Source organism: Narcine bancroftii, chromosome 5, assembly GCF_036971445.1.
Source record: "Narcine bancroftii isolate sNarBan1 chromosome 5, sNarBan1.hap1, whole genome shotgun sequence".
NCBI lineage: Eukaryota > Metazoa > Chordata > Chondrichthyes > Torpediniformes > Narcinidae > Narcine > Narcine bancroftii.
Genome location: NC_091473.1, coordinates 43,186,873 through 43,258,961, shown reverse-complemented (window position 1 = coordinate 43,258,961; position 72,089 = coordinate 43,186,873).

The following is a 72,089-nucleotide window of genomic DNA, read 5'->3' as shown; positions in this document are numbered from 1 at the left end:
TAGTATGCAGATAAGCCACTTATGTTACCATAAACATGACCATTTGTGTTCTCCTCTCTCTGTCACTTCCCACCTTCAAATAATATTAAGTGACAAATCGCTGTGAGAAGAACATGACTACAAGGGACTTCTACATAGCTGCATTACCTGTCTGAACCTACTTCACATTCTGGTGGTTACACATCCATTATTTTCCTTCCACAAGAATTTATTTTGTTGTGACAACCTCACCACCTGTGCCATCCACAATCCTTAGCATCATGGTAGCTCCACAGTGAGCCTGCTTACAACAAGCTTGCCTACGACTCCAGTGGTACATACAGTCAGCCAAAGTTGGACATGTCTGTGACTTACCATCTAGTGCAAGATTAGGTCATCTTGGGACAGATCTCTCCTGCCATGAATTACCTTTAGATAAAGCTTCACTTTACTTCCTTTAGAGTACTAATTTTGTTTACTAGTGATTTTATTCTACTTGAAACACGTCCTCCAAACTTTTATCTTTAACTTTAGAGAAGAGAAATAGTGAAAACAGGTAGAAAATCTCTCGTGTACCAAATTACCAAATCAACTTCTTTCCATTTAACATCCCCTTCCTGAATTGTTACATGTGTCTCGGAACTCCTTCAGGCTTGTGCAAAGGTGTGTTTCTCCTCACTCTTTCAAACTGCTGACTTCTCAAAGGTCCATCACCATCCAGCCATCATAGATTAAAGCTTTGCAAAAAATTAAACCCAGAACAATTTTGGTTTGAAAGGCCCTTTCCAATAAATAGCACTTTTGCCCACGGAAGCAGCTGTCAGATTTTAGAAGTCCATCAATGTCTGGAACTCTGGATCCAATGACAGGCAGGATCTGTGCACTATTTTACAGATTCATCCAGGTTCAGAGAACTAAATCTGATTCAAGTTTTTCAATAGATTATTCAAGAAATTTTGAAATGTATTGCTTCCTGCATTTATCCACAAAAGTAAATGTGGACAAGTTTGAAACAATTTTATTGTTACACTTTGATAAATAGTAAAGAAATTGAATTTATTTCAAACTGGAATTCCTCTTCAATTCACAAGTACCATTTTGAAATGAGCCCACGCATTGAGAATGACTGATATGTTGTGGTTATGCTATCAAGATTGCACACAGACAAGAGGTAGATTCCAAATTTTAAAATAACTGCAAACTATCACAAAGGAACATGATGACGCACTCTCTATAAATTAACTGGAATTCTTATTTTTCTTCCCAAACTTTTTTTAAATTTATAAGTCATGGGAGTCATCAGATAGGCCACCATTAATTGTCTCCCCTTAAGAAGATAATTATTGAACTGAAGCAGTTCTTCTAGTTAAAGTACTCTTACAGGTCATTGGTGCCGTGTTCCATGACTCAGACTAGATAATGATGAGAGAACATGATATATTTTCAAGTCAGGATAATAGGTGGCTTGGACGGGAGCCTGGCCAGAGTGGTAATCCCCAGTGCATATTCCTGTTGTGCTTCGAAATGATAGAGGTCATGGTTTTGAGCAGCCAAGAGAAGTAACTGTAATGCATTTTGTGGATGGAAAAACACAGCCCTGATTGTCAAAGTTAGTGAAAAATGAATGGTTAGAAATTAGGTCAATTTCATTAGTAGTGTTTAACAAACAGACATTCAATAAAGGACAAACTTCTTCCCAAACCTTGGATAATGCCACAGTTGTACTCTGGGGAACCACCCAAAATTACGTGCTCAAATAGAATCATAGAGTCATACAGAATGGAAACAGGCCCTTTGGACCAACTTGCTCATGGTGACCAAAATGTCCCACCCACACTAGTCCCACCTGACTGCATTTGGCCCAATATAAATCCAACCTATCCAACTTTTTATTAAACATTGGAATAGCACCTGCCTCAACCACCTGCTCCAGCAGCCTGTTCCATTCACTCATCACCCTCTGTGTAAAAAAACCACCCCTCAGGTTCCTGTAATGTCTATCCCCCTTCACCTTAAACTTATGCCCACTAGTTCCTGATTGCCCTACTCTGGGAAAAAGAATCTCTGAATTCATCCAATCTTTTGCTCTTATGATTTTTCACACCTTTATGTTGATTTCCCCTCATACTCCTGCACCCCAAGGAATGAATACTTAGTCTGCTCAGTCTCTCCCTGTAGCTTAAGCCCCTGAGTCCGAGAAACACCCCCATAAATATCTGCACCTTTTCCAGCTTGACAACATCTTACCTATAGCACAGTGACCCAAAGTGAATGCAATACTCCAGAAGCGGTGTCACTGTTAAAAAGGTAAAAAATGTGGCTGATATGACATTTTTTTCTTTTTAGCTGTTTCTGTTTGCCCCTTTTTAATCCATTGCCATTTCAAATGTTCATATCAGATTGAAAGTAACTCCAAATCTAATAGCAGTACACAAAAGTATTGGAGAAACTCAGAAGATCATGTAACATCCATTGTCATTAAAAAGCAGCCCACATTTCAGGCCTGAGCTCTTCTTCAAGCCCAAAATGCTGACTGTCTTTTACTTCCTCTGATCTGCTGCGTTTCTCCAGTAGTCTGTGAACTACATTAGCCCCAGCATCTGTAGATTTTCTTGTTCACATCAAGATCTTATTCATTTATAAACAAGGTGTTATATTCTGCAAGAGCCTACAAACCAAACTGTAGTGGTACACCACCAGCCTACTGCAGGGGGCAACCTCTGTACCTGCAGGAGTGAAAGGGGACAGGACAACACCTGGCCGGCTGCCAATCAGTCGGCTTGAATGGATCAAGCTCCACCCAGTCGGATGTCAATCACCCTCCGGGATATAAGACTGTGCCGGCCTCCCGATGCTTCACTCGGAGTTGCTGCAGCCACAGCCAGCCTAGCTCTGTGGAAGTCTTTGTGGATTAAAGCCTGTTGTACAGTCTTTATCTCTGTGTGTGTCTGATTCTGGCTAACAGTGCACCACAATTTAATCCACAAAATTTTCCCACGGCGACTATGGAAAAACTCCTATGCACAGGGAGCCTCAAGGTCGACCCATGCCACCCAGAAGCCCAGACACGGTTCGAAATCTGGCAGCACGCAGTTGAGGCAATCATCGAGGCACATGAGGGTGACATCCTGGACTCCGATCAGAAGAGGTTGGTCCTACTCCGGTCAAAGCTGGGTCCCCGCACCTTCCAGGTAACCAAAGGCCGCTCCACGTACAAGAGCGCAATGGAGACTCTTGAGAACTTGTACAAGCCCCCCATGAATGTGGTCTGTGCAAGGTACCTCCTCAACACCCGAGCCCAGCAACCTGGGGAGACAGCTGAGTTTTACCTGGGACACTTGCGAAAGTTGGCTGGCTGAACCCAGGTGTAGAGGAGGACAAGAGGCTGATCTACGACACCTTCGTCCGAGGTCTACACTCGAGGGCCGTCCAGCAAAAGCTGCTGGAAGACAATATCTATGCCATAACCAGGACTGTGAAAGAGGTCCAAACCCTGGAAGTAGCAGCCCTCCATGTCGAAGCCTTCGATTCCAGGTTCCCCCAGGCTCCCTCATCGCCCTCTCATGCTGCAGCTGCAGCCCCAGGCCGAGCTGGGGAGGAGAACGTTGCTGCGGCAGGCACCTGGCACCCCTGTAAGTACTGTGGGTCCTGGTGTGGGTCAGATCGACGATCGCGCCAAAATTGCCCAGGTAGAAACCAGTATTGTTCCCGATGTGGCAAGAAAGGCCACTTTGCAAAAGTGTGCCTCTCTAAACTTGCCAGCAGCTCAGCGACCCTCTATGACCTCCCCACCTTCCCCGCGGACCCCCCCAGGTGCGTGTGCCAGCCGGCGCCATTGTCCCCGCAATGACTTCCCCCTTCCCCGACTTTGACCGCACAACATCTGGCCCCACTAGCGACTGTGACAGCATGTGCCCCAAGCATCTGCACCAGCCCCTGCCCTCGCCGGCACTGCTCACTGAGAACTACAGCGACGTCACTTCCAGCTCATGGCGTGATGTCACTTCTGGCTGACATAATGACATCACTGCAGCCAGCCGTGATGATGTCACTTCCCCCAGTGCAGCAGACATGGCTGAGGAAGGAGGCTAGCCATGCAGCAGCCCCCCATGTGCCACCGCCATCTTGGGCCAGGCTGCACCCGACACAGAAGGCCCCGGACGACATTAAGAACGATGTGGTCAACACAGGAGATGACCAGGCCTCCCTACTGACGCTCCCCATGACTCTGGAGGCCATCAGCTGCCGCACGCTGCACCCAGTGACCAACAGCAACCTGGTCAACATGGGCGATGACCAGGCCGCCCTATTGACACTCCCCATCCCTCTGGATAGCGATGACTCTGACCCCGAGACAGTTCTGGCCACCACCATGCTGACCAGGGACATCCCCCACGATCTTGGGCGCTCGATGATGGACGTGCAAGTTAATGGGCAGGTAACAAAATGCCTGTTCGACAGTGGCAGCACCGAGAGCTTCATTCACCTGAGCGTGGCCCACTCCCTAAGGTTAAAGGTCCACTCCACCACCTGCTCGATCGCCCTCGCCGCCAAGGATAAGACTGTTGTTACCCTCAGGCGCTTCTCGGTCGATATAACAGTGGTAGGGGAGACTTGCACAGGATTCAGGCTCCTGGTCATGCCCAAACTCTGCGCACCACTCCTCCTGGGCCTGGATTTCCAGTGCCACCTGCAGAGTGTCACCCTTGCCTTTGGGGTCCCCAACCTCCACTCACATTGCACAGCATGCCAACCTACCAGCCCTGGCCAACCTGCGGCCTCTCCACACTGCGCATCACCCCACCGGCGCTCTTTCCACATCTTGTGGTAGGCTGCAAGCCGATCGCCACCAGAAGTAGGTGCTATTGCGCTGCAGACAGGGAATTCATCAAGGCGGAGGTGTGGTGACTCTTGGCAGAAGGCGTAATAGAGCCCAGTAACAGCCCTTGGAGAGTCCAAGTCCTGGTGGTCAAAGGGGGAAGTAAGCCGAGGATGGTTGTGGATTACAGCCAGACCATTAATCAGTACACTCAGCTGGATGCCTACCCCCTGCCGAGGATCGCCGACGTGGTCAATGAGATAGCCCACTACTGGGTCTTCTCCGCGATTGACCTGAAGTTGACGTATCACCAAATCCCTATCCACCCTAAAGACAAACCCTACACCGCCTTTGAGGCAGATGGCCGCCTGTACCAGTTCTGCCAAGTTCCTTTTGGGGTAACGAACGGGGTCTCTGTCTTTCAGCGGTAGATGGATCGCATGGTAGACCAGCACAAGCTGAAGGCGACATTCCCATATCTGGATAACGTCACTCTCTGCGGCCGTGATCAGCAGGACCACGATGCTAACCTGGAAAAATTCTTCAAGGTGGCCGCGGAGCTGAACCTCACATACAACAAGGAGAAGTGTGTGTTCAGCACCACACGCCTCGCCATCCTGGGGTACATCGTGGACCATGGAGTCGTCGGCCCAGATCTGGAAAGTATGCGCCCATTAATGGAGTTACACCTCCCCCCCACGCTAAAGGCCCTCCGCAGGTGCCTGGTCCTGTTCTCTTATTATTCGCAGTGGGTCCCTCGTTTCTCGGACAAGGTCCGCCCACTGGCCCAAGCCACAACGTTTCCCCTCCCACCTGAGGCGCAGACAGCATTCACCTGCATCAGGCAAGACATCACGGATGCCACAATGCAGGCTGTGGATGAGGACTCCCCCATCCAGGTTGAGAGCGATGCCTCTGAGGTGGCCCTCGCTGCTACCCTCAACCACTTCTTTTCCAGAACCCTCCACGGTTCCGAGCTAGAGCACTCTGCCATTGAAAAGGTAGCCCAGGTGATTGTGGAAACGATCCGCCACTGGCACCACTACCTGGCCGGCAGGAGATTCATGCTCCTCACAGACCAGCGGGCCATGGCGTTCATGTTTAACACTACCCACGAGAGCAAGAACAAGGACGACAAGATTCTGCGCTGGAGAGTCGAGCTGGCAACCTACAGTTACGATATCCAGTATCGCCCCAGGAAGTTTAATGACTCCCCGATGCCCTCTCTCGCACCTGCGCATCTATGCATGATGACAGGTTGCAGGCATTGCATGAGTTCCTCTGCCATCTGGGTGTCAGCCAGTTGTACCATATCGTTAAGTCCCGAAATCTGCCGTACACCATCAGGGACATGACCGAGGCCTGTCGGGTCTGTGCAGAGTGTAAACCCCGCTTCTTCTGCCCCCAGGCCCCCAGGCCCATGTTGTAAAGGCTACTCGGCCTTTCGAGCATCTCGGCATGGACTTCAAAGGGCCCCTGCATTCCATGAACCGAAACATCTACTTCCTCACGGTAGTGGACGAGTACTCACGCTTGCTTCCCTTTCACCATTCCTTGTCCAGACACTTCCACGACCGCCATCATCAGGGCCTTGGGGCAGATTTTCACCATGTTTGGCTACCCCGCCTTTATCCACAGCGACTGAGGGGGGGGTCTAGTTTCATGAGTGATAAGCTGCGCCAGTACCTGACGGCGAGGGGCATAGCGACCAGTCGCACGACAAGCTATAACCTGAGAGGAAACGGGTAAGTGGAACGCGAGAATGGGGTGGTCTGGAAGGCAGTCCTCCTGGCTCTCAGGTCAAAAGGGTGGGCCATTGAGTACTGTCAGGACGCCCTGCCCGAGGTGCTCCATGCCATTCGGTCACTGCTGTACACGGCTACCAACGAGATCCCTCACAAACATCTGTTCTCATTCCCCAGGAGGTCGGTGACTGGAATGTCACTCCCAGCATGGCTCACATCCCCGGGACCAATGCTTCTGCGTAAGCATGTATGGACACACAAGGCCGATGCCCTGGTAGAGAAGGTTTTCCTCCTTCATGCAAACCATAACTACGCTTACGTTAGGTTCGGCAGTGGCAGGGAGGATACCATCTCAACCAGGGATCTGGCACCAGCAGGAGCACCCACCACACCATGCCACCTTCCAACCCAGGATGACACTGACCGGGCATACATCCCCTTCCACAAGCAGCAGGGCCTCCTTGTCCACCAGGGGCCCACTTCAGCCTTAGGAGATGAACCCACCCCCCCAACCCATCCAATACGACTCACATACATCGACCCCGGCCCCCCGGGCACCCCTCTGTGCAGCACCACACCAGCGACACACACCCCTGCCGCCAGCAGGTCACTTTCCCTCTGACCAGTGTCCAGGAATCAGTCCTACGACGGTCACAGAGACCCCGGTGGCCGCCGAATCATCTCAACCTGTAAATATTGTATGTACATAGTGAGTGCGATTCCTTGTTACTGCCCACCCCCACCCCACCCCCCACCCCGGATAATTTTAAAGAAGGGATTGAATATGGTGGTACACCACTGGCCTACTGCAGGAGACAACCTCTGTACCTGCAGGAGTGTAAGGGGACAGGACAACACCTGGCCGGCTATCAATCAGTCAGCCTGAATGGATCAAGCCCCACCCAGTCGGGTGTCAATCACCCTCCGGGATATAAGCCAGCACCGGCCTCCCGAGGCCTCACTCAGAGTTGCTGCAGCCACAGCCAGCCTGGCTCTATGGAAGTCTTTGTGGATTAAAGCCTGTTGTACAGTATTTACCTTTGTGTGTGTCTGATTCTGGCTAACAGTGCACCACACTAACAATTGGCATGTAGATAACAATGTAATTTTAGCAAACACAGGGCATAAAAAAACAAATTACTTCGATTATACATTTTCTATCATTCAAATCTAATCTGCTGGTACAGATTTTTAGCTGCAGAAAATGGTTGGTACTTATGGTAGGCACGGTTTATCTTTACTGATAAAGCATAAAGAAGTTGGACATTTACATGAGCATATCTATTAATCAACTTAAGTAAAAAGGCACCATTCCTTTCCATTGGTCTGGTAAGATCTAATGTTCAGGTGCAAACAAATCAACCACATCCACCTAAGACCCAGTTGTTAGATTCTGGGTGTTTTAACATCCAGCATAGTGTTGAACTACTGACATGCAGAGGTTAGGTGTCACATGTATAGTGCATTGAATATGGAGTCTGTGTTCGTTTGGAATTTTGAGAGAAACTATTCAAATCCTACTCATTTATTCAATTAGGCATGAAATGATGTCAAGAGAAATGTTTGTTTGAAAAAAAAAGACATCTCGAATAGGTAGTCAAAATCAAATGTAAAACCAGATACCTTCATCACCAAGAATTTGAGTCATAAAATGGGTTAAAGTATCACATTGGGGTGGGGTGGATGCCCTTGTGCATGTTTAAAATACCCTATACAATTCTATTGTAATATATTTTAACATAGCGGTGAACACAACACTATTACAGCAATAGCAACACAGTTTCAAATCTGCCGCCATTTGTAAGGTGCCTGTACATTCTCCTTGTGTCTGCATGGGTTTTCTCTGAGTGCTCCAGTTTCCTTCAAAATATGTGGGGGTTGCAAGTTGATTTGTGCATTTGGGCAGGACAGGTTCATGGGCCTGATTACATATAAATTTAAAATGTAAAATTTTAAAACACTATCCAGGAGGAGCACCAATCACCACACAAATAAAAGCGAAAAGTTGGTCACAGGTCCAGATGGCTTTACAATGGAATTTTTAAAAAATCATTTACTAATTTACTTGCCCTTCAACTATGTAAATTATTTGAAAATTACTTTTATTTTGATACATTATTGGCAACTTTTTATGAAGTGGCCATTTCATTGATTCCTAAAAAGGAAAGTAGATTTTAAGGTTCTTTCTAAGATTTTGGGTGGAGGTTGGAAAATATCCTTCCATCTGTTATATTTAAAGATCAAATTGGATTTATTAAAGGTCATTATTCACATTTTAACATCTGTAGGTTATTTAACATTATTTATTCCCCTTCAGACATAATTCCAGAATGTGTAGTTTCTCTAGATGCTGAAAAGGCTTTTGACGGAGTGGAGTGGAACTATTTATTTGAAACATTAAGGAGATTTAATTTTAGTATGGGTTTTATATCATGGATTAAACTGATTTATATTACCCCCTGAGCTATGGTGATTACTAATAATAACAAATCCTCCTCATTTAGACTATTTAGACAGGATGTCTCCTTAGCCCCCTGTTATTTGATCTAGATTTAAACCTCTGGCAATAGCCCTTAGAGTCACTCATGAGGTTCAGGAAATTGTCAGAAATTGAGTAACTCATAAGGTTTCTTTGTATGCAGGTGACCTATTAGTTGATATTTCAGATCCTGAAATACCTATCCCAGCTATGTTATCTGTGTTTTCCTAATTCAGCTTTCTCTGGATATAAATGAAACCTTTATAAAAGTGAACTTTTTTCCAATTAATATGCAGGTCCCTATCTACACTTAAGTTCCATTAAAGATTGTCAGAAATAATTTCACATACTTGAGGGTTAAAATTATTAAATGATTTAAAGATTTATATAAATTCAATTTTTCTCCTCTATTTGAATAAGTGAGATTGTCTTTTTCTAGATGGTTTCCTTTATCAATATCTGTAATAAGTCACTTTAATGGAGTTAAAATGATAATATTATCCAAGTTTTTAATATCTATTTCAAGAAATTCCACTTTTCATCCTGGTCTATTTTTGATAATATTGACTCAAAAATTTCTTCCTTCATTTGGAAGAACAAAAACTCTAGAATTAGGAAATTTCATTAAAAAATATTGAAAAAAGATGGACATACAGCCCTACATAATTTTAGATTTTATTATTGGGTTGTTAATATTTGTTTTCTAACTTTTTGGATTTTTTATTCTGACAAATTTACTGTCTATTATGGACAGATTTAGAATTGAAATCTATAGAGCATTATTCAGTGGCCTCTTTATTGGGTACCTCTCTTCCATTTAGTTTTTCCAGGATCAATAAGGATATATCAAATCCAATACTCAAACATATATTGTGAATCTGGTTCCAATTTGATGTAAACATTTCTAATGTGATTAGGTGTGCTCACTCTTCCAGATGAGATATAGTCTTATCTTTGTTTTTTGATTCACAGTATGAATCAAAAGCTACTGGATAAGTTGCTCAGATTTTTTTTGTTAGTTTTTTTAATAGAGTAGGTTAGAAGGGTTTTATGTGTGTGTGTATATATTCATTGGAATGACTTCATCATCAACATCGAAGTACTCGAGCTGACAGAGTCCGCAAGCATCGAATTCATGCTGCTGAAGACCCAACTGCGCTGGGTGGGTCATATCTCCAGAATGGAGGACCATCGCCTTCCCAAGATCGTGTTATATGGCGAGCTCTCCACTGGCCACCGAGACAGAGGTGCACCAAAGAAGAGGTACAAGAACCGCTTAAAGAAATCTCTTGGTGCCTGCCACATTGACCACTGCCAGTGGGCTGATATCGCCTCCATCCGTACATCTTGGCGCCTCACAGTTCGGCGGGCAGCAACCTCCTTTGAAGAAGACTGCAGAGCCCACCTCACTGACAAAAGACAAAGGAGGAAAAACCCAACACCCAACCCCAACCAACCAATTTTCCCTTGCAACCGCTGCAATCGTGCCTGCCTGTCCCGCATCGGACTTGTCAGTCACCAACGAGCCTGCAGCAGACGTGGACATACCTCTCCATAAATCATCGTCCGTGAAGCCAAGCCAAAGAAAGAAGAAGAAGATATATAATATGTATGTAAGTATATACGTATATAATATTTTTGATGTCTTTTCTGTCTCACCCAGTGCAGAGGAGGGGGGAGGGGGGGAAAGTTCATACTGTTTAAAGTTTTATCTTGATATGTGATATAGAATTTTCAGTTTTGCTCCCTTTTCTTCATTGTACCGTATTTAAAAAACTGAAAAAAATTGAGAAGCACGTGGAATTAGTCATCTTCCTCGAATAAAACATTTCAAAAAAATTATTGGAGGCCAAGTCAACTGGAATTTGGCTTTATTTCAGGTCAATTGTCTTATAATCTGAAACAAAAATGTGGCTGTCTCCTTTTTAAGACAAGGTTTGGCTTCTGTTTGCTCTGGGACAAAACTCCAGCCTCAAGATCACTCACCACAAGGGAAGTCACTACAATAAAGCTGCTCATGGTTTGGGGGATGGAGAGTTCTCTCAGAATAAATCCCATACTCAACATCGGCTTGCATTTCAAAACAATGCTCCTTGATCATTGTTGTGTTACTGCATTTTATTTTCTGAGCAGTAATGTGGGATTTAGCATTACTCCCAATGGGGTAAAAAATAAATATATCCTTGTGTTGCTGTAGAAAATGCATGATGCTTTCTAACTTGTTTAGTGAGTCACCTAATTATAAACCTGCCCTGAGAGCTGTGACTTTCAAGCAAGACCATCTTTCATTTTGGAATGCAAGGCTATGGCTTATTTTGACATGAATACAGCTATTGCTGTTAAATCCAGGTGCTTTCCTGTGTCTATAGTTTGCCTCGCTGAAGCATCGTATTACAATGAGTCACAAAACTGGATTCAAGCAACATTCCACACCTGAAGGATTTCTGCTTCACGAATCTATCAATTTATTCATGCCTTCTCTCTGAAGGCTATGAATGAGAACCGTATTCATTCACAAGATGTACTCTGCACTTGTGAGCCAAAGCAGTGAGGAAGAATGGAAATTATTAGCCCATTTCTTTGCCTCAATATCTATTACAGCTGCTACCTCTGAGAATATTACAGTTGATTTTTAATCAAAATGATTTTGTGATGCAAATAAGGAACTTACAATACATAATTTAACCACAGAAATATATTTATTTTGGTTATGGTTCACAGTGTGAAAAATTTTAAAAATATTTTAAAAAGAGATGTATTTATGAGCATTGCAAAGAATTACTTTGAATCTTTCCTTACAAAAAAGGATGAAGTGTTCTCTCTTTCATTCAGGTGACGCAATACAAAAACTATAAAGACTTGGAGTGAAAGAAAACAACAACAAAAGTGCAGGGAGCACAACAGAGCACAACAACAATCTGCATTTACATTGCCCTTCACATAGAGTGCCAAAATCATTTTACAGGAATTAGGGGGTGGGAGGTGGGGGAGATAATCCTGTAATAAAACCATAAGACATAGGAGCAGATTTAGGACACTTGGTCCATCGAGTCAGCCCTGCCATTCCATCATGGCTTATTTACCATCTTTATCAACTCTATTTTCCTGCCTTCCCCCTCATAACCCTCGATTCCCTTCCCGATCAATAATGTGTCTGTCTCCCCATTAAATATCCCCAAAGACGGCATCCACAGCACTGAATTTCACAAATTCACTATCCTCTGGGTTAAGAAATTCCTCCTTATCTCTGTTCTAAAAGAATGTTTTTGTATTCTGAGGCTATCCCCTTTGGTCCAAGACTCCCCCACATCATAGAAAACATTATGTCCACATCTACTCTTCCAGTATTTGATAGGTTTCAAAGAACATAGAACAAAGAACACTACAGCACAGTGCATGCCCTTTGGTCCTCGATGTTGTGCTAACCTATATATTCCAACCAAAAAAAAAAGAAACTCCACCTACCTCATAATTTTCTATTTTTCTTTCATCCATGTCTAACGGTCTCTTAAATGCCCCTCATGTTCCAACCTCCATCACCATCCCTGACAAGGCTTTCTAAACACCCACAATCTCTGTGTTAAAAAAAACTTGCTGCTGATGTCTCCCCTTCACTTAGGCAACTTATCCAGTAGCTTTTAATTCATACTGTGAATCAAAAAACTTTCCTCTCTTCACTTTGTTCAGATGTCCGCTAGTTACTCCTGCCCTGGGAAAAAGGCGTTGGTTGTCTACCTTATCTATGCCTCTAAGAATCTTGTAGACCTCTTTTAAGTCACCTCTCATCCTTCTTTGCTCCGAAGAGAAAAGCCCTAGCTCTGCCTACATTGCCTCATGAGACAAGGGGGCAGAGGAGATTCATCATGATGTTTTCCAATCCAGTCAAGATCCTGGTAAATCTGCTCTGCAACTTCTCCATAGCTTCCACATCCTTCCTATAATGAGGTGACCAGAACTGAACACAATATTTTAAATGTGGTCTCACCAGAAATTGTAGAGCTGCAACATGACCTCTTGACTCTTGATCTCAACCAGCCCCCTCCAATGCCTGACTTAGGAAGCCCAGCATCCCATAGGCCTTCATAACTATCAACCTGCATGGTAACCTTGAGAAATATATGGATTTTGACCCCCCCAAAGACCCTCTGTTCCTCCACATTTTTAAGTACTGACCATCTAGACAACGTATGTTTGAATGCTGTTTATTGATTTCAGTGCGGCATTCAACACAATGTACCTGATAAGGGAGATTGAGCCTGCGGGGTCTAAACACTTACCTCTGTAATTGGATTCTTGACTTCCTGAAAGGGAGACCTCAGGCAGTCTGGATCGGAAACAGCACTTCTAAGACCACTACACTGAACATGATCCCCCAACCCCCTCACCCTCCCAGAGCTTGGTGCTTAGTCCATTGCTGTTCACTTTGCTGACTCATGACTGTGCAGCAATACACAGCTTGAACAACATCATCAAGTTCGCTAGCAATACGCCTGTGGTGGGCCTTATCAGCAAGAACGGTGAGATGAGGAGATGAGGTGCAGTCACCAACAGGTTGGTGCAGTGCCAACAGCCTGTATCTGAACATTAATAAAACAAAAGAAATGATTGTCAACATCAGGAGGGCCCAGGAGTATCAGTCTCCATTGACTATTGATGGCTCTACAGTTGAGATCGTCAAGAGTGCCAAGTTGCTTGGTGTGTACTTGGTGAAGAATCTCACCTGGTCCTTCAACTCCAGCTCAAAGCCAAGAAAGCCCAGCAGTGCCTCAAGTTCCTGCAAAGGCTGAGGAAAGTTCATCTCCCACCCTCCATCCTCACAACATTCTACAAAGGATGCATTGCTAGTATTCTGAGTAATTGCATCACTGCCTGGTTTGGAAACTGTACCATCTAAGACTGTAAGACCATTGCAGAGGATAGTGAGGTCAGTGTAGAAGATTATTGGGGTCTCTCTTCCTACCATGACAGACGTCTGCAACACACGATGCATGCAGAAGGCAAATAACATTGTGAAGGACTTTTCACATCCCTCTTGTAAACTTTTCTCCCTACTGCCACCTGAAAGGAGATACCATAGCATTCGGGCCCACACCTCCAGGTTGTGCAACAGTTTTGTTCCCCCCAAGCCATCAGACTCTTCAATTCCTAAAATATATGTGCATTAATTTATCATGGATTTTTATTGTATAATGGAACATTAAATGAGCATTTACCTGTGCGAAGTTTGATGATTATTATTCGAGCAATGAGAGTTGGTGAGTTAACGTGAGATCCCATCCGCATATGCGCAACCATTCCTTTACAGTCTGGAGGGGAGAAGCCACTGAACTTAAATGAGCTAAATTAAACGAACCAACCATAACACAAACCTGTGACTGAACGTATTTATTGCAACCAAAACATCTTCATGCATAAACAAGAAAAAAGAGGGGAGGGAGAGTTGGGCACATTGACTCACCAACTCCCATTACTTGAATAATAATCATTAAACTTCGCACAGGTAAGAGCTCATTTAATGTTCCATTATTCTTCGCAATGTACATTCGTTCACCAACGTGAGAGTTTGTAGCTCAGTGGCTTATCCCCTTCGGGTGGTCTGACAGACCATAATAAGTTCAATGAGTCCCCCTTCAGTGGCCTTATTCAATCCCCCGCGTGTAGGATGGAAGCCATGAAACTCTGCCCCTCTGAATTTAAAGGTTTTTTTGTAGAATCTATTAAAGGTTCTCTCATTACTCCATCCCACCTGGTGAAGGATATCCCAAATAGGGACCTCAGCCCTAGAGCTGCCGCTCTAGTTGAATGGGACCCAAACTGAGAAATATCCACTCCAGCCACTCTCATGACCTCCCGCAGCCATCTGGACATCTGGACAATGCCTAGGAGGTAGCTTGCTGATGTGGTTTTTTTTATAACATATAAAGAGGTTTTTTTCATTTAGTCTAATATGTTTTGTACATACAATGTATCTTTTTAAACAATCCAATACACATAATCTTTTATCTTCCCCATATGCATACAATGAAAATTTTGTCCCAATTCTCCCTTGCCTGTTATATTTCAAAATGTCTGTAACTTGAATGCTTACACAGTCCTCCCCCCAACGGATATAGTCCATATAAATGTGAGACAAAGTTTGTACCCTCTGGGCCAATGTCAAGGGCACTAGCATGATCAGCTTATGGGACATGCTACGTAAATCTAAACTGGAAGTTGGTGACTGTAGCCTTAGATAATCCAAAACAATCTTTACATCCCAAATTTCCTTATATCGGGGTTGCGGAGGGTGCAAGTGGAACACTCTTTTCATAATTTTTTTAATCAGGGGGTGGTTCATCATCTCATGCTCAGAGTCCTGGAGCATCAAGAAAGCAGCCAGTGCACTCTTTTCTCTATTCACTGCACTGTAGCTGGCTCCCTGCATGTAAAACATATCGGTTAGAAAGCTCAGTACACCTCCGATAGAGGCTGACTGTTCATTCAGTCCAGTTTGGGCACAGTACTTTTTCCATTTCTCCACATAGGAAGCATTCTGTTTCTGAGTAGACTTTCTCCAAGATGCCCGCAGGATGTCCAGAGTTCTAGGCTGCAGAGTGTTTATGTCAATCCTCGCTCTCCGATCCTGTAACCTAATAGACTTAAGTGAGACAATGAATGAGATATCTTTGACACCGGTTGGCTTAGCAGACTTCTGCTTTTCCTAACACCAACGGAGTCCCCACCATAAGCCTAAGGAGTACGGGAAACTAACATTGGGAAAGCCAATTTGGCACTACCAGCAATCCCGAGGCACCGTCTTCCTGTATCTTCTTCAGGCACTTTGCCATGAAGGCAAATGGAGGGAATGCATAAAAGTTATATTTTAACCAGTCTGGGGTAAAGGTATCACTAGCCTCTGCTTGGGGATCCAGCAGCCAGGACACGAACCTCAGAACCTGGGCATTAAGCCTGGAGGCAAACATATCTTTCTCCGGCATGCCAAAGGCATCTGCTAACCCAAAGTCCACTCAGTGCTATCATTGAATTTTCTGGACATCAGATCTGCCTGTATGTTGATCCAACCCGGCAGGTAGGCGGCAGTAACCCAAATGCTTCTTTGAATGCACCAGTGCCAAGTCTCAATGGCTAACATTACAGGAAGGAGATTTGAGACCTCCCATATTATTGAGATAGGCCACTGCTGAAGTGTTATCTAACCTCAGCAGTACATGAATGTCAGCTTCCCTCACACAGAAAGACTTTGGTGCTAGAAACCCTGCTAGCATTTACAAATAATTGTTGACTGATTTAAAGGCCTCCCTGAGCTCTATGTCTGACCATTTGCCTCCACTAGAGACCTTTAGATTTGTGGCTCCCCAACCTTCGCTATTGGTGTCTGATCTGATCTCCAGGTCCACCTTTCTGAGCTCGATCCTCTCGTAAGCCCATGAGATATAGTCGATCTACCATGCCAGGTTGGATCTGACCTCACTTCTTAGCCTCATGGGCCTGTCAAAATGTCCCCTTGCTGCCTTAAGTGTTGATATTTTGTCCCTTTCCAGGAACCTATAAATTAGCGGGCCATGTTGTAGCACCAGGAAAGTTGCCATCAGTTTCCCAATCAACCTGGCCACCTTCGTATGGAGGGACGACACTCTGTCATGAGCCCTCTGCAGGCAGTCCTGATTTTTGCTGCTTTATCCTCTAAGAGGGTAAGTTTCATGTCTTCTTTATCAATAATGAAGCCAAGGAATTTTAACCTCTTAGTAGGCACCAACACTGATTTCTCGGGAGGTGTAAGAAACCCCACATGGCTTAATAATCTCAAGATGGCTGCTACTGCCATTTTTGTTTCCTCGAATAATCTGCCCACGATAAGGGCATCATTACCATGTGACCCTCTTTCCTGAGCCTAGCAAACACCAGCTTCAGTAACTTGATAAATGCCCCGGGTGCTGAGCTCAGCCCTTTCGACAAAGCCTTATACTGCCATAACTCTCTTTTCCATGAAAATTTCAAGAACTTCCTGTGCTGTGGGCAGATCGCGACTGAAATCTGTCGAGGCCATGTAATAGCCCTTACGTAACACAGGCATCACAAAATATATGTTATCCATTTTAAAATGCCTGTACAGGTCCATGATCCTTTATCCGGACATCTAAAATCTGGAAAGCTCCACAATCCGGCAAGTGGGGAGAGAGAAGGCAGCGTGAGTTGGGCGGGTGAGAGACCAGCAGCACAAGTCGGGACGGCAAGGGGAGGGGTGGGAGATCGGCAGTATGAGCCGGGCTGGCGGGAAACTGGCAGTGCGAGACAGGCCGGCAAGGGGGAGAGTCAGGTCAGTGAGGTGAGGGGGGGGAGATTGGCAGTGCGAGTCAGGCCGGCGAGGCGAAAGGGTGCGAGATCTGAACAAACCTCTCATGGGAGACCTTGAAAAATGCATATACACCACTTCTACCTCTCTACCTTCATCAACTTCTCTTGTTACCACCTCAAAAAATTCAGTTAGGTTCATGAGGCATGATCTTCACCTTTCAAAGCCATGCTGACTATTCAAAAGTTCATAAATCCTATCCTTAAGAATCTTCTCCAATAATTTGCACACCAGGATTCTCCCTATTACTTTTTTATAACAAGGGGGACCATGTTTGCCATTCTCCAATCCTTCAGCACCTCCACTTGGACAAGGAGGATTCAAAGATCATTGCAATTGCCCCAGCTATCTTTTTCCTCTGTCCTCTGCAGTTTATCTCGTCCAGCCCTGAGGACATCCATCTTAATGTTTTTAAGAAAATCCAGCACTTCCTCTTTCCAATCTCTATGTGATCAATCTTGTTCTATTCTAATCTAACCTTGACCAAGGTCCTTTTCTTTGAAGCAAGGTATTAATTTAGGACCTCTTCAAATTCATCTGCCTCCAGGCACATGTTGCCTCCTTAATCTTTATGCAGTCTTTCATTGAGATCCTCTCTCATTCTTCTAAACTCCAGTGAGTTCAACCACAGAGCCTTCATGTGCTCTTCATAGGAAAAACTCCTCTGGACCCTCTCCAATGCCAATATATCCTTCCTTAGATATGGATCTTAAAACTGCACACAATATTCCAAGTGTGGTCTGATCAATGCTTTATAAAGCCTCAACATCACATCTCTGCCTTTATGTTCTATACCTGTTTGTGAAACGTTGGTGGAAGAGGATGGAACAAGAAAAGGAGAGGATGAGAAAGGTGGGGGTTTTGGTGAGTGTTTGGGGATTATGGACAAAAGTAGGGGGGTGGGGGAGGGAGAAGAATGGAAGTTGTTTGGAAGAGGAGGGAGGGGACTCATTACATGAAAGTGGAGAATTAAATATTATTAGACTCTAGACTGCCTAGGTGGAATAAGAGGAGTTCCTCTATTTTACATTGGGCTTCACTCAGGCAGAGGAAAGGCCAAGGATGGACAGGTCATTGTGGGAATGGGAAGAGGAGTTGAAATGGCAAGCAACCAGGAGCTTGCGATGACTATTGTGGATAGAGCTCAGATACTCTGAAAAAGGGACCCCGGATCTGTTCTTGGTTTCACTGATGTGGAGGAGGTTACATCAGGAGCACCAAATGCAGTAAAAAGAGATCTTGACTCTCTCTTTCAATATTTTGGGAAGATATCTTTTGTACCTTATCTTTAGATCTCAATGTGAATCTGATACATGATACTATAATTGCCATTTTTGGATCAACTAAGGCAACTGATTTGAATTTAACTCTGTCTCAATCCCAAGCAGTCTCTTTTGCCTCCCTTATTGCTTAACTTTCAATGCTGATGAGATGGAAAGATACTGTCCCTCCTACTCCGACTCAATAGCCATCTGATATGATATTTTTTGGGGGGGAAAAAATCAGATGTTTTGTAACAGATTTAAATTTTCTATGTTTATGGGATCCTTTTATCAATTATTTTCATCATTTATAAGATCACTTGGATCTTGCTTTGTGAGTTTGTGGTTTATTTTAATAGTGCAATTATATGTTCTTACCAGATATCAGGAGTACTGCATCAGTTCCCATCTCCTGCAAATTATGGCATCTAAAGTATTCATCGAATTTTTATATGTGAGGAAGTAAAATGATTGATTAGGTGGATGCTGGCTACTTTCCTTAAAGGAGTGAAAACAGCCAACTGGTACAGAACCAGTATTAATCCAACATTCAAAATGGTAATGAATGATCTTATTCAACTGGACAACCTACTCTTTTAATCAAGAGACTCTATTACTTCTATGAATACTGGAAGAGCACACCTTCATAATTAACCTTTACTTTCTTTCAGGTGAGAATAATGCCAGGAACTACCAGCAATTGGTCTTATGTGTGAGAATGCAGGAAATCGTGAGAAGTTTGCATTATTGAATTGTTTCTCTCTCATAAAAGGCTTCAATATCCTTAGTCAATTCAGAAAGCCTATAATTCCAACTGTCAGTTGAGAACACACCTCACTCTCCCGTACATACATCGTGCAAAAGAAAGGTTAATATGCATAACTTGTAAATGTAGATACAATTTGTCATCTCACTAGTTCCAACTACCTCTGTTCCATTAGGCAATTTTTCACACCCAAAATTTGGTCTCATCAACAGCTATTATAATGCATTTAATTCGAGAGAGTTGAATAGGATCAGAACATAGAACATTACAGCACAGTACTGGCCCTTCAGCCCACATTGTTGTGTTGATCCACACATATCTTACAAAACATAACTAAACATATCCTAACTCAAAACCCTCTATTATTCCTTCATCCATATGCCCTTATTGTTCCAGCCTCTGCCACCACCCTGGGAATGCTTTCCAGTCACCCACAACTTTCTGTATAAAAAAAAACTTACCCCTGATATCTCCCCTAAACTTTCCTCCCTTCAGGATTTCACTTGGAGAGCAGTAGAGTTCTTGTAACTGTTCCTTCAGAAACTTTATCCATAGCAGTTTGTCTTATTCTTATTTTGACAGCTTTTGGGTTCGTGGTTCAGATATGCTGGAAAAACTTGGCATATCAGGTAGCACTGCAGGAAAAGAAAGCATTTCTAGTCAGACTTGAAAACTTCACATGGTTTCTCTCTCCAAGGATGCTCCAAAGTATTTCCGATATTTACAATGTGCTGTTGAACCTTATGAATTTTCATTTCAACAACAAATTATCTTTGAGGTAAATGTTTTTTCTCAGTATAAAATGCCCTCAACCTGACCTGAGTTGCTAACTGTTAATTTCTTCAAGAATTCTAATAGCTATGTGGGGTATAGTTCTATACTAATCCTTACTCTCAATGAATGTTTTTTAATTATTTCTTTTATTAACATCAAATTATTGCAATACCTAATAAGCCAGTAATGCCTAAGGTCATGCTTGTGGAAGGTGGGGGGTTTGTAGAGGGTGCAGAAGGGACCAGAAAGTGGCCTGGATTAGAAAGCCCTTGTCCTTCCTATTCCCTGCACAAACCCCTTCAAGTAAAAAAGTCTTCTTTAATCATTCAACACAAAGCTTAATTGATCTTTCAGCGGATTGCACAACCATGCTACTGGATGCAGTGGTTTTATTATTGTCAGTGTAATCATTGAAAAATAATTGAATCATACAGTGTTAAGCTAGGCTCCAAAATGAATGTTATTTCTGGTCACAATGACAAGATATTCATGCATTGCAGCATACCGTGAGAACTCCAAGAATCACTGTTTACAGTCTAGAACAGTTACTTTCCATCATATTTACTAACCCCTGATCCTTTAGTGCATCTCTGTTTTAAAATATTTGACTGCACTTATATAGATGAGTCATTCATATAAAATGTACACAAACAGAATGGAACAACAATGTTTTTCATTCTCTTCAGTTACTGTTCACTTCATAAAATGAGGTTAAACTAGATGTGGGTAATAACACACTTAATTGTTTTATCTCTCCTATTTAAACACAAAAAAATGAAAACAACAGATTGACAATCAGACACTCCAAATTTGAAGTATCGTGTGCAATTCTAGTTGACACATTACAGAAAGGTGGGGGGTTTGTAGAGGGTGCAGAAGGGACCAGAAGGTGGCCTGGATTAGAAAGCTTTAACTATCAGAAGATGTTGGTGAAAGTCGGATTGCTTTGTCTGGAGAGCCGGAAGCTGAGAGGCAACCTAATAGAAATATGCAAAATGATGAGAGGCAGATAGAGGATAAATAGTCAAAGTCTTTTTTTCCCAGAGCAGTAATGTCAAATACTAGAAGGCACAGTTTTAAGGTGAGAGATGAAAAGTTTCAAAGAGATTCACAAGGCAAGTTTTTCCGCACAGATTTGTAGGTTCCTGGAACATGGGGAGATGATAGAAACAGAGGAGTCACAAATGTTGTAGAGGTATTTAGACAAACTCATGAACATGCAGGGAATGGAGGGTTATAGACCATGTGTAGGCAGATGGAAGTAGTTTTAATTAGTATTGTGGTCAGCACAGACATGGGCTGAAAGGCCTGTGCCTGCACAATACCATTCTATAAGCATTTGAAAAATTATGATATAGAAGGCTGAATGATTAAATAAAATGGAGAAGTACTTGAGGGCCAGGTTCTCTACAACTGTGACTCCTCAGTGTTTCTGATACTTGGATTACTATCAACAATCTTTCTCAAGGCAATCTACCAAGATCGGGGAAAGAATACTGAAACCAACCTCCCAGTTCAATATCCCCAGTCCTGATTACAATTACTTAGGGAAGTCCACATCGCTTGTATGCCCAGAACCTGACTCATAAATCTTTTCATCAGAAAAGATTACCAGGTGTGCAGAGGAAAAGATTCAACGTTGTGCTCAAAGTATCCTTGAAGAAATGAAACATTCCCAAACTGATTTCTAGGACTTTCTGACCTATTTTTAAAAATTTTAAAGCATTTTAAGTTGTTCATCTTTCCCCAGAATCTTTCTCTCCCCCACAGATGCTGCCTGACCAACTAAATATTACCAGATTTTTTTTGTTACGATTTCTGATTTCCAATACAGACAGCATTTTGTTTTTGGATTTTTAAAAAAATATCTCATCTGCTTCGTCTTTGATGTGATTTTCCTGAACTGTCATCACATACAAGAATTTCCTCCCTCTTGATTTATATTTGTGACATAATATTATTCTGAATGATAGTGCCTTACAATCCATTACTGAGGTGGTCTGGCAGTGCTAATGGCTTTAGTATTGATTTATAGGCTCACTGTAACCCTATAAGAACAGAAAATGAAAGGGAATAAATGCCTCGCACAACATTTTTAGAAAATCTCCAGTACTATTTGAAAAAGTCACTTAAAAAAGGAATTTTACCTCCCCATCTCAAACATGTTGCACTCCATGTATTATTGTATGTTTAATTTTATAGTATTCTCAATCAATGTAATATTCTTGCTAATAATGTTGCTTTTAATCTTCAATTTTCTCTTGAGAATCCTAATCCCATCCAACACATACTGAAGCAGATTTTCTGCTTTTTATTACAGATTAATCATTCTTACCCTGCTGCGGACAGGTATTGACCCATTATGTCCGTGTATCTCGACAGTGAGTGCTGGTAGCTATTTGATGATGGAAGATATTACACCTGAGCCTTATCGTTTTACAGTGCATTTCCAGGCTTAACACCGCTCAGCACTGTTTTCTGCACTTGAGTTATGGAAGAAAGTAACCTTTGCCTTCTTCACATTTTTTTTTGAGAAAGAAAGAAACTGTCTTCCTAAAGATAATTTTAAGTTTCTGAAGCACCACCAAAATTGAGAACTGTGATGAATTCCTGGCATGAACTGCTGCTGGAAGACCACCAACTCAAAGAAAAGTCAAAGTTTGATCTGCCCAAAGTGTTGGTCTTTCCATGTAAGGAGATGCAAGCAAAGGGTGCCACATTACACATTCCGAGGCACAGCAGCACATGCTGAGTAATGCATTGAAGCTCAGTGCAATCACTGCAAAGGCTTTGTGGGAAAGGACGTCACTGAGATGCTGGGCTCTGTGCAACATTCACTCAAATGTATTGCTTGAGGAGATGCATTGCAAGAGTATGTATTGAATTAATAGTATAATGAAAGCAAAGAAAGATGCATCGTATTCATTTTGTATACAGTAAAATCTCTGTTATCCAGAATTCACGCAACCGGCAACCCCACCAACTGGCAAAAAAAAAATCAAGGAAATAAATAAATTAATAGATTTGATTTTTATTTATCTTTAATTATTTCAAACAAAAGTTTAAAACTGTAAATGTTCTCCAAAGCAATGCACAACCCCATGGTGAAGATGGGTGCAAACATTCAGCCAGCAGAGCGCCCTGGTCGTGCCCCACCCACAGCAGCTGTTTGAATAAAGTTTCAATAAAGTTGTGTTTGAATTAAATGGCAGTGCCCAGGAGAGAGAGCCAGCTATTTGTTCCAGCCTGAACTAGTAGGGCCAAACTGGCCTGTTCTGTGCTGTATATGGTTATAATGCTGCTGGGGCGAATCTTCCTTTTTTATATATATATATATATATATATATATTTTTTTTTTAGTGAGTTTTAGCAGTAAATGATACATAAGTAATAATAATAGTATATATCCATTGGTGCACACAACTATGAATAACCTATTATACATAACCAAAAGGCAGGGAAAAAAAACAATTAATCTAACCCCACCCTTTTTAAGTTGTTGGTTGAACATACATGCTCCACCACTGTAAAAAAGGAAACAGCCAAATCATTAAATTGGATCTAAGTAGCCTTATAAATGATGAAAATAATTAAGAAAAGGACCCCATAAACTTACAAAGTTAAAAATCATTTCATTACATTTTTTCCTAAGTCAGACATGCCAATCAAATCAGACAGACACTGGGTGTGCGCAGGAGGGACAGCATCTTTCCATCTCATCAATATAGCTCTTCTAGCAATAAGAGAAACAAAGGCAACTACATGGGATTGTGGCGCAGATAACTTCAAGTCAGTAGGCTTACTTATTCCAAAGTGGGCAAGAAAAGTATTAGGAGTCAAATTAATATTAACAACTAAAGACAAGGTACAAAAAATACTTTCCCAATAATTGGAAAGAGAACCACATGACCAAAACATATCAAATAATGTGCCTTCTTCAATCTTACATCTATCACACTTTGAAGAAATATCAGAATAGAATTTAGCCTATTAAACATTAGAGAGTAAGAACGATAGAGAAGTTGAATTTACCAATTTCAAACTTGAATCCAATGTAGCATCCCAAAATAATTGTTGAAAATCTTGCTCCCATAATTTCTTAGTCTTGTTCAAGAAATTATCTCTAGACAATAATAATGTCATGAAGAATTAATATATTTTTTTAATGATTTGGATTAAAATTATATTTTATTTGATATTTGATTCCAAACCTTGAGGGAGTTTCAATACTAAGGTGTTCAAGAATGTTCCTACTCTGTAAATATCTAAAGAAATAATATTTAAATAATTTAAACTTAGATAATTGTTCAAAATAAGCCAAATTTTGGTCAATAAAAAGATCCTAAAAAGATTAGATAGCTAATTCAGATTATTCACGTAAACCAGCATCTTGTATTGAAGGTAAAAAAAAATAGTGAAAACGGGACTGACCAGTAAGTAATCAAAATGTTTTCTAAATTGAAACCAAATTCTCAATGTATGTTTAACAAGAAAATTATCTGTAAGTCTAGAGGCAGATAAAGGTAACAATGCTCCATTAACGAAATAAGAGAATATTTCTCAGTAGTTTCAATTTATATATTAATCCAACTTGCAGAACCCTGTCTACCCTTACGATGAATCAAAAAAAAAAATCTAATATTAGCTGCTTAATAATAAAATCTAAGATTAGGCAGTGCCAGACCTCCCTTTTTTTTAGGGTTTTGAAGAAAAGTTTTATTAAGACAGGGGCAATTATTTTCCACAAACCAAAGAGATAATTGAATCAAGCAAATCAAAAAATGTTTGGGAACAAAAACAGGTACAGCTTGAAAAATATATAAGACTGGGGTCGGATATTTATCTTAATAATATTAATGCATCCAATTAAGGATATTGAAAGAGGAGACCATTGAGCTAAAGACTTCTTAACATGATTCATTAAGGTAAGAAAGTTCTCATTGAACAAATTATTGAAGTTCTTAATAGCAGTAATACCTAAATAATTAAATTGATATTTAGAAATTTCAAAGGGAACGGCAAAGGCTGAAGAGCTAGAAGAATGCAAGATAAACATCTCAATTGTATTGAGATTTAATTTATATCCTGAAAGATGACCAAATTGATGAAAGTGATAAAATGTATTTTTTTAAATGTTATTTATAATCAATAATAAATGTTACATACAAAATGCAATGCAATACATATTTTATCCCATAAAATCCCCCATACCCCATCCCTATCCCTCCCAAAAAAATGAAAGAAGACAAGGAAGATGGAGGAGAGCAGTAAAAGTGGTACATTCAGGTATGTGTCACAGTTTGGACCACACCACCCATGTATGGGAAAATATTTTAACAATTGGAACACATCCAATCCATATACAGGCTCCAAACTTTAACAAAAAAAGGATAATTATTCTGTAAATGATATGTTATCTTCTCTAATGGGATATATGACCTCATCTCCACATGCCATTGTTGAATATTCAATCTAATCTCATTCTTCCATGTAAATGCAAGACATTTCCTAGCTACTGCTAAAGCCAACCTCATAAAAGCAATTTGAAATTTGTCTAATTTTAGCTCTAAACACAATGATTTAATATAACAATAAAAATATCATAGGGTCAAATCAAATTTTAAAAATTATTTAATTTTATTCGAAAAAGGTTTAACCGTCTCACAGAGCCAACCCGAATGTAAGAAGTTTCCTACTTCCTTATGACAGCTAAAACATAAATCTGAAATGATAAATTTAAATTTCTTCAATTTCTCCAGAGTTAAATATAATTGATGAATAAAATTATAATGAACCAATCTGTATCACACATTCACAATTTTAGTCATGCTATCTTCACTTATCGACATCCACTCATCTGGGGAGATAGATATTCCCAAGTCTTTCTCCCATTTCACTCTAGTTTTATCTACATCTGGCACCATCAATAATTAAACTCTCAAATTTGGTTCTTCTAGGAAGGCACAGGGTACACCCCAAATTATCTAACAATAAAGCTTTAACTGATAATAAGTAAAAAGAGTGCTCAAATGTACAGCATATTTCTCTCTTATTGTTTGAAAGGAAATAAAATATCCTGCCTCATAACAATCTTCTACCAGTTTAACTCCTTTTGTTCCTGTAACTTCAAAAGTTGATTATTGATCATAAATGGTAAAAGTTTATTTTGACACAAAGGTGTCTTAGCCAAAATTTTACCCTCCTTACCTAAAAGTTCATTCTTATTTGTCCATAACTCAAACAAATGTTTCAATGATGGTAAATTATAACTACGTAATAACTGAGAATTCAATCAATAAATAACTTGATCCATCTTCTTTTCACCAATCTGAGATAATTCAATAGTAGCCCAAACCAAGGGGATATCTACTTGAAACATCCCATTTATAAATTTTAACTGAGATGATTCATAATAATTTTGAAAATTAGGTAATTAATTAATTTTTGTATTGAAACTCTGTCCATTTTATCTTTCCACAGAAACTTTCTTACCAAAGAATTGATATCCTTAAAAAATTTATAAGGTATCTTACATGGAAAACATTGAAACAAATAATGAATTCGAGGAAAGATATTCATCTTAATACAATTCACCCATCCCACCAACGTTATTGGTAAATCCTTCCACCTATTCAAGTCATCTTTAATTCTACTCAATAATGGTAAATAATTCAATACAAATAAATGATCATAATTATTATCAATAATAATACCCAAATATTTAGTATGATCAGACCATATAAACTTCACAATCTGTTTACATGATGAATAATCCATTTATGCCAAAGGGATAATTTCACTCTTCTCCCAATTTACTTTATAACCAGATAAACGCTCCATACTTTTGCAAACACTCATGTAAGGTCTCCAAAGACTGTGAAGGATGAGTTAAATTTATCAACACATCATCTGCAAACAAATTGATCTTGTATTAATTCTTTCTTTCTTTGACTTGGCTTCGTGGACGAAGATTTATGGAGGGGTAATGTCCACGTCAGCTGCAGGCTGAATTAAGGTGAAGAATTCACCTTAAGACCTGTTATAGCTTTATCTTGCATAATCATCTGCCCGAAGGTTCAATAACCAATGCAAACAGAGCAGGTGATAAAGGACAACCCTGTCTAGTTGATCTAGTCAATGTAAAAGGTAAATATATCTGACCATTTGTCACCACTCTCGCAGTGGGATTTTTTTTTATAAAGCCTTAACACAACCAGTAAAAAGAAGCCCAAAATTAAACTTTCCAAGACCTTAAACAAAAAATTCCACTCAACTGAAAAGGCCTTTTCAGCATCCAAAGAAAATACCATCGGAAGGTCAGATTCCTGCCGTGAAATATTAATCAAAGAAATCAATTTTACTACGTTGTCTGCTGAATAACGGTTCTTGATAAAACCTGCCTGATACCCATGAACCAAATCAGGTAAACATTTTGCCAGTTTATTAGTCAGAATCTTGGTTACTATCTTATAATCCACATTTACCAAAGAAATAGGTCTATGTGATCCTGCATTCAAGGGATCCCTATGCTTCTTAGGAATAACAGTAATAATTGCTTTGAAAAAGAGTTCGGTAAGGAACCAACTTTATCTGCCTGATCTAAAATATCCATCAACAAAGGAAGTAGTATAAATCTTGAAACTCCTTATAAAATTCAGAGGTAAACCCATCATCACCTGTGGATTTACCACTCGGCATATTTTGAAGTGCCTCTATTAATTCACTGACAGCATCCAAATCCTTAGCATTATTTAAAGTAGGCAAAGTTAAACCAGATAAAAATTCTTCAGCAACACTCCCAGCTTGCCCTACCGCAGACGTAATAACTTCTCATAAAACTTACGAAACACATCATTAATTTCTAGAGGTTTATAAGTAATTTTCAACTGATACTGAATAGGATTTATTGTTCTAGTTGCTTGTTCTGTTTTTAACTGCCATGCTAAGACTTTTTGCACCCTTTCCCCTAACTTGTAAAAGCCTTTCAAATTTATAAATTTGTAATGAATTATACTGTAATTTTAAATTAACTCATTGAATATTTTTTATCTTCCATTGAGCCATGGTGTAAATCTTTCTCTAGAATTTTTATTTCCTTTTCCAACTTATCAGCTTCAGCCATTTCCCGCTTCTTAACTTTCTTTCTTTCTTTGGCTTGGCTTCGCGGATGAAGATTTATGGAGGGGTATGTCCACGTCTGCTGCAGGCTCATTGGTGTGGGACCGATGTAGGATAGGCAGGCAGGCACGGTTGCAGCGGTTGCAAGGGAAAATTGGTTGGTTGGGGTTGGGTGTTGGGTTTTCCTCCTTTGTCTTTTGTCAGTGAGGTGGGCTCTGCGGTCTTCTTCAAAGGAGGTTGCTGCCCGCCGAACTGTGAGGTGCCAAGATGCACAGTTGGAGGCGATATCAGCCCACTGGCAGTGGTCAATGTGACAGGCACCAAGAGATTTCTTTAAGCAGTCCTTGTACCTCTTCTTTGGTGCACCTCTGTCTCGGTGGCCAGTAGAGAGCTTGCCATAGAACACGATCTTGGGAAGGCAATGGTCCTCTATTCTGGAGATATGACCCACCCAGCGCAGTTGGGTCTTCAGCAGCATGGATTCGATGCTTGCGGACTCTGCCAGCTCAAATACTTTGATGTTGGTGATGAAGTCATTCCAATGAATGCTGAGGATGGAGCAGAGACAGCACTGATGGAAGCGTTCTAGGAGTCGTAGGTGATGCCAGTAAAGGACCCATGATTTGGAGCCGAACAGGAGCGTGGATATGACAATGGCTCTGTACACGCTGATCTTTGTGTGTTTCTTCAGGTGATTGTTTTTCCAGACTAATGATTTGTCCCCATAAATAAGCTTTCAAAGCATCCCTCAAGACAAATTTGGAGTCAACTGAACCCACATTTATCTGCAAAAAAACTTTGAATATGATCCCGTATAAATTTACAAAACTCCGGATCTTTAAGTAAAAAGGAATTAAAACATCACCGGTAAACATTCTTCATCCTCTCCGAAGCACTACAAGTAATCAGTAACAAAGAATGATCAGACAAAATCCATGGTTTATACACAGCATCTGTAATTTGACCTTGCAACTGTGCCGACACTAAGAACAAATCTTTTCTCAAGTAAGAGTCATGCTGAAATGAATAAAATGAAAAATCTTTTTCTTTAGGATTTAATTTCCTCCATATATTTACTAAATTCAACTTCTTCATTAACACCATCAACTGTTAAGCCATTTTAGTTCTAATTACCGTTTTTGGAGATTTATCCAAATCACTTACAATCATAATTTTATCATAAGCCTGATTCAAAATAAGAAAATAATCCACCCTAAATTGTTCATCATCAGTATAAAATGTTTGAAATCAAATGGTCAGGGTCAGACTTATACAATAGAAGACCATCTGCATTCCCACCTCTTATAATTCCAGAAATATCATCAGATTGCTGAAAGGCCTAACGCCAAATTAAATAATAGTGGGCTTAAAGGGCAATCTTGTCTAGTTCCATGGTGAAGCTTGAGATGTTTGGATTTAATTGAATTGGTAAAAATTGAAGCAGTAGGAGATAAGTATATTAATTTAATCCAATTAATACATTTAGGACCAAAGTTGAATTTCTCTAACATGTTAAATAAGTAATCCCATTCTACTTTGTCAAATGCTTTTTCAGCATCCAATGAAATAATACATTCAGAAGGAGTAACAGTGGGAGAACAAAAGCTATTTAACAGGTGATGGATATTAAATTGTGAATAATGACCCCTAATAAAGCTAGTTTGATTTTCAGAGATAATAAGGGGCATAATATTTTCTAACCGACAGGCCAAAATCTTAGACAATATCTTAGTATCAGCATTCAAGAGAGAAATTGGCCTGAAGGAAGAACAATCAGAAGGATTTTTATTCTTTTAAAGAATAAGAGAGATTGAAGCTTCATAAAAAGTATCCAGTAATTTCCCAGCAGCCAAGGATTCAAAAATAACTGAATTCAAATGAGGTATCAATAAATGGGAAAAAGTCTAATAAAACTTTGCTGGGAAACCATCAGGGCTGGAAACTTTGCCAGACTGCAAAGAGTTAATTGTTCCAGCAATCTCCTCTAATAGTAACTGATTCTCTGAAGAAATTATCCAAAAATTTTGTTACAGAAGTTGAGTCTTTAGTCGATTCAATACTATAAAGCTTAGAATAATACTGACAAAAGATTTCATTTATCTCAACATGATCAGCAGTAATCTTTCCATGATCTTTACGGATCTCTGAAATAAGCTGTTTAGCTGCATAGTTTTTAATTTGGCTGGCTAAAAGCTTCCCAGCCTTATCTCAGTGTATATAGAACTTAGATTTACTTTTTAAAAGTTGGGTCTGTATAGGATAAGTGAGAAGTAAATCATATCTAGTTTTAAGTTCTACCTTCTTTTGAGAAAGCTCAGATTTTGGAGTTAAGGAATATTGTTGATCAATGTACTTCAGCTGGTTGGCTCGTTCATCTCTCTCTGAATTAGCATTCTTTTTTTACTTTATCCATAAGAGATTATTTGACCTCTAATCTTGGCTTTAAAACAATCCTAGATTACCAAGACAGAGACCTTGAAGAAATGTTTTTTATTAGACAAAAAGGGAATTTGAATTTTCATGAATTTCAAAAATTCAGGATCAGACAATAAAATAAGATTCAAACACCACTGCTTCATGGTTCTATGTAAATCTGAGATATTAATAGATAAAACCACTGGAGAATTATTTAAAATTATACTTACAAGAGACAAGTGGAATTAATTTTTGAGTAAGTATAATGGGTGTTAGAGAAGAAAGAAAATTCCTTATCATTAGAATGGAGAAATCTTGAAATATCTATAATACTAGATTATAACATAAATGAGCTAATAGGTATAGTGGACTTATTTAGTATAACAGTTTTGGGAGGTGAACGGTCAAGCACAGGGTCTCACCAACAATTTAAATCACCTCCTACAATCAAAGAATATAAATTTAAATCCAGTAAAAGAGAAAAAAGATGTTTGAAAAAATTTTGATCTTCAACATTGGGGCCATAAACATTAACAAAAACAAACAATTTACTGGACAAAATTTTAAAAAAGTCCATAAGTGTCAGCGATAACATTATGCGATAACAGATTTAGCCAGAAATGATGAATAAAAGTTCTGTCCCTTCCTTCCAAAAATCTAAAAAACAAGAAGTATCAGATAAATGCAGATGAGTTTCTTGTATAAAGATTATCCCAGGTTGAAACTTTTTAATATGTGAAAGACTTTACAATGTTTAATCAGATGGTGCAACCTGAAACATTTCAAGAAATTATCTCAACACCTTTAGCCATCTGATAAATTCAAAATCAATGATATAATAATAAAAAATTAAGACCAATGGAATATGAATTAAAAGAATATTAAGCACTCTCAAAACATTGTGGCATAGCTTGACACACACAGCCAACATAATTTCACATGCAAACCCCAGACTCACCTTACTAATCCCTCCCCCTCCCAATTAACCCAAACTGTCCTTGACAGTATGCTCATTAACAAACCACTACCTCCCCCAATCTCTCTGTTGGCAGCACTTCCTGAAAAAAATCAAACTAATAGATCAGATTCCTAAAACGGTCAAACAAAAAAAACAACCAAAATCAGAATGAAAAACATTAATAGATTAATAATTATATTACAAAAGAAAAATCCAAGAACCCAACTAATTTGAAAGAGAGTATAACATTAGAATCCTATAAAGGAAAAGGAAGACTTAAGAAAAATAAAGAGAATAAACTCTTCTCCAATTTTAAAAATAAACACAAAGAAAGAAAAAGCTAAGTGAATCAGAATCCAATTTAAACCAAATAAAAGGTCATTAATACCGCAGCATAATTAAATAACCAAGCAAATGTTAAGGAACATTCAATGGGAACTTGTAGCCTGATGCTCAAACAAAGATTATCTGCAGCATTTATACATAACAAGAAAGAAAGCAGTCAAAGCCAAAAAGTCATTATTTTGCTAGACAGCTGAAGTTATCGAAGTTTCTTCCAAAAATTAATAAGCATCCTAGGAAGAGTTGAACCACTTTATAGATTTGTTTGACAAAGCAACCTGCAGTTGGGCTGAAAAGCACAGCGAAGGCTTGAATCCGGCTTTATACAGTTGAGACACTACTTCTTTATATTGAGACCTTCCTTCATAACTTCAGCAGGGTAGTCATCCTTAATCCGAATCTTCTGTCCGTTATATTGTAGCATCCCTCTCCGATAGAATTCTCATAAAAGTAGATATTTAATCTGGAATCAACATAGACAGAGAATAATGGAGCGAGGCTTGCCACCGAAAGCAGGTTTGGACACCAGCAATCTATGCGCTCGTCAATCTCAGGTTCTGTATGCAGCAATTCTTGATCAAACTCCTTGTAGAGAAACACAGCAAAGAATTTGGGAAGATGGCCAGATTCAGTTCCTTCTTTTAAACTGATGATTCTTAAATTATTTCTTCTGCTCCTCACCTCCAGATCTACGACTTTCTTCATAAAATGTCATTGGATCTGTTTAGCAACAAACCATTTTGTTGTAAATCTTGAAGTTGGGCTTCTTGAAATTCAACTGACTTTTCTATTTCCTTATAGTAGAATATAACTCTTTAAAATTCTTGGCGACCAGAGCAAGAGAATTTTTAATCTCTTTTCCATCATTTTTACATTCTTTGATGTCTTTCCTCAGGACTTTAATGTATTCCATCATAGTTAGGGTCAACTCTTCAGAGGTAATAGCATCTTCTTCTTCCACGAGCAGTCATAATGAACGTACGTGAAAAGGAGGTATTTTGAAGAAAAAGAGAAAAAAGAAACCAAAAAGAAGGAAAACAAATTAAAACATGGGAGCTGGAAAATTTGAAAAAGATGGGAGTTTGTCACTCCATGGACTGCCAGCAAGGAACTCCAGTGCGCCTCTTCCAAAGTGTCTTTATAACTTTATGGATATATTACTAAGTCTTTATCTGTAAACTTTTTTGGGGGGGGGGTCAATCATGGTTAGTGTAGGGGTTAACACCATGCAGTTACAACAACAGTGACCTGGGTTCAAATTTAAATTAAAATTTTGGTAAATTACGGGAATTACCTGATTACAGTGAACTTTACATAATTAAGGACTACAATATTGATTTTTTAAAATTACTTTATATTTTACACTGTCTTTTGTCTTTTAAACAGTTTATTCTTAACACAGGTGTATTAGTTAGGCATTAGTAAGAATGAGTCTCAGTTAACAGGAAAATTTGCAAATCCGACATCTGCATTCTGCCGGATAATGGGGATTCCTGGCTGAAGCAACACAGCACATCATAGGCTGCAGGGCAGCAAAATCAAGGTTTCTTCCATTACCAAAGCTAAACTGATAAAAGAGTGACTGCTTTTCATAAGAGAAATATAGAAAAGTCTTCTACGTGTCAGAAGCAACAGCTATACAGGGTGTAAAATTAAATAATCACAAATGGAATGATGTAGAGGGGTTGAGATAATTTTGAAATTTGTCTTGAAGTGGTGTCCTGAAAGATATGACATCCAGCTGTGAGACCGGACTCAGCACTGGATTCAGAAATAATCTGAAAAATGCCCTTTCAGTCGTCTCACAGTCCTTCAGTATGTACATTCTGGACTGTGTGTATCTGAAGCAGAATCAGCAGTTGAATTCACGTTCAGTTAAGTTACTTCAACTTTCCATTGAATTTGGGTTTGAACAGACATGGAGTATAACGTGAGGTTCTGCCATCCACACACAGGAAGGATATACATGTGCAAGGGGACAAGGCACTATGAAAGAATATATAAATGATGTTAGTTTTATAAATCCATACTGTCAGAAAAGGCTCAGGCTCTTTATTTTCCCATGAGAAATTAATTCAATCAAAGATGGCCAAAATGTTTAAAACTATGAAGGGTTCAAGATAGAGGGTGCACAGAACACATTTGCACGTGAAGGAAATCCAAAACTATCGAACAAATACAGTAAAACCCTTGTTATCCAGAATTCAAGCATTTGCCAGCCTCAAGCAACTTGCAAAAAAAAAATCATGGAGGATTAATAGGTAAAATATACATAAGTTTAAAATTGGCGCACCTCACTGTTAGTTCCCCAATTATACCACACTCAGTCTCAAGGAATCGGAAAATTTGCTTATCTGGCATCTACCAATCCCCATCTGGGCCAGATATCAGGGGATAGTAATAAATTCCAATGAGAGAAAGAACACACAGAATTTGGGAAAATGGTATAGTTTATTTTACCATAAGCAGGATAAACACGTGTGGCTGGAAGAAAAGGAACGGTGTGTGGCAAGGGTATGATGACTAAATCCATAGCCTTGATTTATTTCTCGAAGTAAAGCACAGTGGGTTACAATAATCCAAAGGTTGGATACCCAACATTTTGTATGGGTGTACCATTATCCGTTTTATTTGTAGGCTGTGTTTCCTTGTATAAAGCCCAAAATCTTATATTCTTATTAACAGTTTCATCAACACCCTCATACATTGGCATTCCAACTGAAGTTCTACTTGACTTCTTCAACTACATATGTGCTTTGTAATTGACTTGGTTTTAATATGTGACAATGTATTCAATGATCCTGCTAAATTGTTTTCTTCCCAAGGAAAATAAACTGAATGGGTTTGTAGGTAGATTGATGTATTTGGGCAACACAGGCTCATGGGCTGAAAGGGCCTGTTATTGAGCTGCATCTCTAAATCAAAAATATATACACATTGAAAATTAAATAGTCTGGCCTCTTTCTATGTTCATTGTCAAGTTTTTGGTCATTCACCTTTATAGTAGTCATCAAATTACTGCTGCTTAGCATTTTGGCCACAGCCTCTGGCATATAAATAGTTCAAAGTGTGTAGGGCATCTCTTCATAAATATGTTTCCTTACCATCTAACTTCTTGTGGAATCCCTGTGCCTTGCTGTGTTTTGTTTACCTTTGTTGATCAGTGCTATGTGTCCAACTTTGTTACAGTTGAAACATTGAGCTGCTTTGGATGGAGAAAATTGAGTTGAATAGTTACCTTGACAACAATAACTTGCTGACCTGCTGCATGTTTCTAACTTTTCTATTTTTATTCCACAATAACAACTTTACCTAGTTCTGCCAGAATATTGAGCTGTTAGGTTTCCCAGACGACGATAATGGATTTCCCCTCTGAAACCATCTCGTGGTCATGTGGGTCAGACCCAATAAAGGAAACACTGCCCTTACTGCACCACTCATTCTTAACTCAGCATAATGCCTCCTGTGCAAAACAAGTTTTCTGAGATTATTTCCATGGCTATACCACACTTATTATTCAAATGTGATCCTTAGTGCATTTAAGAGCTTATCTGAAATAAATGCATTGGCAAGTTCACACACAAATCAATCTCATAGTGCACAGTCTGGAAACATGCTGAAGTTATACAAGCCCATAATTTATTCAACAGTGAAATCATCGACTTACAATTCCAAATTCATAATTTCTACAAATTCTGAAGGCCTGTGGTTAAAATGGCTTCATAAATCACAATAAATGTCAAATTGGGCTTCAAAGTGCCAGTAGATATCTGGGACCATTCCCACTGCAAATAAAAACCCAGTTGTTTTTATTTTGACTATTCCTACTTGCAATTACCTCTGTGATGTTGTTGATAGGGAAGGATGGTTCCATGTCTCTTCGTATGTTCAATTAATCTTACTTTCTGTCACCTACCCCTGTCACCAGTGTAGTGCCTGGGTTCATTGTATTCAAAGGAGACTGAGCATAGTCAGAAACTCATGAGTTCGGCAAAGCATGACTGCTTATTGCAAGGCACTCTCAAGAACAGAACACAAATCTCTACACCAATAAGTGAAAACCCAGAGATCACACTTTTTGTATTTCATAAGGTGGTAGCATTAAAGCTATAATTGCAGTCAACACTGCACAGTCCTGTCAAGCATGAGGAGAATCATGCCTTCAGAGGTTTGGATGGTGCTATCCATTTCCATCTCTCCTGTCAGGAAAGAGATACAGAAGTATTAAACCCACCAGCACCAGGCTGAGGAGCAGCTTCTTCCCATGGGCAGTGAGAATGCTGAATGACCAAATATAACATCCGAGATCCTCTCGTAGGGTCAACGGCCATCTATCAAACACGTGCCATGAAGCACAGAAAGGGCATCCCTTGCATCAAAATTTGGTCTGTCCATTCACTACAACAGGGAACTTTCCCCAGACGTCTTAGATCCCACCATGCTACTGGATCTGGGAGGGGACGTTGAGAGGGTGGGTCTGGACCAGTGCAACCTCTACTCACCTAAATCCATTCATGCACATGCTGTTCATTTCTGAGGAGTGGGGTATCCTCATATCAAACCCCACAAACTGAATGAAAGGAACCATCATCATCCTATGGGATGGATATCCAGAAGATATGGACATATGAATACTTATCCTGCATATCTATTGTTGTTTGTATATGTGTTATGCTTGATTGTGTGTCTGCATGTTTTACACTGAGGACCAGAGAACACTTTTTCTTCAGGTTATACTTGTCCATTCAGATGACAATAAACTTGACTTGACCTGACCATTTCCTTTTTTGACTCTATATATGGGACCAATTTCAAACTTGGCACCTTACAGTGGCAATTTTTTGTGAGCAACTCTGACAGGAATAATCAAATATTCCCATTCAGAACTCCTAAAAATCAAACAAAAAACAAGAAACATGAAATAAACTTAGCCAACAGCACGGTTGTCCTAAGATCCCTTGGTATCAGCAGAACCGGCAGAATTGGTAGAACAGGCATTCTCTGTTGGACCGAGGACCGTTCAACAGGTCACGCAAGTACAACAACTCAGCGAGAGTTTTAAACAGCTCAAACAGGTTCAACAGCAACTCCAGCAGTGGACTCATGAGCCATGTAAAGAAGGCTGACCATGTGGACGCAGTTGGGGGGTGGGGGGAAAAACTGAGACAATGGGACCTGAGGCTTCCGTTCCCTACCATCCTCCTGGCTAACTTACAATCCTTGAAGAACAAACTTGATGAACTCCAAGCCAGACTTCAACATCAGACAGACATCAGGGAGTGCTGCGTGATGTGCTTTACAGAAACATGGCTAAATGTGGACATTCCGGACAAAGCACTGCAGCCCAAGGGCTACACCCTCCATCACACTGACTGAACACGACTATCTGGAAAAACCAGGGGAGGCAGCATTTGTGTCATCATCAATTTAACGTGGAGCACAGATGTGATGGTCATATCCCAGTCCACCATCCCTTGACCTTGAACATTTGACAATCAAGTGTAACCCATTCTACTTACCGAAGGAGTTCACCGCCATCATCCTGGTCGCAGAGTACATTCCGCCCCAGGCTAACGTCGGGCTGGCACTGGAGGGACTGAGCACTTTGGTAAATAGCCATGAGACGGCATGTCCTGATGCCTTCCCGATCATTGTGGGAGACCAACATGTCACATGTAAGACCAGAGGATCCAACACCCTCAATCAATGCTACACCACCATGAAGAACACATACACGACCGCACTTCGGCTAGTCTGATCACCTGGCTGTACTTCTACTCCCGGTGTACAAGCAGAGACAGAAGACCATAGCACCAGTGGTGAAGAGAGCGGAAGTATGGTTGAGAGAGGCAGAGGAGCATCTACAGGAGTGCTTTGAATCGGTAGATTGGAACATATTCAAAAAATCATCCATAGACTTGAATGAATATACAATCTGCGTGGATGAGTGTGTGCCCATGCACAAATACCAGGTGTTCCCCAACTAGAAGCCCTAGATGAATCAGAGAATCCACAACCTAATGAGGGTGAGAACAAGGCCTTTTAAGGTCGGGGATCAGGACCTTTACCATAGGTCCAGGTATGACCTACAGAAGGCCATCTCTGAAGCAAAGTGGGAATTTCGAAGGAAACTAGAGACAGAGACAAATACATGCCAGTTATGGCAGGGAGTGCAGGCTATTACAGCCTACAAAGCAAAGACAAACACTTTTGATAGTTGTGGGGCTTCATTATCCAATGAGCTGAACACCTTCTATGCCCTCATTGAGAAGAAGAACCAAACAGTGCCTACAGAATCCCTGAAAAGGCTGAGGACCTGTGATATCTGTCTCTGAGGGCTGCATCAGAACATCATTTGAGAGGGTGAACCCTCACAAGGCATTAGGCCCTGACAGCTTATTTGGCAAGCTACTGAAAATCTGCACCAATCAACAAGCTGGAGTGGTTCACAGTCATTTTCCGCCTCTCATTGCTGCAGTCAGAGGTTCCCACCTTCTTCAAAAGGGCATCAATTATCTCAGTACCCAAGAAGAGTAGAGTGAGATGCCTCAACAACTACTGCCCAGTAGCACTAAATTCTACTGTGATGCAATGCTTCAAAATTCTAATCATGGCCAGAATTAATAGGTACCTAAGAAAAGATCTAGACTCACTACAATTCACCTATCGTCACAATCTCTCCACAGCAGATGCAATATCACTGGTTCTCCACTCAGCTCTGGATCACCTCAAGAACAGCAATTCATACATACAATGTGGACATCATACATACATCGACTACAGCTTGTCCTTCAATACCATTATGACCTTAGTGCTGGTCAAGAAGCATACAGGAGGGAGATAGTTCAGCTCATTGAATGGTGTAATGACAACAACAACCTTGTGCTCAACGTCAGTAAAACCAAGGAGATGATTGTAGACTTCAGGAGGAAGTCAAGGGAACATGACCCTGTCCTCATCGAACGTTCATTAGTGGAGAGGGTCAAGAACTTCAAATTCCTGGGTGTCAATATCTCCAAGGATCTGTCCTGGAGCCTCAATGTTGATGGAATCACAAAGAAGGCTCGCCTGTGGCTATACTTAGTGAGGAGTCTGAGGTAGTTTGGTATGTCACCAAAAACTCTCATAAGCTTCAGCAGGTGTACCATGGAGAGCATTCTAGCTGGTTGCATCACTGTCTGGTACAGCGCCAACTACAGGACCAGAATATACACCAGAGGGTTGTCCACTCAGCCTGCGACATCACAGGCACCAGACTTCACTTCATCAAGGTCATCTACATGAGGCGGTGTTTTAAAAAAGCAGCCTCTATCCTCAAAGACCCCCACCACCCAGGCTAATTCCTCTTCACTCTGTTACCATCGTGAAAAAGGTACAGGAGCCTAAAGACGAACCCTCAATGGTACAAGAACAGCTTCTTCCCCGCTGCCACCAGATTCCTGAATGATCAATTAATCAACGAGATTGTCTTACTTTTCATCCACTGTTATTGTTACTATTATTTTCATTTTATTTTATTTTTATAGTAAGATGGTTATAATATGAATGTTTACACTTTGATGCTGCCACAAAACACTGAATTTCATGACTTGTTCACGACAATAAATCCTGATTCTGATTCTGACTCAGCCTGCTACTAATTAATTATATCAAGGAGAAATTACTTATTTGTTCAGATGAAAACTATTTAAAAGTTCTTCATATAAATGTAATTAACATAATCTGCAACCACCAAATATTCTGTTTGTGACCAGTGGCAATAGAACATGTCCTTTGTAGTAAAAGAGAGCTTCAACTTCTGAGACGAACACCCATTCTGTGTCTATTTATTTTTGAAAAGTGTATTGAGTAGTTTAAGAACCTGCAAGAAATAGACACTCATTCTGCATTCACCTTGTTGTCCGATTGGTATCTCAAGCAGGGTCATAGATGGAGAGAGATTCATAACTGCCCTGACTTGATCCATTTAGCTTTCAATGTTACAAGTATACCCTGCTTTACAAAACTAGTGTATTCCTACGGAACCTTTCGTAAGATGAAATAGCATAAAACGAAGATGTGATTACCATTGATTTATCCCTCTCTGTCAATGGCTCTTACAATAAAACGCATCATACTTTGCGTGTTGCTATTAGGCCTTGGTCACACGGTTCCAGCCTTGGGATGTGTGCACCTCACATTTTTTGTAAAAGTGAAAACCTTTTCATAAAAGTAAAGGCAGCTTTCTTCGTAAAAGCAAATTTGCATGAAATGAGTATTCGTAAAGTGAGGTTCATTCTCAAATACAATGTGCAAAGTTTGGCTCTATTCATTGGGCAGTAATATATTTTATTAAAGTTCTCACTTCATGATAGTTTAAAAAATGGATGGCTGCACACTTTGGAAAATATGTGTAAATACACACAAAGCAATAAAGAATTTCCCCTTTCTCTCACCTATCCCAGCAACTCCACCGAGAATGGAAAATTTGATGACAAGATTAGGCCAGCAACCTATTTTTTTTGAAGGGGGTGAGATTCTTGCTATTAGTTTGCTGGTAAGACCTATGGCCCTGTAAAGTATTGGTGATTTTGCCTGGTTTGGTTATGGAAAGATCTGCAGCAGACTTGTAATTTCATTCTATCAAACGCAGTGAATCAGACATTGAGAATGTGTGATGAATAAAATGGGATTAGTTCAGGATCAATGCAACATGGGTGGGTGATGATCTAAAGGGTCTGTTTCTATGCAGTATAATCTATGATATCATATATACTTCTGTTAGAGTTACAAGATAGGTATATTTTGCAAATAGGCATCATTTGGAACCATAGCCATTTTGAAATGATCAGAGGTTTTCAGTATCAGAATCTGGGCCTTTGTTTGAATTTACAAAATAATCCATCTTTTTTTATTTTAACCTTTCAAAAGATTCTAAACCAATTCTACAGCTTCTTTATGGGAATTTAATCATAACTTATTTTAGCTAAATGTTGTCAGGCTCACTATTGGCCCATTGGAAATTAATTGTGAACCTTGTCTCTGGAGTGGAAGAGCATTTTTTCAGATTCAGATTCCAGGTTTATTGTTAGAGCACATTCATGACATCACATACCATCCTGAGATTCATTTTCCTGCAGGTGAGCCAGAATTGCTACTTATTGGCAGTACAAAAAAAAACCTGTACCCAATGGACATATGTAAACAAATAGAGAAATTTAAACAAACTGTGCAATATAGAGAGGAAATAATAATCAAGGATCCTTAAATGAGTACTTGGTTGAATTTGTTGTTGAGGAGGGGTAGCAGCTGTTCCAGAGGCTGATGGCATGAGTTTTGTGGCACCTAAACCTCTTTCCTGATGGTAGCTGGGTGGATCCTTGATGATTACTGCTGCTCTCCAATGGCAGCATTCCCTGTAGATATTCTCGATGATGTGGAGGGTTTTGCCTGTGATGTCCTGGAATATCCTGAAATGATGATTTTATGTCTGGAATGAAATACTGAAAATTAGTTAATTGTAAATGACGTCGAGTGGTGACCAGATGATTAGAATTGGGCATATATTTCCATTTATTAAAGTAGCATAACATTAATTAAGAATTTTTCAAGATCTTTTACTGATTGCAAATTCAGAGATTAATAACATGCTTTTGTGAGAAAGATTTTTCTAAAAGTTGAGAGATTTTCTCCACAAAATTAAATACTAATATCATCATAAACTTAAAACTAGTTCTTGATATATTACAAAAGTCATTACTTAATTTCACCCAGTTAAAATCGGGCATTGAAACATAGAAAATAGGTGCAGGAGTAGGCCATTTGGCCCTTCAAGCCTACACCGCCATTCAATATGATCATGGCTGATCAGTACCCAGTTCCTGCCTTCTCCCCATACCCCTTGATCCCCTTAGCCACAAGGGTCAAATCTAACCTACTCTTAAATATTGACAAGGAACCGGCCTCAACTATTTCCTATGGCAAAGAATTCCACAGATTCACCACCCTCTGAAAGAAGAAATTTTTCCTCATCTTAATCCTAAAAAACTTCCCCCTTATCCTTAAATCCCTGGTTCTGGTTTTTCCCAACATTGGAAACAACCTACCTGTGTCTAGTCTGTCTAAACCCTTAAGAATTTTATATGTTTCTATAAGATCCCCCCTCAAACTTCTAAATTCCAGAGAATACAATTCTAGTCTATCCAACCTTTCTTCATATGTGTCCTTCCATCGTTGGTCTAGTGAATCTTCTCTGCATCCCCTCCATGGCAAGGATGTCCTTCCTCAGATAAAGAGACCAAAACTGAATGCAGTACTCCAGATGTGATCTCACTAAGGCCCTGTACAGGTGCAGCAGGACTGTACTTCTGTACTCAAATCCTCTTGCTATGAATGATAACACAGCATTCGCCTTCCTGACCACCTACTGCACCTGCATGACCACTTTCAATGACTGATGTACAGCAATACCCAAGTCTCTCTGCATCTCCCCTTTTCCTAAACAGATACCATTTAGATAAGTCCTCTTTCCTGTTCTTACCTCCAAAGTGGATAACCTTGCATTTATCCACATTATATTGCATCTGGCACATCTTGGTTCACTTGCCTAACTTGTCCAAATCACTCTGCATCCTTCTAGCGTCCTCAACACAGCCAACCCTGCTACCCAACTTTGTGACGTCTGCACATTTTGAGATATTGCTATCTATTCCTACATCTAAGTTATTAATAAACAACTGTGGGCACAGCATGGAGCCCTGTGGTACCCCACTGGTCACTGGCCGCCATTCCGAAAAGAACCCATTTATACCTACTTTTTGCTTCCTGTCCATCAACCAATTCTCTATCCACGTTAATACCAGACCTCCTATACCATGCTTTTTAAGTTTGTATGCTAGTCTTTTGTGCGGAACCTTATCAAATGCCTTACTAAAGTCCAGATATACCAAATCTGCTGATACCTCCCCCTATCCACTCTACTGGTTACATCCTCAAAAAACTCTATTAGATTCGTCAGACATGATTTTTCCCTTCACAAAACCATGCTGACTCCATCCGATGATACTTCTACTCTCCAAATGTATTGCGATTGCATCTTTAATATCTTTTAATCATTTAATTTTTTTTGTTGCATCATCGGACTGCAAAGTTGGTCTGATTTCTCTATCTCACACATTTATTTAGACAGAGAGTGGTGGTGCCTGGAATGGACTGCCAGGAGTTGTGAAGGTCACAGATATGATCGTAGCATTCAATAGGGTTCCAGATAAGCACATGAACATGCAAATGACAGAGAGATAAGGATCATGTGCAGAGTCTTAATTTACTTTTGACATTATGATCGGCTCAGACATGTGGGCCAAAGGGCCTCTTCCTCTGCTGTGCAGCTCTTTGTTCTAATTATCCAGGCATTTCACAGATTATCTTATTAACAGATCCATCTCTTGTACAGAAGTGCTTAAGTCTGTCTCAGCTTCTTAAGGTTGCAGGTCTGGCTTAGATTGTTACAAACTCATTTATTTTGTTGCTGATGCTCTTATGGAAGCTGCTGGGTCATGTAATCAATTTGACTTTTGAATAAAGTACAGAATAGAATTTTGCAGAAATTAAAGTTGGACCAAGCCCCACTGTTTGCAATTATCACAGAATTTCATTTTGAAAGTAACATTGATGCTCTGCAAATTACCTGTAATGTAACAGGCCCCAGAACATTAATCAATTTTACTGGTCTAGAGCTTCTGCCCTTTCAAATCTGTTCAGTCTCTGATTCCTAGAAGCCTGGCTTGATTTCTTGGATCTTTAGAAGACGTTCAGTACCATTAGCCACAATGCATGAGGTAGGTTTTGATTGAATGTGGCCCTCTCTCCTGTATACATTACTCGATATGATTACAGGTTAAATTTAATTTCCTAGTCTTGCGTAGCTGTTCAAGGAATTACTGTACTTCAATAATACTTAAAATTGAATCCTCTTTTGTAAAATGTCATCATAAAATATAGGAATTAGAAAGATAAGGGGTGAAAGTTAAATAGATGTGGCAGGAATGGCATTTTTCAGCTACAATAGTATTTGTAATAAACGGCACTCAAGTAGCTCAAGGCAAATCATCCTGGCTTTTGTGTTACAGGAAGAATATTTGCCTGTCAAACACTATAATAACAAAGTCAGATGAAGCCACAAGAAGAAAATTATGATGAGACTTTTTCCCCATCAGATGTAAAATGTTTTTAACACTCAATTTGACAGCCATTTGATTCTGGCTGTCTGTTGTCAACACAATTGGTTTCATGTAAAAGGATAAATTGTATACATCACATGATAACATAGTTCCACAATCTGGCTAATGAAAAATCATCAGAATGGCCCTGCACTGTTTAAGTGACAGATTTGGCACTCAATGTATTGTTAAAACTGTTGGCTTTACCCTTTAACAAACACATTAAAGAGAGATCCACCTCTATTGCAACCTTGTCAATGCTTTGTTACCCTTTTGACTGAAGAAGGATATGAGGAGGTGAATACTCACACGAGGCAAAGGATCTGACATTCAGATAAAACATAAATGACATGTTAAAAACACTGGGTGAGGGAGAGATACTGTATGCACTCCCACGGCAACACCACATTGTTGTGAAAGCTGTTGTTTAAATTGCAGCCTGGTGCATAATTTTTACTTGGGGTCAGACCACATTTTGAACCAAATATCTGTTTTTGACATTCCAACTTTAAAAGATCTTTGGAATGCCTTTTATTGTATTAGGGGAAAAAGAATGAGAGGGCATGTGCTCCAAAGGTAACACTTTTATTTCTCTATCTGAAGCTGATAGATTCACGACCCACTGCACAGGACATAATTTAGATTGGCACCTAAGCTGGAGACGATGTCTTTCATATAATAAGAAAGCTACTTAAGTGGCAGCAAGTCCAGGACTTCTGTAGCCCAGCAGTAGATCTAATCTTGCTGTGATATCCCAACACCTGTGCGAGGGAACAACTCTTGTCATGCCTGGCACTGTAAAAGAGATCTCATTGATTTCAAGGATGCAGTTGGATATATAATGAGTAGAAGAGTGATGCCAATCAATCACTAGTTTGAAATGTTGGTTAAACTTTGCTTCCTATAGACACTGTGTGGTCTGCTGAGTTTCTCCAGGACTTTTGTGCATTGCACTACAAACACAGCATCTGTAGACTTTCCTGTTTAACTTCATTCACTAGTCCCAGTGTCCAACACAGACAGACACACAGGTATGCATACACTATTATTCCCTCAGTGGTGGTCAAGACGCTACAAACTCCAGGCCTCTGTATCACCCTCTGCAATTCGATCCTTGACTTGCTCATTGGAAGACTACAGTCAGTACAAATTGGAAACAACGTCTCCTCCTCACCGACCATCAATACAGGAGCACCCCAAGGATGCGTGTTTAGCCCACTGCTCAACTCATTATATACCCATCTCTGTGTGGCAGGGCATAATTCCAATGCCATCTACAAGTTTGCCGATGACACCACAATTGTCGGCAGAATCACAAATGGCAACGAGAAAGCATACAGGAGGGAGATAGATCAGCTCATTGAATGGTGTAATGACAACAACCTTGCACTCAACATCAGCAAAACCAAAGGTATGATTGTGGACTTCAGGAGGAAGTCAGCGGAGCATAACCCAGTCCTCATCAAGTGCTCAGTAGTGGAGAGGGTCAAGAACTTCAAATTTTGGGTGTCAACATCTCCAAGGATCTGTCCTGGAGCCTCCATATTGACGCAATCACAAAGAAGACTTGCCAACAGCTATACTTTGTAAGGTGTCTGAGGCAGTTCGGTACATCACCGAAGACTCTTGTAATCTTCTTCAGGTGTACCATGGAGACCATTCTGGCTGATTGCTTCTCTGCCAGGAATGAAGGTTCCAACTGTCCGGACAAGAATAAACACCAAAGGGGAGTTAACTCGACCTGCCACATCACAGGCACCAGACTTCACTCCATCGAGGACATCTATATGAGGCAGTGCCTTAAAAAAGTAGCCTCTATCCTCAAAGACCCCCACTACCCAGGCCATGCCATCTTCACTCTGCTACCATTAGGAATATGGTACAGGAGCCTAAAGACAAACACTCAATGGCACAAGGACAGCTTCTTCCCCACTGCCATCAGATTCCTGAATAATCAATGAACCAAAGACTCTGCCTTACTTTTCATCCACTATTCTTGTTATTATTATTTTACATAGTAATGTCATAAGATGGTTATAATATGAATGTTTACACTATGACGCTGCCACAAAATACCGAATTTTATTGTTCATGACAATAAATCCTGATTCTAATTCTAATTGCCCGACTCCATGTTGCTTTGAGGAAACAAGATTATTCATCTGCATCCAGATCTAGTGAGTATAGGCATGGTGGTGACTGTGGGCAGTAATTCCCGGCAAGAGGACCAACTCAGTGACAATATTTCAAACCTTTTAAGAATGTGACAAGAATACCAAATGCTTATTTTCTGATTACCTCTAAAAGTTAACTACCACTTGAGGAAAGGTCATACAGATATTTATTTATTTGTATAATTATAACATGAACTTGTTAAGTAGTAGCTGAATTTTCATCCAATAACAAATTAGAATGAAAACTGACTTAAATGATGACAGTGAGAGACCAATTGTAATAATTTTTCATTGATTGATTTGCAGACAATGGTACTCACCTCTTGTAAGACAAAACTAGAAAATGCAGAAAGTACTCAGCAGGTCAGGCTGCATCTGTGGAAAGAGAAACTGAGTCAAGGTTTCAGGTTGGAGACCCTTTGTCTGATTTTCATCTCATCTTCTTCACAGCTTAATTGCATAGATATTTAGGGCAATTGTGTCCCACTGAATAAACTGTCGTACAAATTGATTTTGAATCAATATAAATAAAAGTGAAATAATAAAAATAAATCCTACTTGGTTTTGTTAAAGCAGCGTAGAAAGATAATTATACAAATTCACTTATGTGAAACAGTGTTTTAGTAAAACCATCTTAATCACAAATTGATTATTCAAATAATTGTTTTTTTGTGATTGCTGGTATTCTTTTTAATTTATATTTTAATGTAATCTTTAAAATTTAATTTAGACATACACCACAGTAACAGGCCTTTTCGGCCCACAGGCCTGTGCCACCCAATTACACCTGTGACAGAATATGTTGTGTTTTAGAATGTATATAGATTTTATTTTTGGAGATAAAGTGTGGCAGGTTTTTTTTAGTGTAGATCACACACAAACATTTCAAAACAGATCTCATTTAAAATACTGGAGCTCTGCTCAAGCTAGACAGGCTGGCTCTGAATACCTTTGCAAAAGGTTTGGGGAGTGCTCAAGGGACTTCACTAATTGTTGTTTTGAAAAGCAACAAATGGAAGAACTAGGAAGATTAAGTTCGGAACCGCAGTCTGTAAGAGAGTCATGTGGTTTTGCAAGCAGAGAGGGTAAAACAGATGTTTCTCTGAGAGAGAGAGAGAGAGAGAGAGAGAGTGAGAGAGAGAGAGAGAGAGAGAGAATTCAGTTCTGCAGTTTTTACAGTTTAGCAGCAGCAGCTGGGACTGGAGCAGGACAAGCTGGAAAGCTTGTGGAAAAACCCCATTTTGAAGACAGACTGTGAGTGCTTAGTTCAGCCTGGTCAAAGCCCTTGTGGCCCATACAAGAGGAGATGACTGGCTGCCTAATGCTTAAGTTGAAATAAGGGAAACAAAAAGGAAATCTATGTTGACCTGAAAGAAAGAGGTTCTCATCTGGAAAATCCTTATGGGGCAAGTTTCTTCGACAAGACACTGACATGGCTGATTAAAAGGAATCAGTTTTGTAGGTGTCCAGTGAGCAACAAATCTCTCTCTGAAAACCAGCAAGAACCTTCGTGAGCAGTAACCATTTACCTTTCAAGTACCAAAGCCTGGTGAACTTCATAAATGTTAAATTCTGTGCACAGAATAAGAATTGCCTGCAACCAATGAACTTAGCAGAGTGGAGAAGTGAGATTGGTCTGTGAATTAAAGAACTTTTCTAAACTTACACACATTACATATACGTGCGCTCAGAATCAGAAGGGGATTAAGTTAATAGTAATAAGATAAAGTTTGATCCTGTTTTCATGTTTAAAGATAATTGAAAGCAGCTTTTGTTTAAGCAATCATTTGTCTTGGTGAATATCTATTGCTGCTGGGTTTTGTGGTCCTCTGGGCTCATAACACACCCAATTGACCTACAACCCCGATACATTTTGAACGATGGGAGGAAATCAGAGCACCTAGGTGAAACCCACATAGATACATGGAGAGTGTACAAACTCCTTACAACAGCATCCTATTTGAACCCCAGTCATTGAACTAATCATGCTGCCCTATGTTTTGAACAAAATTCCAAGACATATTTATAAGCTACAAAGATAAACTGACACTGTTACAGGATTAATAGTTATGCCAAGTCAAAAACAATCTTGCATTGATTCCTAGCAGATAAATTTATTAAGACACAAACCTTTATTCTTTACAATTGGACTGCAGTAATTATTTCAAATTCATAACTTATAATGTGCAGACTATTTCAAGAATATTCAAGAGAAAAACATAAGGTGGAATTTTCCACAGGGACATAATTGAGAGGTCATTGTGAAGGTGTGTCCATTTTGTTAGTGTTTATTTCTTCACATTTTCTGTCAAAGATATTATGTTCATCTACTAGAGTAGGTGCCCAAAAGTGGGATCACAACAGCAATACACTCACATTGTTCCTTCCAGTGAAAATGTAGGTTTCAATTAAAGCCACATCATTTTGTGCATTAAATTTATGTGTTTAAGTACTTTAATTGCTGAAGATTTCAATTTTTAATATGATTCATGCATAGATAGTTAAAGCATGAAAATGATGACTCGTTGCTCACAGTCATGGAGTACAGAACGTCCTTTTTCCACACATTCATGCCAACCATCTATGCTCATCCCATGTAACACCACTTATTTGTTAGTTTTCTGTGCCTGACTTATTCAAGTGCACATCTAGATACTTTTAAAATGTTATAACAATCTCTGTTTCCATCACGCAATCTGTCAGTGCATTCCAGATTTCAACCAAACCTCTCAGATCCCCGCTAGACATTTTATTTCTCAACCTAAATCTATGGATTCTAAGTTTATATAACTCTGCAATGGAGAAGACTTCCTAGAACCACAGAAAGGTACAGTGCAGAATACAAACCATCCAGCCCTTCTAGTCTCTGCTGACCACCACTCCACTAGTCCCATTCCATAACCCTTCAGACCTCCCATCCATGTATCTATCCAATTTATTCTTAAATCTCAAGATTAATCCCACATTCACCACATCAGATGACAGCTCATTCCACACTCCCACCACTCTCTGAGTGAAGAACTTTCCCCTAATGTTCCCCCTAAACCAATTTTGAATCCAGTTTACAACTTCTCCATGAATGGGTCGACACCAAGTTCATGGCATCCATGGGCCCCTATATGCTCCCGGCATTCGCTCACTGTCAGACCCACTCTCACCCGCTTCACTAGTGTGCATTAAGCATCACTAGTGTCTAGCTTGACATATACAAGTGACTCTCCACCTTCCCTTGCTGTGTCACTAGCATGAGTCAAATATTACTAGCGTCTAGCTTAACACAATGCTAGTTACTCTCCACACAATAAAAGCAGCGTTTTTATCTGCTACATCGGAAGGATGGAGGACATTAATGTTCATTTGAAGGTTCTCGTTCTGATGGTCATCCTGATGGATACCTAGTGTCTTAACTTTCTGAATTAACCTCCCATGTGGGACCTTGTCAAAGGCTTTACTAAAGTTCACATAGACAACATCCACAGACTTTTCTTCATCTACCTTCTTGGTAACCTCCTCAAAAAACTACAAGATTCATTAAACATGACATACCAAGCACAAAGCAATGCTGTCTGTTCTTAATCAGCCCATGGCTGTCCAAATACCTATGCAGCTACTCCCCAGCTTACAACTATAATTGGGACCGAAGGATCAGTTGTATCTCGAAATGGATGCAAGTCAAAATTTTTCCTGCATGCATAGAGTACTAAAGTCTTAAAGCAAACTTTTTAATCATCTATTGTATTTGACAAACTATAACTGGGATACAGGCCATGTAAGAGCCAAAATGGGTGTACTTACTTTGTTAGCCAGCATCCCAGGGTCCATAGGCTGGGCACAGCCACCTTGATTCCTGTGTGAATGCGCGAGTCTTCAATTGGTGCATGCACGGTCGGTTTGCATATTGGAGTTGGGTTGGTAGATGCACGAGAATAAGGTACCCTGATGATATTGAATTCACGCCCTTTACTCATCACCCTTAACTCATCCCCCTCAACGGTATCCAAAACAATATACTTGTTTTTCAGGCAGACACCCACTGGGGTGCCCTGCTCCGCCTGCCAGTTCCCTCTCCCCCTCCTTTTCCTGCATCTTGGGTATAATAGTGTCCCTGTAACTCTTATCTATCACATCTTCTGCCTCCTGAATGCCCTGGAGTTTATCTACCTTCTGCTCCAGAGCCTCAACATGGCTTGTCAGGAGCATCAGCTGGATACACTCCTCGCATTTGTCATCATCAGGGAAACTACCAACTTCGTTAACAATCCACATCCTGAAAGAGGAACATTCCCCTGCCATGGGCTCCACACCCACATTCTCCCTATCTATCCCTCTCTCTCCATCCACTTTATCTCACTCTCTATCACCACTACACTACCACTCTCTATGCAGGTATTGTGGCTCTGGGAGAGGTGAAAAACCAAAGGAAAAAACCTGCAGCCAAAAACTTTGGTAAATTTCTCCCCAACTCCCTAGAGACAATCAAGCAAAGCTCCAAGAGATCACTGAAAATAATATCTATGCCTCTCATGACTTTGTACAACTCTATTTGGTTCTCTGCCATCACCCCTACACCTCAATCTCCTCTGCATCCAGGGAAACAAACCCAGTCAATGGTGAAAATCTAAAATCTTGCATTTAAACAATAAAATATTGAGAAAGATGTTTCTCAATGAGCTTAAATCCTGAAGATATCCAATTAATATTCAATTTGAACCAATGCACCAGAAGGAAATTCACATTTGCAGTTCGTTATTTTGTGTGTAGATCTGTTATATGTTCAGAACCAAGGATCAACAGTTGAGTGTGAAAGAGGGAAGATCCTCAATTAGAGTAGAATGTTGTAGTTAACACACACCTAGGTTTAAAGGTGTTTTACACCTGAGCTCTGTCTATTTCTGCATTCTTACCATTTAAACACTACATGTTACTGTCATACTACATGTCCATTATTTCTTTTATGACATTTAAAAAAATCCTTATTCAGCAACAATTGTTTTATTAATACAGTAAAAACCCTGGTATCCAGCACCTATAAGGGATTGGTGAATGCCAGGTAAGTGTTCTTTCTGGTTGCTTGAGACATTCTCTCGTAAAGCCTAATTAATACACCTGCATCAAGAATAAAACAGTTTAAAAAGACAAAAATACTGAACTATACTTACACTGAACAAACTTCACCAGCATGGATGTAGAAACCTTAAAGCATTTAACTTTATTTTTGGTCACATTCTTTAAAACATTTAAACATTGCTACATCTGTAGGTTCCTCCCCCTCCCCCTCCACAGAGCCTTCCAAAAGATGGACAATAATTATTAGAGATAATTAACACCCCCTCCCCAAAGTTTACAGATAAAGCGTCTGACTGGGGTGACTCTCACTAAACAGGGATAAGGAGACCCTTTAAGAGAGTCTCCCCAATGGTAGGCAGCAACCACCTCTTTGTCCTGGGCGACACCATTGCTGTTTCACACAATTTTATTCAAACAGCTGCTCCAAGCATAGTACGACCAAGGCCTTCACTGGTTGAATATTTGCTCCCATCCCAAAGGCTGATGTGTTACTTCAGAGAACATTTGCTTTTACAATTTTAAAAATACATATTTTTAATTTATTATTTTATTTTTATTTTTAAAATATTTTTATTGATTTTAATAAATAACAGACAAATAAAAAGGGTAAATTCAATAAGATAGTATGGACATTTGCATAAACTAAATAAGACATTCCATATATCACTTACATACAAAAATTGTAAATCATATCCATAATTCATATTTTAAATAGTATATACCTTTTTATGGAAAAAAAACTAATAATATTAAATAAAAAAGAAAGAAGAACATGATAAAGGAGAAAAAACTCAAACCCCTTACCTAACCATATTGCCAGATATGACTGGGAATATCTGACTGGTATTAAAATAAAAATGAAGGTAAAAGAACATTTTTAATCTAGATTTAACACCGAATCCTTTGGTGGCCCTCTTCGGTACAATGGGATGAAATGATTCTTCTTTGTCTCTGGTTCAGAGTCGTGCTATTTCTTTTGCCTCTCTTTTGGTGAAGTGTGTGATTTTACTTAAATGGAAGGATGCTGCCCCACCTACTCATGATCAGTGGTTGCACGACATCATGTCCTGTTTGAATATGGAAAAGATTCGTTATTCAATTAATAATTTAGATACAAGATTATGACTCACTATCTTACTTAATAATATTGCTCCAATGTAATTAAATTGTTTAACTTGTATCTTTTCCACATTCTTTACCTTGTATTAATTATTCTGGCACTCCCATCAAAAGTCAAAAAAGGGCAGTGGAATCAGTATGAGGACTGACACGAGGCTGTTGGGAGAGAGTGGAGCAGTGGGATCAGTGTGGGGACTAGCACAGGGCTGTCAGGAGAGAACGAGGCAGAGGGATCACTGTGGGGACCAACAAAAGGCTGTCGGGAGCGCAGGGAGCAGTGGGATCAGTGTGGGGACTAATACAGTACCGTTAGGAGACACTGAAAATCATAGCCTAACCAGAATTAGAAGTACAGGACAGATTTGAACCATTGCAACATCGAAAAATCGTAAGTGGGTCCATCGTAAATCGGGGACTATCTGTATATCAAATTTAAACAAATTTACACATTAAAGGAATTAATGTATAGTGCTTGGCATAGGTTCTCAACATGACTAATATCCTTGTTAGCAGCCAAGAAACCATATATATTAATCATGTTATGAATTCTTTTCCCAGTTAATCGGTCAATATTTTTGTCTCAATTACATGATCTATAGTGTGAAGATTTTCATTGCTATGCACATCTCTGTCCGTCAAAGTGCCAAAATTGCTAAGATCGCAAGTGAAAGAGTAATAGTTGCTATGGTAACATGATTCACTTCTTTTATCATTCCGGAGGCCATGGGTCTTGCCTGTTCATCTTGTTGAAGTTTTAATTAATAAAATATCCCTGTTCATTAAAAATAGAATCTTACTGATAAGACGATACCATCCAAAATGCCAAAGGATGTGAAAATGAAGATGGATGTAAATAAATGGCTACTTTAGTACAATAACTTATGCCCTTAATGCATATTTCCTTCATCAAATCTGTGATATTCAAAGACCAAGAATGATAGGGATTCAATGAGAGTTATGGAGAAATTAAGTATCTTACCACATTAAGGAGGAACAATTTTTCTGCCTGGCTCAGAGGAACCCGACTATGACTTGATTTACATTTTTATCAGTGTGTCTGCCAACCTTGAGAAGTCGGAACCAGCCTTATTCTAATTCTTGTCATTTCAAGGGACAGTCTCAATTGACTGATTCTATGTTAGGCCAGACACTGTGATATCACCATGCTGCCATTTCTGATGACAGCATTTTGGAGTAATCTCTGGACTTGGTTGTGCCTAGTTTAGAAACTGGTTTTCCACAGATTTGGCACTGTACAGAGATGTGTGGGAAAAGGGAATTATGAGTTAGAAGTTAAAAATAATCATAGACTTAACTCGTGCAAATATTCAGTGCTAGTATTTAGTGGTTATTGTGTTTATGTTTGTGTATTTGTATTTTTTTAGTTTGTGTGCTCATTATTGTACCTATGTATTTGCTTGTGGTCATGTGTGTGTTCTTGCGCATGTGTGCTTATGTGCCTCTGTGTCTGCCTGACAAAATGGATTCAGTTAGCTTACCTTCCAAGTATATATCTCTTCTGAGACTGAAACTGGCCATTGGTCCTGGTTTCATTAAAGATTAACATTTCACTTGTGAATCTGCTTGGGTCATCTACTGCATCCGGTGCTCCCATTGTGGTCTCCTCTACATCTGAGTGCAGACTGTCAGATCGCTTTGTTGAGCACCTCAGCTCTGTGCACCGCAATAGCATGGATCTCTCAGTGGCCACCCATTTCAATTCCCCATCCTATTCCCTTGCGTTCTTTTGTTGTTTTTTTCAAATAAATGTTCCATAGGTACATAACTATAAAATAAAGTATTAATAAATCTCCTTAGCAATACAAATAGTACTGACACCTATGTTATATTAAAAAGAAAGATTAAAAAAAACACTTTACTAATTATCTAATTCAATCCCCTCCCTTCATAGGCTCCCAGCTAATTCCCTTTCTTATCGCCCATTCCCTTTGTCCATGGTCTCATGCACTCCCAGACTGAGACAACCCACAACTTGGAGGAACAACACCTCATCTTCCAACTGCACACCCTCCAATCGGATGGCATTAACATCAACTTCTCTGGTTTCTGTTACCCGCACCCCGCCTCTATTTCTCCCTGTCACCTTTTCACCATCTCTCTCTCTCTCTCCTTCTCTTCCCTTTTCCCTCTGTCTCCTTTCACACAGCCAATATCAATTCTCATCTCTCCTCTTATCATATCCAATTAACTCCTTTTGTTGGTCTACACTCCTCTCCTGTCAGACAAGTCTTTATTCTGATGCCTTCCTGTTCTTTGTTTATTCCTTGAAGAAGGGCTCAGGGCCGAAATGTTACAAGACTAGCTGAGTTTCTCCAGCATTTCTGTGTATATTTACTTGTAAGATTAATTTACCACAGTAGGAATCTCAGGTACATCCATTCAGCTTCCCTGAAATTAAATAAAAAAATTACTTTTGCCACTAAAGGCTCCAGTTGAAAGCAGAATGAGAACAAATGTCTTAAAATATTAACAGTGATTGATGAGTACAAGAGACATCTGGCCTACCACGAGTCAGTGGTGCATTTGGAGCGATCAGCGGAATGAGAGGGTTGAAGAGTGATAGGCCTCAATGGGCTTAGGCAGATTTGGGGAGAGTAGGTTTACAGATGTTAATTTGGGGACTGAAAGTATGAGTGTGAGGCCAGTATTCTGTGCGGGGTGACAGATTTGGGAGGTCCTGGAGTCTCCCAGCCTCCGGGACAGCCATATCTGTAACTGAGATGTCGAGCTGCAGCTCCTAAGGGATTGCGTCAGGGAAATGGAGTTGCATCTCAAGATTAAAGATTCAATTTATTATCATAGAAATAAAACAGTGTCATATTACATGAAATTTCTTTTTGCCTGCTGCAGGGCAGACAGATTCGTCACCTGTAAGCCTCTTACAGTCAGACCTACAGTCAACCTTACAGTCAGAAAGAGAGAAGTCCCCCTAGAGTCACCGAGTGTCCATAGATTCACCTCCAGCTCTTCCAGAGCCCCCGCAACCACACAGAGTCCAGTCCAAACCATTGGCGACCCGAGCTCCAGATCCTGACTTCTGACATGGTTAGGAACTCTTCAGTGCCCTCGACACCTCCTCACATCCTGATTCCGATAACCGATACCCCTCCAGCCAGTTCAAGCCAGTCTCCAGCAGTCTGCAGGCCAGCGCGAGTCTCCCAACAGAAGTCTCCAGCAGCCTACAGCTTCCATGGGCTCCTTGCCTCGAGCTGCCAGCAGCCCACCACGAGCACTGGTCCCTCAGCTGCAGAGTCTCCTCACTGGTCGATGACCTTCATCTGGTCAGGAAGACTGAGGAGGTGATAGAGAGGAGTTATAGGCAGGTGGTTACACCAGGGCCACAGGAGGCAGACAGTGGGTAACAGTCAGGAAGGGGAAAAGGAAGAGACAGGGACTAGAGAGTTGGGGGGAGGGGTGGGGGGAGGAGTGGTGGAAGCCTTCCTGGGGGGAAGCAGGAGTGGTAGTGCCTCTGGCACAGAGTCCTGTCCTGTGGCTCAGAAGGGTAGGGAAAGGAAGAGGAGGGCGAAATAGGGGACTCTATAGATAGGAGGTCAGACAAGTGATTCTGTGGATGCAAGAAGGAAACTTGGAAGGTAGTTTGCCTCCCAGGTGACAGGGTCCAGGATGTTTCAGATCACATCCAAGATATCCTGCAGGGGGAGGGAGACAGTCAGAGGTTCCAATGACATAAGTAGGAAGAGGTCCTGAGAAAAGATTAAAAGAAGTTGAGAAATAGGACTGCAAAGGTAATATTCTCTGGATCACTGCTTGTGCCAAGCAACAGTGAGTATAGGAATAGAACGAGATGGAGGATGAATGTGTGGCCGAGGAATTTGAGCAGGGGCTGGGATTCAGATTTCTAGACCATTTGGACCTCATACAAAAATGGGGACCTATACAAAAAAGTGGGACCTATACAAAAATGATGGGTTGCACTTGAATCACAGCAGAACAATATCCTGTCGGGGAGGTTTACTAAGGCTACTGGGGAGAGTTTAAACTAGAATTGTTGGGGAGTAGGAGCTGAACTGAAAAGACTGGGGAAGAGGCGGTTGGCTCACAAATAGAGAAAGCTTGGAGACAGTGTGTGAAGGAGGATAAGCAGATGATAGAGAAGGGATGCATACAGATGGATAGTTTGTGATACATCTATTTTAACGCAAGTATTGTGAACAAAGTGGATGAGCTTAGAGCATGAATTAGTACTTGGAGCTATGATGTGGTGGCTATTACAGAGACTTGGATGGCTCATGGTCAGGAATGGCTACTTCAAGTAGCAGGTTCTAGATGTTTCAGAAAGGACAGGGAGGGAGGCAAAAGAGGTGGGGACATGGCACTGTTGATCAGAGATAGTGTCACAGCTGCAGAAAAGGCGGACATCATGGAAGAATTATCTACGGCATCTCTGTGGGTGGAGGTTAGAAAGAGGAAGGGGTCCATAACTTTATTGGTTGTTTTTTTTATATATATATAAGCTGCCTAATAGAAACAAGGATATTGAGGAGTAGATAAGGAAACAGATTCTGGAAAGATGTGGTAATAACAGAGTTGTGATAGGATATTTTAGTTTCCAAAATATCAATTGGCATCTTCTTAGAGGAAGGGGTTTAGATGGGGTGGTTTGATAGTTGTGTTCATGAAGGTTTCTTGACACAATATGTAGATAAGCCTACAAAAGGAGAGTCTGCACTTGATTTGGTATTGGGAAATGAACCTGATCAGGTGTCAGATCTCTCAGTGGGAGGGGAGAGCATTTTGGAGATAGTGATCATAATTCAATGTCCTTTACAATACATTGGAGAGATATAGGTACAGACAAAATGTTTAATTGGAGTAAGGGGAATTATGAGGCTATCAGGCAGGAAATTGGAAGCTTAAATTGGGAACAGATGTTCTCAGGGAAAAGTACAGAAGAAACGTGGCATATGTTCAAGGGATATATATGTGAAATTCTTCATGGGTACGTACCAATAAGGAAGTTATGGTAAGGTACAGGAACCATGGAGCACAAAGGCTGTAAAAATATAGCCAAAAAGAAAAGAAAAAGCTTACAAAAGGTTCAGAGAACTAAGAAATGTTAGAGATCTAGAAGATTTGAGGCTAACAAGAAGCTTAAAAAGGAAATTAGGAGAGCTAGAAGGGACCATGAGAAGGTCTTGGCGAGCAGGATTAAGGAAAACACCAAGGCATTCTACAAGTATGTGAAAAGCAAGAGGATAAGACATGAAAGAATAGGACCTATCAAGTGTGACAGTGGGAAAATGTGTATGGAACTGGAAGAAATAGCAGGAGTAGTTCATGAATACTTTACTTCACTATTCATTATGGAAAAGGATCTCAATGATTGTAGTGATGAGTTGCAGCAGACTGAAGTGCTTGAGCATGTAGATATTATGAGAAAGGATGTGCTGGAGCCTTACGAACCTGATCGTTTTTTTTTGAGGATGTGTCTAAGCACATTGATGAAGGAAGAACAGTAGATGTAGTGTATATGGATTTCTGCAAGGCATTGGATAAGGTTCCCCATGCAAGGCTTAATGAGAAATTAAGAAGGCATGGGATCAAAGGGAACATTGCTTTGTGGATCTGGAACTGGCTTACTCACAGTACGCAAAGATTGGTTGGAGACATGTCACCTTCTGCATGGAGGTCAGTGACCAATGGTGTTCCCCAGGGATCTACTCTTGGACCCTTATTTTTTGTGATTTTTATAAATGACCTCGATGAGGAAGTGGAGGGATGGGTTAGTAGGTTTTGCTGATATTGCAAAGGTTGGGGGGGTGTTGTGGATAGTGTGGAGGGCTATCAGAGGTTTCAGTGGGACATTGATAGGATGCAAAACTGGGCTGGGAAGTGGCAGATGGAGTTCAACCCAGATAAGCATGAAGTGGTTCAGTTTGGTGGGTCAAATATGATAGCAGAACATAGTATTAATAGTAAGACTATTGGCAGTGTGGAGGATCAGAGAGATCTTGAGGTCCGAGTCCATAGGACGCTCAAAGCAACTGCACAGGTTGATTCTGTGGCTAAGAAGACATATGGTGTATTGGTCTTCATTAATCATGGAATTAAATTTAGGAGCTAAGAGATAATGTTGCAGCTATATGTGACCCTGGTCAGATCCCATTTGGAATACTGTGTGCAGTTCTGGTCACCTCACTACTGGAAAGACTTGGAAGCCATAGAAAGGGTGTTTTCTGGTTTATGGAGCATGTCTTATGAAAACAGGTTGAGTGAACTCAGCCTCTTCTCCTTGGAGCAGCAGAGGATAAAAGGTGACCTGATAGAGGTGTCTAAGATGAGGTCATTGAGCATGCAGATAGTGAGAGGCTCCTTCCCAGGGCTGAACTGGTTGCCACAAGAGGACACTGGTGCTGGGGAGTAGGTACAAAGGAGATGTCAGGGGAGGTAAGTTTTTTTTTACACATAGAGTGGTGAGTGTGTGGAATGGGCCTTCTGGCAATGGTGATGGAGGCAGATACACTAGAGTCCTTAAATAGACTTTTGTATAGGTACACAGAGGTTAGAAAAAAAGGGCTATGGGAAAGTCTAGTAATTTCTAAGGGAGGGACATGTTCAGTTCAACTTTGTGGGCTGAAGGCCCTGTACTTTGCTGCAAGTATTTTACTTTCTACATCCCACAAAGAATTCCCACTCTTCCTCCAGGGCAAAATTCAAGCAGAAATTCTTGTGAGAGGATGAGTTCGATGGTCATTGATGTTCCATGCAGACTTATGAGGTGCAGCTGCATTGCTAGTCTCACTGTCTTTGAGGTCTCCTTTAAGTAATTGTGGTCCTTGTGTGTCCACTGATGACCTTGCTGAAACTGCCAGGACAATCACACCCTCTCCTTAAAGTGAAGCAAACAACTGCATTAGGATCAACTCCCACTACCATTCCACCTCAGAGTGGAGAAAAGTTTGGAAGGGCACAGCGGCCATGAAGCTCAAGTGGATTAAGGTCCATATAACTTTCACCTCGGCTTCCAACTTCAACATCCCCTCTCGAGGTGCTCAACGAAGCAATCTCTCAGTCTCTGCCCATTCTCTCCGATATAGAGGAGACCACAACGGGAGCACTAGATGTAGTAGATGAGACCTTCAGATTCACAAGTGAAATGCTGTTTCACTTGGAAGGACTGTTGGAGCAAATTGTAGCCAGGTTTAAGCCTGTATTAGTAATGTGTGTGTCTTTCGGATCTCCAGTTCCTGTTCAAATGAATGTGTGAATTTCTGAGCACAAGAGTGTGACCCAGCATCACTTGACAGAGTTTTAAAGTCCAATTTTCTTCAAATCATGACGCTTGTACATTTAGTCCACACGATATCACAAAATGGAAACTTAAAAAAAAATTATGTTATTTTTTCCAATGGAATACATTTATTCATTTCCATGTACCATTGCTGTATTCTCAGGCTCTCTTCTGATTTCCAAGTTGACATATACATTTTTTTGTTACAGCTAAGGCTATCATAATAAATCTTTTTTGTGCTCCATCCAAATCGAGGCCAAGTTCTTTACTTCTTATATTACTTAGAAGAAAGATCTCTGGATTTTTTGGTATGTTGGTTTTTTTTGATTTTATTTAATACCTGATTTAGATCTTCCTAAAACTTTTCCACTTTCTCACATGCCCAAATTGCATGTACTGTTGTTTCCGTTTCCTTCTTACAGCGAAAACATCTATCTGATACTGTTGGGTCCCATTTATTTAACTTTTGGGGCGTGGTGTAACCAATTATATTGTATCATGTTTAATGTATTTCTCATAGTTTCAGAGCATAGCTTTTCCCATGTTTCATTCTTTATCTTTATGTTTAGATCTTGTTCCCACTTTTGTTTGGGTTTACAGCTTATTTCATCGTTCTCTTTCTCTTGCAGCTTGATGTACATGTTTGTTATAAATCTTTTAATTATCATTGTGACAAAATGGAAACTTGGTGCAGTTTAATTCATCCAGCCAGCACACACAGGCTCATGGGCCAGAAGGGCCTGTTGGTGTGTTGTATGCCTACATTTCAAATGCATTTAGAAGAATATCAATTTTAACTCACGCCCTCCATCCACTGCTTGTGAACAAAAAATAAATTAATCACTATTAACATGAAAACAGATTTGCAAAGGTTTGTTTATTATTTTCGAACATTGTAGGCAGTAAATAAAAAAACATTTAAAAACTTACAAATTCGCCTTGCACCCAAGATACTCAATGAATATTTATAAGCTTTCTTGAAATCCTGGAAATGTCTAAAAATGAAAGATTGTGTAGGATTGCCTTTGGTTTCTTTGTTTTCACAATAGAACAGAAATGGTCAAATCTCAATTTACCTGGAACAGAATTAAAACTGACTTTTTTCTTTTGGCTTGTCCATCACTGCCAGGCAAATCCCATCAATGGAACCAATGCAACTCTGTCGAATTTCAACATCATATTGATTTCCAAAATATTCAATTAGAATTTGGTTTTGGTACATGGTAAATCAGTCAATCTATTGGACTAGCAGCTACTTTTGTTGTATTTTTTTTAAATACAACATCCCTGTTCAGCTGCAGCAAGTAAGAATTTCAATGCATATTTGCATTGTACAATGTATATGACAATAAATTCATTACCCAACTACACCAAAAGCTCCTTCGGATTATCTGCTAACTTCTCCTGTGGATTCTAGCTGAAACAGGTTCCTGTTAACAGTATGGAAATCTCTTAGATTCATAGTCTGGAAAGGAATCAGATGATTCCTGGGAAAGCAAAGGTTTTCACGTGTTCTCTGTCCACACCCAAATGCTCTGAACCCAGAGTCTCTGGGTCAGCAAATAATCTAACTTAGGTGCCACAACTTCTCCAGTCAAAGGCTGTTCAACAAAAGATTGATCAATTGAACAAGATCCTGAAAATCTCCAGTAATAGTGGAACCTACCCCTAGCCATCTGTCATGGATCTTCCTGTGGACACCCATTTCAATTCCCTGTTCCATTTTCTTGCTGGCATGTCTGTCCATGGTCCTTATGCACTGCCAGACTGAGACCACCTGCAAACTGGAGAAACACCTCATCTTCCTTTTGGGCACCTTTTGTAAGTGGGGAGACAGGTTTGGTGAGTCTCAAAAGCAAGGACTCTGGACAAACAGTTTTGGTAGTAAAGGATTTTATTTACAGAAGCAAATGTGAGAAAATGGCAACAGGGGCAACACACACACATGCACAATTTACAACAGCCGTGGGAAAATTGGATCGGCAATAAAATAACACAGACAATTAATAACGGACATGGGAAAATAGTAGCTGCAATGAAACAATGCACACAATTTAATAACAAGCATGGGAAAAGTCACATCGACAATAAACAACAGTTTAATAGCGAGTGTGGGGAAAAGTGATAGCAGTGATGAAACACACATGTACAATTAATAATGAATGTGGGAAAATTGCATGGGAACAAAGTACACACACACACATACAACAAACTGGGTACATACAATAATCAAGGAAAAGTCAATTTAATGCCCCACCACCATTTGACTCAGTGCAGGCACAGCTTTATGCTACTAGGTACACTAATTAAATGCTCCCAACCCTTTTAAAGAGTGCACATCTTATCAACAACTTCCCCAGTGCCCTTCCACAGTTCTAGGTCTGAAACAGGGCGGTCCCAAGCTAGCAAAGAGGGAGAAAAAAGCACATGTGGAACCTTGCATAGTGCTGGATGGCTTCGGGATGGGGGGCTCCATCCCAGGTCATTAGCAGGAAACCAATGGTTCAGTGCCAGCAAGGTTAATCAGATTACAATAGCCAATGGCCTAAAGCCAAGTACAGGCATGCTGGAGAGTCCAGCCTATGTAATTTACAGGGACCCAATAGCCCAGTGCCATGAAAGCTAAGGTGATTACAAAGGAACTTAAATTGGCCAGCTGCAAGGTGTGCACTAATGAATAGGGCCAAACCTTGATTGGCAGATGGTGAGTCCTCCAACTAGGTAATGGGCAGTCCTGTCACATGACAGCCACAACCCTTGGTAATACAGCACCCTCCAACCAGATGGCATGATCATCAACTTTCAGTTTCTGTTAAACACCCCCCATCTTCATCTCCCTGTCTCCTTTCCTCTAGTTCTGTCTCTTTCTTTCCCTCCCTCACTTCCCTTTTCCCTCTGCTGCCTTTTGCAGAGCCAACATCAATTCTCACCTTTCCTCTTATCATATCCAATTAATATTTTTTGTTGATCTGGACTCCTCCCCTTCCCACTCATCCCCCTTTTTGTCCCAGTCTTTATTGAGACACTTACCTGCTTTTTGCTTGTACCTTGAAAAAGGACTCAGGCCCAAAATGTTGGTGATATATGGATGCTGCGAGACCGGCTGAGTTCCTCCAGTATTTATTGTGTGCTTTTACAATTTGCTCTGCATTTCCTGACTCCAGCAACATGAAAAGCTCAGAACATTGCTGAGCTCTCGAAGGCTGTGTCCAGTCAAGACAGGGCACAGTAGCTTAGAGATCGTTATCAAACCAGCTTCTGGAGGCTTGGCCCATTGATCTGGAGTCAAAATAACAAGAACCGATCATAAGAATAAATTTAAGAGATTAAACAAATCAGAATCTTTAAAAACCATTTTGGGGTGGATATTTCAAGCAATGCCCACATCCTGAAAAAAAAATTGGGGGGAAAAATCTGTCCAGGGTATTATTGAGGAACCTGTTTGTCATCAAATTAGTCAGTGCCAAAACTATAATGAGAGGTCATTGTGATGAAACATTGGCTGTTTCTCTCTCCAGACATGCTGCCTGGCCTGCTGGGTGTATCAGCATTCTCTGCATTTTGTTCAAGCTGGCTGATGACTTGACCTGCTGAGAATGATTTCATCTGCATAATTACAAGTATTGCTCCATCCCTTGTGGCGTTTTATTGTAGAATTGCCCTGCTTTTATTGGGCCAAGCTGTCATGGTTTGTTTCCCCTGCTCTTTAAATAGACTGTTTACAAAGGAAATTGACTTTGTTTGTTGTACAAGTAGAGTCAAATGCCCTGCATTCAAGTGTTCTGCCCCACCTTATTTTCATTGACTGACACACCATTGACAAGAAGTACACTGTTTTGGCAGCGTTCCAACTGAATTTTCCAATATTAGGTAACCATTTATTAGGTAATCATTTCTGATCCTCCTGGTCCTTTCACTCAACAGCTTTCTTTCCAATCCCCTTACCCCAAGCTTATCAATTTCCTTCATCTCACCCCAGTCCCATCTGCCTATCACCCACATACTCAACCAATTGGTTTCTCCCTCCCCTCTCCCCACTGGTCCCATCTACCCCACCATTCCCCCTTCTCCAGTTCCATTTCTTACCAGATTCCATAATTTGCTGCCATTAGTCATCTCCACATCACCTTCCAGCCTGTGTCACTAAATTTTTCTTTCTTCCCCCACCTGGTTCCATCTGCCTCACCCCTCCCTCTCACTTCTTTACAGCATCTATTTCCCTTTCAAACTCTCAGTCCCGCTCAAGCCCGAAACATTGGTTACGTATCCTTATCTTTGCACCATACCTCACAAAGATAAGCGTATACAGAGCCGTTGTCATACCCACACTCCTGTTCGGCTCCGAATCATGGGTCCTCTACCGGCACCACCTACGGCTCCTAGAACGCTTCCACCAGCGTTGTCTCCGCTCCATCCTCAACATCCATTGGAGCGCTTACATCCCTAACGTCGAAGTACTCGAGATGGCAGAGGTCGACAGCATCGAGTCCACGCTGCTGAAGATCCAGCTGCGCTGGATGGGTCACGTCTCCAGAATGGAGGACCATCGCCTTCCCAAGATCGTGTTATATGGCGAGCTCTCCACTGGCCACCGTGACAGAGGTGCACCAAAGAAAAGGTACAAGGACTCCTAAAGAAATCTCTTGGTGCCTGCCACATTGACCACCGCCAGTGGGCTGATAACGCCTCAAACCGTGCATCTTGGCGCCTCACAGTTTGGCGGGCAGCAACCTCCTTTGAAGAAGACCGCAGAGCCCACCGCACTGACAAAAGGCAAAGGAGGAAAAACCCAACACCCAACCCCAACCAACCAATTTTCCCCTGCAACCGCTGCAACCGTGTCTGCCTGTCCCGCATCGGACTTGTCAGCCACAAACGAGCCTGCAGCTGACGTGGACTTTTTACCCCCTCCATAAATCTTCGTCCGCGAAGCCAAGCCAAAGAAAGTACACTGTTTGACCTGCTGGGTTTCTCCAACATTGTGTTTTTACAAGACCTTGACCCTCCCTTTGTATCTGTGGACACTGCCTGACCCACTGAGTTCCTCCAGCAACTCATTGTTTTTGCTCCAGTGTTCCCATTTCAACGCTGCTTAACCTGTTTTCCTGTTAAGATGATATGTATCATATAGTGAACACTACATTTGTCAATGACTCATGACTTGGCAATCTTTTAAAAGAAAGGAAAATCTTTGAAGCTGGGCAGATAGCAGGTGAGGTAAGAGATAATCATCAACAAGACATGACACATGAATTGCTCAAATTATCTCTTATCAGAGGAAATAAACATCTTTATAATTGTCACGTAACCAAATCAGCTGACTGAACTTGTGCAGTCATTATGTCAATTATCAGTGGATTAGATCATAACCCTGACGAGCTTTATTATCTTTGTGCAAGGCAGAACCAGCTTGTGACATGACAAATGGATAAAATATAAATGGACAACATTAATTCTTGCCACAAATTAACAAATGCTGGAAGCAAAGGCAACAACATAATAGGATAACTGTCGATCTCACTTGTGAAATGGGCAGTGAGGGTAGATTCGTGTGTGAAGATCAATTCTCGGCTTGTCTCTCCTCCCCTCTGATCCATGTCCACCTCTTGGTTGTTCACCTGCACTTCTCCCCCTGCCCTTTCTATCCCCTCCTCCCTCTGCCTTTTTATTCAGCCACCTGCCTGCTTTTGACTCATACCTTGATGAGGTGCTCAGACTGAAACATCATCTTTGCCTCCCACTGGTGCAGCAAGCCCTGAATTTCTCCAGCACTTTTGTGTATTTGTGAAGATCCATTAATTGCTTCTGAGAAAAGACTGCTCATCTGAAGTCTTTGGCTAATCACTCAAATGCACTGAAAGTTGTGATGTTTTGGTATCTATGCGCTACATACAGACTCCAAAATATATATGCTCATTGGTTTCTTAATGAGCATACAAGTTAGTGATTAGGATGAGAATTCAGTTGGCATGGTTAGTAAGTTTGTGAATGATACCAAATATGCTGGTGTAATGGGGAATGAGGAGTCCTTAGTACTCACTATCTTAGAGGGTCTTTCCTCAACCCAACACACTAATGGCATCATGAAGAAAGCACATCAACACCTCCACTTCCTCAGAAGTTTACAGAGGTTTGGTATGACATCAGAAACTCCCTGGAAAATTTCTACAGATGTGTGCTGGAAAGTGTGTTGACCAGCAGCATCACAGTCTGATATACGGACAACATTACTCCTCAGCAGAAAGCCCTGCTAAAGGTAGTGGACACAGCCCAGGACATCATACATAAAACCCTCCCCACCATCAAGAACATCTAGAGGGAACACTGCTGTCGGAGAGCAGCATCAATCATCAAAGATCCACACCACCCAGCACACGCTCTGTTCTCACTGCTGTCATCAGGAAAGAGATGTAGGGGCCACAAGACTCACACCATTAGGTTCAGGAACAGCTGCTACCCCTCCACCATCAGACTCCTCAACAACGAACTCAATCAAGGACTTATTTAAGGACTCTTACTTTTGCACTTTATTGATTGTTTTTCTTTCTTTGCATTGCACAGTCCATTTATTTACATTTCTTTATTTGTTTGCATGTGTATGTTGAGTCAGTTTTTTTTTGAAAAAGCCAATAAGTGGTAATTCTGCCTCACCCACAGGAAAAAGAATCTTGGGGTTGTATGTGATGTCATGTATGCACTCAGACAATAAATCTGAAATTAAATCAAATCAATCCAAGACTGCAACAGGATTTAGACCAACTGGGAAAGTGGGCCAAGAAATGTCAAATGAACAAGCCTGAGATGGTGCACATAGGGAAGTTAAACCAGAGTACAATTTACTGAATAAATAACAGGGTACTTGAGAGTGTTGTAGAACAGATATATCTTGGCATTCATAGTTCCCTGAAAGTGTCAGAGGTAGACAGGGTGGTGAAGAAGGCTTTTGGCATGCTTGTCTTCATCAGGCAGGACACTGGGTACAAGGGTTGAGTTATCATGTTATGATGGTACATGACATTAGTGAAACCACATTTGGAGCATTGTGTGCAGTTCTGGTAGCATAAGGCAAAGGAAGAATAGAATGTCAATGCCCCAGCAGAAAGGATTCATAAAAATCTTCCCAGAACTGGAGAGCTTGACCAGGACTGAGACTGGATAGGCTGTGGCTGTTCTCCTTGATGTGTAGAAGACTGCGGTGTGACCTTGGAGGAGTATATATATATATATATATATATACATAAAAATAATGAGGCCCTGGATTTAAAGTGAGTGGTGAAATATTTAACAGAGCTTTGAGGGGCAGGTTTTTGACACAGGAAGTGGTAAGTGCATGAAATGAGCTGCCAGAGAATGTGGGAGAGGCAGGTACAATTACAATGTTTAAAAAACATTTGGATAGGTACGTTCATAGGAATGTGAGAGATATGGGCCAAACACTGGTATATAGGATTAGGCAACTTGTTTGCATGGACAAGTTGGGCTGAAGGGTGCGATTCGATGTTGTATAACTTAAACACTCTATCAAACAGACTTGAATACATAAGACAGAGAGATCAAAATGTTTGTAGTTTATTCTCGGACTTTTCCACTGACTGCCTCTTGAACATTCTAGTAACAGGGATGCAGCTCAGAGGGCTGTTTGTTGCATGACAGACTCCTTAAAATTGTCATTCATGAAGCAACAATTATTAACAACCAACAAACTGAAAGCTGGATCATACCTATTTCAGTATATGTAGCTTTTTTTTATTGGCACAAACATTCTTAATTAAACTCTAACAAATGGACACCATAAATCAACTTTTACAAGCATGAGGGCTTTATTCCCTCAGGTTTTCATTTTGTTGAAGTTCTAATTTTTAATTTAAATCATGTTTCCTTACACGCTTCATTCAATCCTTCTTTCCTTTTTATACATTGCTTTTCGTCCAGGTTGGCAGAAAATTCTAACTTACACATCCTGGTTCAAACTGCATGGTTCCTTCTCAACATCAATCAATCTGATTGGCCAAAGGGAAATCCATTACTCTGGTCACACAAGTCTTTGAAGATCTGCATGGACGTGATACAGTTTGAACCTCCCATTTCCATCAACTTCTAGTGCAAACAGTCAACACAAATGAATGGATAAGGATGGTAATATAGATTGAACTTCTTTAACCTCTGCAATTTTCATTTTGTTGATTTTCAAGATTATAATTCCAGCAGATTTGTACCTCAAAGCAGGAGTTCAAAACCTATGGGCAGATTCTTTCCATGGAGTTGATCAGCAGGATCCGTTGCTACCAGCTTGTCGAAACTCCCTGACACTCAGGCTGGAAAGACGGCTTCCACTTTCCATTCAGATGTAGCACAAGATCTGCAAGTTGTCATGGGCAGAACGGTTAAGGTAGTGGTTAGCACAAAGCTGTAACCTGGGTTCGAATTAACCACCGTCTGTAAGAAGTTTGTACATTCGCCTTGTGATATGTATGGCCTTTTCTCCGGGTACTCTTCAAAACTTACAAGATTTGTAGATTAATTGGGTGTAACTGGGCAGAACGGGCTCATGGGCCAGAAGGGCCTGTTACAGTCACATTCTTTGAAAACATTTGACCATTGCTGCATCTGCAGGTTCAACCTCCTCCAAAGAGATGCCCAAAAAATGAACAATAACATTATAGATAATTAACCTCCCCTCCCCCAAGTTTACAGATAAAGCCTGTGACCAGGGTGACTCTTACTAAGCAGGGATAAGAAGACATTTTAAGAAAGTCACCCCAATGGTGAGGGGCATCATCCTGGGTGACACAATTGCTGTTTCACACAACTTTATTCAAACAGCTACCACAGCAAAGCACAACCAAGGCCCTCCGGTGACTGAATATTTGCTCCCATCTTCACCAAAGGTTGATGAATTACTTCAGGGAACAATTATAAACTTGTGCATTTACACCTATTATTTTATTCTTATCTATTTATTTATTTTCCTTGATTTTATTTTGTCGGTTGCTTGAATTCCAGATACCAGGGGTTTTTCTGTACTTGTAGCTACAACAATTTTTAAAACTATTTAAAGGGTTTTTGTGTTTTATGTTTTATTCCAACTTCTTTTAGAATTAATTCTTTCCAATCTTATTACAAATGATTATTTTGTGAATAAAGGCTGAAAAGGAACTCAACAGGTTTGATAGCTGGCAAGCTGTCAGGGAACATTTCCTTTTATGAGCAGGCGAGGTTATGGACACTGACTACATTTACACAAATTAACGTCTTGGCTCCACTAAACCTTTGTACAGCAAATTCTTCTTTAGGGATATAGAGAAGGTAAGTGCAGGGTTAATGGGTATCACTGGACAACAAATTTTTTCAAAAGATTTGCTTCCTGAAAAAAACTTGTGATTACAATAGACAATTTCAAGCCAAACAAAGATGATTTCAGATTTGCTGTATCACGTAGGAAGTTGGAGAAACATTAAATTAACTTTCATTGAATTGCGTTAGTTCAACAGACCCAAAATGTTTTCTGCTGATTTGTATTTTTATTCAGTGTCCTGATGCTTCTCGTTTCACTGTACTTCATTGATAGATTCCATCCAGTTACCCTGATTCTGTTTTTCCATGGCCGCAAGGTTCTGATGAAACCTTTCACCACGTTCATCACTGACTGCACCAAGATCAGCAGGGAGGAAATCCAAGTGTTAAGCCAGAAAATGAATTTTCAATGGCATGTTACACTTCATGGTTTAGGATGTTTGAATTAGACTTAAAATATGACAGGAAATCACCAAAATCGTATGTGGTACAAATATTATAAAGTGATTTTTTTTGTGATCACAGCCCAAAATCTATAAAATGCACCCAAAAGTGTTCAGGAAGCAAAATTCTTTGTTGTCCAGTGTATCTCATCAGCAGGTATTCTCAGCAAGATCAGGGTCATTCATTTCTCCACAGCTATTGTCTAATTAATGAGCAATTCCAACAATTTCTGACTATATTTAAGTTTTCCAACATTGTTTGATACACTTCAGGCTGATAGTGAATGCAATGATTTTCAATGTAGAATTACAACTGAAAGTAGCTTTGGGTGTGCTCCCAATCAATGAGTAAATAGGATATGTCATTTCATCAATTATAATGAAAACAAAATTGTAAACCAATTTCAGTTTTCTTCTGAGTAAGCTCATTGCTTTCTTTTGGGCTCAACACCGAGTTTAACTTATTGAGCAATGCCAGGCTTTGCATTTTACATCTTCCACATTCACATCTGACATATTTCACCTCTGTTCAATTCAAATAATGATTTATTCCGACCTTTTACACTGACAACAGAGCAATTTTTTTTCATTAATTTCTTCATCAACATCTCATCATTTCTTTCATCAGTTAATTCTTCCTGTTTTCTCCCCTTCATAAGATCAACCCACTCTGTGTTCTCTCCATCTTAAAACTTGGTTTATGTTTAGCTTTACCTAGTTCTGATGAAAGGACATGGACCTGAGACATTTATTCCTTTTCTTTCTTCTCAAATCAGAAGAGCATTTCCTGCATTTCATGCTTTGTTTCAGACTCCCAGAACCTGCAGCTTTGCATCTGGAGTTCTTTTGCAGCTTTACAATGTATTCGATGTACTGCTACAATCTTTGATTCCTCCTATCTGCCCTTGTGTTTATAGGTCAACATACACAAAATGTATAGCATTAATATGATAATGGTTGTTGTCCACACCATCCATTTACTCAAAACCAAACCCCAATTTATGGATATCTCTACACTTTGACGTGCAACATCTACTCCAAGTTTAATGCCAAAATGAATGAATCATCAATCCGATTTAGATCGGATGAGCTCTTATTGCAAATGTAAATTGGAGCTCATGATGACATTCTAGAATTAGGCTGGCACCTTTTGTCAAAACATATTTTGAATATGTGAACGTGGAATGCTTTGCCATATATTTGGAAGTCACCAGTGACATTTTGATCTGTCAGTAATATATTTGCATGGCTATACTCTGGTTACAGTTCAATGTCATAAGGATGGGCTTTCACAGTAACATTTTTGAGCCAACTATGGAAAGCTAGTTCAATAAATGACTACTCACAGAAGTGGAGTGCAAGATATGAAATTGTTATTAATCTTACTTGAAAATTTTTTACAAAAAAGCTTAAATACAAGATTGTACACACTCACAGGTCTGGCATTTTGCAGTGTCATTTTAGATGCTTTGATTGTCAAGGAGAATGAAGAGAAGATTTTGGGGGGAAAATCTCAATCACTTTCATTCCAGTCAGTTTAGGTCCAGACCTTGGATTTCAACTGTACCTTTACAGTTACTGTAATGTTCCCACAATGTACCTCACATGGCTTACACCAAATCATTTCATCTGGAGCCAATCAAAGAGTCCTATATCTGAAAAATATATATTAAATGAATAGATTTACTCTTGGCTTTATTTGTGATATATCATTTGCAAGACCCCACTGTTTATTTTTTACACCTTTGGGACTTTGTGCCTTGTTACTGTGAATTCTGACCACTCTCCGGCTTCTCATTTATACCAGTGATTTGATTTATTATTATTTTTCTGAGTCACTTCCTTTGGTTAATATTCAAGCAACAGTTTATGGTGAGTTGGAACTTAACTGAGCTGAGTTGACAAAACTTCTTTGTTTCCAAATGGTGAGTAACTGTTAAAACATTTTTCCATCTGTGACCTCAGAATTCTGTAGGGTCAACATCCTGAACCTGCCTTTCTTGCAAGAGCCACTTTAAAATGAGATTTAAGCTGAGAGAAAAAAAAGCCCCAAAAGGTTTCTTGTCAGAGAGCTCAAAGAAAATCTGTGCCAAGAATGAAGGAGATCATGTAAGGTTATGTCTGGTATATCACTGTAATTTTATACCATATCAGTCAGCTGGAGCTGCATTAACAGCTCAGAGTTAAGTTAACAGTTTGGAAAGGAAATAGCTTCTGTGCCTGCTGTGTATAGAAAATGTTGGGTGTGGGGATGCTTTACAAGATTTTCCATAAGTTCGTAGATATAGTTACCACAACACCGTTACAGCTCTAGAAACGCGGGTTCAAATCCGGAGCTGTCTGTAAGGGGCTTGTACATTCTCCCCATTCTGCGAGTTTTCTTCCAGATGCTCTGGCTTCCTTCCACCCTTCAAAACGTACTGGGGATTGTAGGTCAATTGGGTGGCATGGGCTCATGGGCCAGAAGGGCCTGTTACCATGGTGTGTGTCTAAATGTAACATTTAATTTAAC